Here is a 72,089-nt window from a genome sequence, read left to right on the forward strand (position 1 = left end):
TTTAGTCGTTTTTAAAAACAAAGATTTAATCGAACGATGTACCACCGAAACCAATACATATGCACTATAACCCCCCCCCAACCCCCAAAAAAATGTTTTCAGTGTAAATCTACTACAAAATAAGTGAAATTATCTGCTAGTGCTTCAAGTAAATTTTACTCCGTTTTGTTGAAATAAGAACAATTCCTTGCTGAAAATAAGCTTTAAAAACTTTTCAGAAATGTTCTTAATTCAAGAATAGATATTGTTCAAAACATTATTTGAAAGCATTTTTTTCTTGATTTAGGTGAAAAATGACCAACTTGTAGTTATATGGCCCTAATAAGAGCAAATACTGTAGTAATAGTAATATTTACTTAAAGTAAGTGTAAGAATCTGATGCATTAATCTGTTAACCAACCTTTAACACTTAGAACAACATGGAGAAAATTATTCGACTAGATTTAAGAAAAATTATCAGATTAAGACGTTATAAATCTGCAGTGTGGAAGTTAAATACATTTGTATTGATTTATTTTGCATTAATAATTTAGCCTATTAATTAATTTGGTTCACATTGGTGAGAAGTGTAGCCCTGACCCAATCTGCTTGGTCTTATCAATGTCTCGTCTCAAGCAAAAAGTGTAGATGGAGGTTATGCTGTCATATCGTCCCCACCAATATTGCGACCAAACCTAAGCCCTTGACTGACATTAATAAATGGACACATGCTTGCATGAAAAAAATAATTGTGGACCTTCAAGATTTGTATTTGATGACCCCTGTATTAGAGCGTATTTAATTGCTGTTATAATCTCAACCCACCTCCTTGAGCAAATGTGTGGTACATCTTTTCACGCTGTAGTCTACCTCTTCAGTTCTCATGTTCACCCCCTGATATGCTGCTACATGAGCTTTTTCAAACACGAGCACGCTGACACCGGTCTCAGTTTTCATGTATCACCGCCATTGAAACTTTCCCATTAGCAAGTGCAAGAGTGAAACGTCTTTAAGTACATAGCTAGTAGTTTAAGATGTTGGATATAAATTGGATTTGAGATTATTTACTGATGCTACACAGGTTCCCACACCCATTAAAACAACTCAAAAGTATGTAAGGGTATTTACTTTTCATGTGTGAATTAAAACTTGAGCACGAGTGTCTGAAATATATGAATGACATGAATTCATGACTTATCTAAACACTTCTTATTGCTCGGTAGACTGAACTAAACAAGGCTGTTCTGTGTTCATTGCTCACCTGAGCAAATGTCTGCAAGTAAACATATGGGATCACGTTAGTTTCATGTGGTTAGCCGCTTCCTTGGTTCAAGCAGGTCTGCTAAGGAGAAATAAGCCATTTCCTGTATGCTGAAGAAACCATATGCCTAACTGTAAGATATTGCAATGCCTTCCAGATGGTGGTGTACTTTCATCTTTGTCTTTATTTTAGAGATACTTTGACATTCATTGTGTTATATGATTTGATCAACTTTAATTGGTTGCATTCATCTTCAAGCATCTTACGTAGTCTGTATGGACCAGAGGTAGCACTATTTTATTTCCAACTTCATTTTTAAGATAGAAAGCAATCGTACATTGTTGAAATTGGCCTTGTAAACAATTTTATTTCATACCAATTGTTCAGAAATTTAAACAGGTAAGAGTATTTTAAAACTCCTTCAATTGTGTCTTTGTGTAAAAGATGCTGTTCATATCTGATATTTAAATATACATTTTTAATTGTCATTGATAATAAGATAATTAAAAACAATATTTCTTCATTATCTGAACATATTTTTATGACAAATGTAAATGTGTTTTTGTAACAAATTATATAGTGTTATTGTTATCATTTCCCGTGCAATTCTTGAATACAAGCTGTAGATATATATATATATATATAAAAAAAAAAGGAAACAGAAGAATAAATGTTGAATTAATTTGGAAGTTAGCAGACAATTCTTGTCTGATAACTTTTTTGGCAGACACAATATTCCCATGTGATACACTTAGTGAGTCCTTTTTTAAAATGTACTTTTTTTGTGTGTTACAGAGCCAATTTTGTGCCCACCTGTTTTAATATACCGGTAGTCAACCTCTCAGATGCAAATTAAAGATTTGACAGCTTCTGTTCCCCTTTGCATAACAGAGCTCATCCAAGGAAATCTCTAAATATTTAACATCTGTTTGGGCTTACTTCGTCATATCATTTGTTAAACGTTTAATGACTAGTCTGAATGAAATTACATTTTGTCAGCTGACAGCTCCTGATCTGAACCACCGTGTCACAACATAAATACTTGATCGTGCAAATAAATTTCATAAAGTACTAATTCATGAAATTTAAAAACATACGCACATTTTCACCACACCATGTAGTGTTTGATTAATTATAAAGTAATGATCAAATATTCACTAGATCTAAATACTAAAGTACTATAAACATTTAAAGTGAGTTTATAGCTCACAAATACATAATACAAAACTATTACAAAAGTAAATGTGTTTGTGCTTTAACAGCAATGTCCATGTAATGATAATATCAAGTACTCCACATTGGAAAGTTGGTCTATATGGTAGAGCCCTTTAATAAATTCCACCAAACATATTTCATCACGAGAAACATAATCAAAACCTCAAAATTAGGTGATTTTTGTTCATATTTATGGGGTTTAGAAAGAAACAGACTACCAAGAGGATACCCTCTGTAAGTTTTTCAACAACATCTTATTCTTAATCACCTTTGAAGAAATTGTGCTGCATTGTGCTATACTGTACATTTTTCAGACATCCAGCCCACCACTAATTACAGTTTTTTCTTTTGCCTCCCTTTCCCTACACCTGTACCCCATGTCGGTGCTTTGTGTCCTTATATTACAAAATGTTATTAGTCACCATTCAGTTGATTGTAAATGAACAGAAGCAATAGAGAATTGTTCTGTCTGTAATACCACAAGATTGCTGTCATACGTCAATTAGTATGCATTTAAATCATTTCCTATGTAATTATAGTCAAATGAAGTGACAGCTATCCAATTAATTTGCACTAATGGCTCAGTGGGAACTGTCACTCAGCTCTAATGTCGCTTTTTCCTCTCATCACTCTGCTTTCTTTCAATCTTTTGGGGTCATGTTTCATATTCATTGGCTTGACTTGCCAATTGTCAAATAACTATTCTTGTAATTCTTAGCCTTTTTTGCCTTCTTAGAGATGGAAGGACTCCACAATCATGTCAACATTTTTAGATTGACTAACTTGCAAGTCGTGACCTTATTAAAAGCAACAATACATCCACAATTGATTAACGTAATCAATCAACCATTAGACAAAAAAGTAGAAATGTGGCTCTCAGTCGTGATACGTATATAAGTCCCTAGAATACACCTACCAAATTTCATTGTGATCCATCCACGAATAATGAAGGAGTAGCAATTTTAATTCAGCAATTAATTAATGAGATAAGACAAAATAATAAAATATTTTGCTCCGAGGATCAAGGAATACATCTCTAGAATATACCAACCAAATTGATTCTTATCTGTCCACAAATAACAGAGGAGTGGCAAATTTAATTTTGCAATTAATTAATGTTATTAATCGGCCCTTAACATCCTAAACATCAGGCTTCGAGGATTGATGTGTTTATATCACTAGAATATACCTACCAAATTTCATTCCGATTCAATTCAATTCAATACACTTTATTAATCCCTTGGGAAGGTTCCCTCTGAGAAATTAGTTTCCCAGCACCCATAACACCACAGCAGCAAAGATAAAAAGTATCAAGTGCTAGACAGTAATAAAGTGCAAGAGTAAAAACGATTTAAAAAATAAATAAATAAAAATAAAAAAATGAAATAAAATTCAAAAATGGAATAAATACAATTCAATGCAATACACTATTACTTAAGAAAAATAATAAAACAATCATCCGTCTATGAATAACAAAAGTATGAATTTTTGGTAGTGTCCTAACCACATCCCAAAAAAGAACAAAAATAACAAGAAGAACAGAGTTAAGTGAGATTTTGACACCTCCCTCCAGGTTGTCCAAAAAAGCAATACCTCAATTTACAATAAGAGATGATATGGTGGTAAAACAATACAATTATATTTTTGGAATCTACCATTCATCCATTTTCTGTACTATTTTTCTTTCTTGATAAGTCTGTTTTTCCAAATTTTCAGATTGATTGTGGCCATAATAAAAAAAACAAATAAAAAAAAAAGAAGCTTAAGTGACTTTGACATGTATTTCTTTGCACTGACTTTAATCCTCCTATGACTTCACTAACAATAGTGTATCACTCTTGTATTGTACTGTTCCAGCAAGTAACAGCTCTGAAAATACATATTTAGTTTTTAAAAGACCACCTTCATGATCAATATTAACAGCGTAGGCATAAGTGTTCAGCAAAAGTGAGACAGGCGTCCAATCCATTTTTGACTTGGAGAAGCTGGTTTCCTTGTGACACAAGTTATGCTTTTTCCCCCCAATAAACCAAAAAATGCTGGCTCCAACAACAAATTCAAAATGCAAACTACGTATTTAATGGTCCCGAACACAGAGCAATTATCATACATGACACACATAATGATATTTGGGCATTCCCACTAAAACCACATGGTGGAGAGACAAAATTAGATGGACAGTGTTTTCCTGTGCCAAGAGTTGACAGGCTTGCCCTTCCTTCATTGGCCTGTCATGAGAACTTCTTTGTCCCATCTGGTAGTTGTTTTCTTATTTCCTCTACTTTTGTTTTCTTTCTTATCTTTCATCATCCTACTTTTTCGCAACCACGCTCCACAGTGGGACAACATGAACTCTTAGGATTTTTGTTGTATTGCCAGTGTTACTGTGAACGCCCTCATGAATTTATTGCTTGGGTTTCTTTGATGCAGTTTTAGGCTTTGCCGTCCAACACAGAGACACAAATGTCAAGGTTCTCTCTTTGCAGCCTTGCCATATGTAACCCATGTGTTTCTCAGTGTCAGCAACTCAGTCTTTAAACTTCTGCCACTGGTGTGTAGAACTAAACTATGTTTGAAGAGCTTGTGTAATAGCTTTGCCTCAAAGTTAGCATAATGAGGTCAAGCAACCCTTTCAGGCTATTGCTACACAGTTATAAAGCGAGACTCATCATTTCTAGCCATAAAAATTTCATATATCATATACTAAACTCTGCCATAAAATCCAACACACTACAAAATAGACAAAATAAGCCGAAGATGCTTGTGTAATTTGCATAACTGATGTTTTCTGGCATGATAAATAATGGAAATATACTCCGTAAAATGTGTTTCGAAGTGTATCATTAACCATTTTTATTTAGAGTGAAATGACCAGTAAGAATTGTTTAAGTTAGTTCATAAAAGGTTTCACTTTCCCTGCATGGTAGTTCACAACAATTACAGTTTACAATGTATGATGGGGACAGTTTGACACTTGGACTCTGATTTATCCATTGCTACAGAATGTTTTCAAGATCACTTATGCTTACCGGAGCCCATTGCTGCTCACTTTGGGTGAGAAGCGGGGTACACCCTGAACTGTATGCCAGTCATGCAGGTCACATGTACACAAAACAGCCATTCACATTCACATGATAGGCCTACGGACATTATACAGTAATCCGTTGACCAAAGAAATATGAGAGATGAAAAAGGTGCCAAGAAGTTGGGGCGGGGTGGACCTAAATGCAGGGGAAAATAGTGGGGCAGACAGGTAGCAATCGCGAAAATGTTTTAATTAAAGCAAAAAAATAAAAAATTTAAAAAAAACCAAGTACAAACAAACGACCAGCAATCAAAAGACAAAGTCCAAACAAAACTCAGGATTTCTAACAAAGATTGGGAACCAAAGCAATTTACTATGTAAAATGGGGCCAGGAACAGACATACAGTGAGATATACTGTATACATACAGAAGCTGACATACAGTGTATCACAAAAGTGAGTACACCCCTTGCATTTCTGCAGATATTTAAGTGTATATTTTCATGGGACAAAACTGACAAAATGACACTTTGACACAATGAAACGTAGTCTGTGTGCAGCTAATATATTGATTAATTTATTTTCCCCTCGAAATAACTCAAAATATAGCCATTAATATCTAAACCCCTGGCAACAAAAGTGAGTACACCCCTTAGAAAATACATACATCCCTAAATGTCCAAATTGAGTACTGCTTGTCATTTTCCCTCCAAAATGTCATGAGACTACTTAAAATTGAAATATTACACGAACCTGTCGTCGAAGCCATGTTTTGTTTTTGCAAAAACAGCACATGAAACAACAATGACAATAGCTCCTTTTGTCCCCGTAAGCAGTCCATTCTCTTTTGCCGTCTGTAACGGCGCAATTACGTGATCTGATGACGTCAGTGCAAAAGGTCAATTCAAGCTTCACACATAATGATTAGAGCCCGGATTTAAACAAAAAAACTGTGATTGACTTAATTTAGGTTATTTTAGATTTCTGCTAAATGTTCTAGAAAATGTGCTTGATTGCATACTAATAGCCTATTGTGCCTGTCAAGAACATACATTTGTTGTATGCTGCATGAACAATGTTGCTTTGGATCAGCTTCAATAAAGCACTTAAATTTGAGAATTGGAGATTTTTTAACATTCAACACTTTCTGTACACTCCAAAAGAACCTGCTGAAGCTGCTTTGTAATAATGTGTACTTGTATTTATTCAGACTATAAAGGGGTCATTGTGTAAAGGTAACCGTCAGTTGCAGTCGCAGAGGTCATATCGTCAAGACAGGACCATTGTTACTGTTCTATTGATGTTCAAAGTCAGTCAGTGTTTATACATGTTTCTAACTCTTGGTCTTTCTATTCCTGACTTGTTTCTCTTATCTGCACTCTCCTGTTATCTGTCTTCGCCCTTCTCCTTCTGATTACATGAATAATTTACAGCTTGCAAATCTTAAGCAGCCATTCAGGCTTTTGTGTTTTTTTCCCCATCTCAATTCACTCTGTACACTCAGGTGAGCCTGAGAGGATTTTTCTTAACCTTGTCACCTCAGCCTCCTTCACTGACATCTTCTTTTTGTGTTTCATGTGGTGTTATGGTGCTATCTCAACACGTGTGTTGTGTTTCTTTGTCCTAGCTGAATGGTATTTTTTTTCTTTTTGTGATAATGGGTATTAAGAAAAAAAAACATATTTAATGTAGCTTGATTTCTTCTTAGTAAAGTTAATCCAGGTTCAAACGGTCAAAATCAAGGCATTTCGGTTGCATTCACTGAGATCACTGATTGACCTGATAGACGACTGATTTTCCGTCACTCAGTGCTTCAAAAAGTTTAGGAAACTGCCCTTGTTTACACCCGAAGCATGCACACTTTTTTTTTTGTACATCTAAAGGTATTTTGGGTGAAAGGAGGGAAAAAGAGTGGTTCCAAATGGAAAATATTTCATGGGAAAGATAGAATGAAAAAAAACAAATAGCCAATTCGTTGTCATTTTTTGAGCTCAGTATTAGCACCTGGCATTAATCTCACTTCAAAATGTTTTCAGAAATGTTGATGGACTTTTTTTTCTTTTTTTTAAAAATTGTGATAAGCAATATGGTTTCATGTTTACAGATGCCTCTCTTGTTTGCACCAATAGAGCGCAAAATTATTGAGAAAGTCTTGCTTTTTATTGGAATTTAAAATGGGAATTGGTCACGTTTGAGAATTTTTTCACACAATGCACAACCAGTGCAATTGTTTTACAGAACTTTTTCGCATTCATTAATGGGAATGGAATTGTTGTTATTATTTAACTATAAACTATTAGTGACAAGAAGGGAACAAAAGTCGCTTGAATTGAGTTTGTTCTCCATAATCTCAACTCTGTGCAGTGTGCCTTTTACTATGTATGGGTTCTTGTGTTTATGTATGGCTTTTTTGGCTGGCACGGCTGTTTGAGCTCACTGCTGGTTTAACAGATGTACTGCTCTGTGTCCATTTCTCATTTTTTTGTCATTTATCTGCTCTTATTTTGCCTTTTTTGACCAGAATGCCTCTTTCTGCTTTAGGTACGGGAATATTACCAAGGTGTTTATCCCCAACGACAGGAAGTGGTTGTAAGTGACGTCTGTCTCCAGGCAAACACTGCCCGAGGGAGCGAAAGACAGGAAGGGGAAATAGAGGGAGGTGAAAATCTAGACGAAGATAGATGCCTACCTCATGTTTTTTGGTTTCTGTGTCACACACCAATACCTTAGCTTGCGTGAGAGAGTAGGGTCATTGGGTTCCTCCACTCCTCCAGGAGTGGAGGGACTCAGGCAGAAGAGCAGGGAGGGAGGAGACATGCAAGTTGTTGACAGGAATTTATGAGCTGATGGGTGTCAGACTGCAAGCACAACAACTTCTCCCTTTCTCTGCCTGTCTGTTCATACAGAGCCAGACAGATAGCCCGCTGAAAGAAAAAGAAGGGACTGCTGGTGGTAGTAGAGGCAGGCACTCTTGACACAGAATGAAGAAGCAAAATCAGTACAAATCCAAACGGCACTTTGTGGAGGCCAGAACATAGTTCTGTAACTATCAATCTTAATTATTGTACTTGACATTTTCATTACTATTGAATGTTAACAAAACAATGAAATAAGTGTAGCAGCAAACACATAGTGATTAAAACATCACCCTGAAGACAAAAGACAAGCTGAAGGGGACTTGGAGTAGGATCTCTGTCAAAAAGATGTACATATGGAAAGGCAGTTGTAGTTTTATTCTGCTGTCTATAGTTAATTCTGAGAAAAAAAATTTGAGTTAGCGTTAATTTTAGGGCTGTCAAAATTAACGTGTTAACGGGCGGTAATTATTTTTTTTAAATTAATCACGTTAAAATTAGGGCTGTCAAAATTATCGCGTTAACAAGCGGTAATTCATTTTTTAAATTAATCACGTTAAAATATTTGACGCAATTAACGCACATGCCCCGCTCAGACAGACTTAAATGACAGTACAGTGAAATGCCCACTTGTTAATGGTGTTTTATGGAGTTTTGCCGCCCTCTGCTGGCGCTTGGGTGCGACTGATTTTATAGGCTTCAGGACCCATGAGCATTGTGTAAGTAACTATTGACATCAACAATGGCGGGCTACTAGTTTATTTTTTGATTGAAAATTTTACAAATTTTATTAAAACGAAAACATTAAGAGGGGTTTTAATATAAACTTTCTATAACTTTTACTAACATTTATCTTTTAAGAACTTCAAGTCTTTCTATCCATGGATCACTTTAACAGAATGTTAATAATGTTAATGCCATCTTGTTGATTTATTGTTATAATAAACAAATACAGTCCTTATGTACCGTATGTTGAATGTATATATCCATCTTGTGTCTTATTTCACCATGTAATCACCATGTAATGTAGTCAGCGCAGAGAAGATATACCATTTACAGCAACCACTGTGACTCATGGTTGCTCAAATTCCCACCATGCATTTGGGCAGTTAAGAACATTTAAGTCGCTACAGTACCATTTAGTGTAAGCACAACAAAAATAATATTCCTATCTCTCAAAAATAAAATAATGTTGACAAAAAGAAGCGCTCAATGCAAAGAGATCTGGCATTCCCAATCAAAATAGCTATGCAAAATAATACTCTATTCAAGCATTAAATTTAGCTCAACAAATACACTAGATGGCAGTATTTAGTCACAATATGCAAACTATCAAAATTACTATAACTTGTACTCACATTTATCTTTTAAGAATTACAAGCCTTTCTATCCGTGGATCCCTTTCACAGAAAGAATGTTAATGTTAATGCCGTCTTGTGGATTTATTGTTATACTGTAATAAACAAATACAGTACTTATGCACAGTATGTTGAATGTATATATCCGTCTTATCTTTCCATTCCAACAATAATTTACAGAAAAATATGGCATATTTTAGAGATGGTTTGAATTGCGATTAATTGCGATTAATTAGGATTAATTAATTTTTAGGCTGTGATTAACTCGATTAAAAATTCTAATCGTTTGACAGCCCTAATTAGTTTTATGTGAGCAATTTGAACATGAGTACGCACCTAAATTGTTTGTGTTTGAATTGTATTAACATAATAATATAAAAGCTGAGGATGCAGTCTGAAGACTTTTTTTTTTTTTTTTAAACCTGTCCTGTTCAGCTGTTTGATACGGAGAATGGGAGTCTAAGTGTCCGATTGGTCTGAACAGTTTTAATGTTTCACATTGAGAGTATAACATACTCCCATTGTGATCATTCAACATTTATTATGACAAAGCAACTAACAGGAAGGGATTATGGGGGAACAGAAGAAAAGAAAAGAAACACAAGAAAAGAAAGAAAAGAAACACAACAAGAAATACATATATCTATATCTATAAATATGAATTTACAACAGTCTAGATTCTTGGTTAAAAGCAAAAAAATTAAAATTAAAAAAATGTACGTAAATATTTCAAGCCAAAGTTACACTAATTTTATCCATTGATTTTTTTTTAACAACGTTTCACAGTGCATGCATGGTGCTATTTAATATAATAATTACCTTGAATCCTCGACCAAATCAATGTTGAGACACTCCTGCCTGCTTGTATGCAGTAAAACCTTCGTCCTATTTCCATCTAAATCCAGCATTAGAACGCAGCGTGTGTTTGAGTTTATCAAATTGAACACCAACTCAAGGTTCTGCCTGGGTCGGCTTCCTACGGGAAGGCACGGCACAATGTCTGTGGGAGTTGTCTTGTCAGCTGATGGTGGAGTATATGGTTCATGACTATAAATCTGCAGTACTCTATAATTGCTTTATTGGACGCATGTCTCCAAAAATGGAGGGTGCATAGTCTTGTGAAAACAACTCTTAATTTCTATGAGTAAGATTTTTTTTCTTTGAGTATAAGGTAACACTTGTGAGATGATACCATGTGGGTCACTGGCGTGGTATGTATTGTACTCGAACCACAAGTATTGCATGTTTTTTATGCTTTATTAATCACATTCATGCATATCTGCATATAGTGGTTGTGGTGTTTATTGTAATTCAAATTTGTTACAAAAAACTCTGGCCTACTATGTTATTTCAATCCTCATTTGATTTTAATGGGAGTTAGGCAGTGGTGGAGTCGAACTTTATATTGAACATTTTCCGACCGAGTCAGTTGATTTCCTCCAGGCCACACCAGGGAGTATTGAAGAAGGCTGAGGTGACAGCTATCAGAAAACTATCAGAACATAAATGAATTTCTGTATACTAGGGGGGAAAATCTTTAAAGAATTTAAAACCATAGGCATATTAATTATTGTTATTTTTCATTTTGAATTTTGTTTGTGGGAAAAAAAAAAAAAATCCTAGACAGTAATACTTTAATACTTTTGTTTCCATTATGTTTTTCTTCAGAATGCCGGCAGTTAAGCCAACAGAGGAAATGTGCAATAAATGAGATCAGGCTCATAGAGAGGTAACACCTGAGTCCAAACACTGACACCAGAGCAATAACTGTTACTCACTGCACCTGACACTGAGGCATTAAAATCATTGCAACTGGGTCAGAAAACGAAAGAATCTATCAGAGAATCAAAATAGGAACACAGCGCATTTAGAAAGTGAAGATTAAAGACATGATAAAAACAGAAGGAATCCAAACCATCAGACTTATTCTGTGTGAAAATATGTTTTCGATACCTAAAATAGCATCTAAGTTGGGCCTAATTCAGTGTCTGTGCATGTGAATCTGTCAAAATCTCCTGCACACATTCACATCTCGCTGATGAAAGACAATAGTTGTTCACAAAAGCAGGTCTGACAGCGGCGAGTGCATGGGTGTGTTATGCGTATTTGAGTGTCTCAAAATAAACGCGGGCAAGTGAATTCAAAGATTGAAAAATAAAACCTCTTTCAAGTTTGTAAATATAGCCACAAGAAATATTGTATGTATATTGATGCAACATTTACAGGACCCAAAAATTGTTGACATGCAGTTTTACACAATCCCTATAGATTAGTGATTCCTTACGGTGGATCACTCTTGTACCAAAAGATATCAGCCTACCTTACTGCATATTGACCAAATATATTTCATTAGCTGAAAAACACATTGTCAAAGTTATTTTTGACATTTTTAGCAAACAAGAAATGCAGAAAGTAAGGAGACAGGAAGAGTGGTATCGCGCAGTGTATGGTTTACTACTCTCTTCTAAACACATTAAAAATTACACTAGGTGGATCAAAGACGTATGGGGGCTAGCTAAAGAAGGCAATGTCCAGTATGTGTAATGTAGTAATGGTGTCTTAACTATTTTTAAAGAGAGTTTGTCCTTGCTCTGATGCACCTGTAGCGCCTCCCTGAGGGCAACAGGTCAAAAAGGTCACAGTCAGGGTGTGTTGTCCTTGATAATGTTCTTTCCTCAGCTGAGACAGCAGGAGGTGTAAATGTTCATAAGGGCAGAGAGAGGTTAGCCTATAATCTTCTATGCTGCTTTTACTACCCCGTACCACTAGCCTCTTCCTATCCACCATGGTTCAACTGCCATAAAATACTGTTATACAGAAGGTCTTCAGACTCTCAAAGGACGAGTGGCAGAAGGTCAGCTGCTGGCTGAAGTCCAGGTTGTGCTTCCTGCAGATTATCAGGAAGTATAAACTCTGCTGAACCTTCTTGGTGATCGCATTGGTGATTTTCGTTCAGTGAATGTTGGCAAAGATCAGGATGTCAGGCAAATGGAAGGTGTAGGGCCTCCAGACACACTCCCTGATGATGTAAAAACTGAGCCTAGGGGGCCTCTTATCCACTCAACAACGATATCTTTGTCTTTTTGTTTTCATAGCCAGAATCTTCTTTGACGACAGGGCTACCAGTTTTAGGATCTCCTTTCTGTAGAGGGTATCGCAATCTACTGTTCACAGATGATTTTATGAACAAACATTCCGACTAGAGAATACCACCAGAAGATGCAAAACACTCATCAGCAAGAAGAATTTCTTTCTAAAATGAATACTAATGACATAGGTTAACATTTACAGTAAGTGATGAAAAAGGTCAAAGGTGGAGAAAGACATTATGTTGAGGAATCGAAGTTGCTTACCTGTGGCACCTCAAAATTGAACTCCCATGTTTGTAGACACATTTCACCATTGAAAAAAAATTAAAAAGATCCATCCAAGATCTTTCCTTTTGCAACATGACACTTGGCCCAACCAACTTTGCCCGGCTCTGCCAGACTATCTCCCTGTATTTTTCAAACACTGAGAGAAATAGTCTGGGAACCATCCCGTTAACGGCCTTTCGAGCAGGTACAAAATAGATCGACAAATCAGATTAGTTTATTTGCGTGACGTGTTCTTCACGAGCAACGTCACTCTTGCGCGTCGAAAGTCGTCTCTTCAACAACACATATGGTGAACGGGAGAGCCGAGAATATGTTCCAATCCACGGTAAAATCAGTTTTAAATTACCAAAAACACATCGACACGAGTCATTGACAACAGTCTGTCTCGCGCTAGCCATGTCGAATAAACTCCGCTCTCTTCGTATGTTTACTTCCGCGCGCAAGTCCCTCGTCCTGCCCTCGCCATTTTACTAATGTCACGTCTGCCCGTCGCTGATTGGTCCACTCCGCTGTCTGTTTGCTGTGGCTTACTCCACCCTGGAAATTGTATCCGCTTGAATGGTGGCCAGACTCAATAACTGGAACAGCGGTGAGTCTGGTGTACCAGGCAACAACCAACTGACAAAAATATACTCTTACTCTACACATTCTTGCCTTGTGCAGACTGGCCCTATTTTCTACTCCCTGCTGTTCTTATTTTTATCATCCTAACTTATCTAAAATGACTGGCGCGTGCGCGAAGGTCCAAATCCATAAGAAGTTGCCCCAAACCTCCACTATTTTCCCCCCAAATCATTGCTAAGAATAATATTTTCCAAGGTATTATGGTTAGACTTTTTATCTTGGCTTTTGAGATTATTTACTTATACTGTATGTTATGTGTAAATTTTTTTATTTTTTTTTTCCTGATTGGATTGAGTTTGAATAGGATCAGGTACTGAACCCAAAAGAATTTATCTCTAAATAAAATCGAGTTGAAATGCTTAGTCTGAGAAGGATTTAAACTAGGGATGTCCTTGATCCGATCATGTGATCGGAAATCCGGCGAAAACGATCGGGTTTTTAACTCATTCACACCCAGCCATTTTAAACGGTGCACCCCCTTTACTCTCTTTTACTGGATTTTGACTGATTTTGCAAGGCCCTCAGAAAATTCTTTTCTATTGCTATATAAATATGGAACCCACCAATAGAAAGATTATACTCTCTTCTTTCAGCAGAAAAAAAGTAAGTTCATATCTTTTTCCATTCTTTAGAAATCAGCATTAGAAAATAGCTTAGTTTGAGCAATTTTCCAATTTCTGATGAAAAAACGGAGAAAATGAAGTTTTTGTAAACGCATACATTTCAAACATAACTTTGACTTTAACACAGCTATTTTTTGCTTTAGTTACATCCCAAACATCTGAATAATGTTTTACCTTTTACAAAATATCATAAAAAACAAGATAAATAGAGCTTTTGATATCAAAGTAAATATTTATTTACACTTGACTAACTGAGAGATGACACTGTTGTCGCCGCGTCAGCCGGGTAAACGTTTCCCTCATCGTTGCCTGTGTCATAAAGATGGATTTTTTTTAGTCTCTGTAGGGTCTGCTCTGCGATCCCGCTGCACTGGTGGTCCCAGTCGTTCTGCTCGATCATCCAGCGCCTGGCATCCCAGGCATCCTCTCGGTTGTTCTGCTCAGTCGTCCGCCGCCTTGGCATCATTCCGCCAGCGCTGTGACCGTGCTGCCCGGCCGTTCGTTGCTGTTGAATCGGGTTGCGGATCTTCTCAAATACGCTACTGCCCTCCAGTGTCCAGTTTTATTGCTTTAAAATTGATTTTCAGCTTTATGCTTTGAAGCTCAGTTGAATAAGGACCCGGAGATGTCTTTTATTAAAAAACAACAACAACAACAAAAAAAACGTATTTATACGATTTTGGGAGCAAATGAGTTAATATAAAAAAAATTATAATAATAAATTTAAGGCAAAAAACAAACAACATAATCAAGAAATACAATGGTATTGCCAAAAGAAACAAAATTATATATGATTTATAGTCTGCAATACTCCTGGAAAAAGTGGAAGAGAAAGTGCTGATGTTTGGAACTTATGTTTAAAAAAATAAATACATAAAAAAATACTTCTTTTTCGTTATCTGATCAGGACTCGGTATTGGCAGATTCTCAAAATCAGGTTACTTGGACACGGGTGCAAAAATATGCGATTGGGAAACCCCTAATTTAAACTCCATTGCATTAAGTTCCTTTGACAAGCCTACACTCTTACAAAGAAACAAATGTCACATACAGGTTCCCAAAATGTCAAGTTTTTTTCTTTTTTAATTTAGTTATTCATTTTTAAATATACTTGTTACATTTTCCATTGCAGTTGCACTCTGTTGTTCATGTATAGTTGCAAAACATTTCCCAGGGCTTTTAGCAGACTGATGCAACTTCTTGATATTTGAGGCTGAATGTAGCACAATTAAACACTTCTGTCACACCACCTATGGTGCTGTGTTCAAGTGGAGAAAGGCGATGTATTTTTGACTACTGTACATGCTAGGGGTTGCGTATGTTTAGCCTTACTGATCTTTTAAAATTGAGGCTTCCTATGTTGTTCAGGCCGACAGTTTAGCCTGAAAGAAACATTTCATCACTACCTTTGTGCTGTTGCAGACGTCTATCTGGACAATTCCTGCCCTTTCAATGCCACACTGTTGGCACTGAAACTTTTTATGTGAATCACTCATGTGAGCGTTACAACAACAAAAAATCCTTGATTTCTGTCATTGCTGGGATTGTGTTATTTTCAGTATCAGTGCAGTTTCCATCCCAGGCTAATAATAGCATGACTGCATAAATTAATTGATAAAAGGACTTGTTTTTTTATTCATTAAAAAAAAAAAAAAAAAAATTGCTCCATCTTTTGTGTCCATCCTTTGTGCCTTGAGAGTGTTGACAGAACATAAGCAAATTCAACTATGCACTTCACATTTTGTTTCCATAAATGCACATTTCACAGGAGAAAAAAAAAACAACAACAACAAAAACAAAAAACAAAAAGACATTCTAATGTTTTCAGCTGTCAATAAAAGCATAATGTAGAGTTATACATGCATAATTTGCAAGTGAATTGCAGTTCTCCATATTGCCTCTGATGGTAATCAGAAAAGGACAGCACTATGAGAGAAGAAAGCAGCAGTCCAATATCATGTGTGATTGTCTCGAATGTTATCTGATAGAAATGGTGAAAATGGACACAATACTGTATGGAAACTGAATGCCACAGTGCGTGGCCATATGGGTAGCGGTAGGATGAAGACATATGAAACAGCAGGAACAAATTATTGTTAAATTATAGCCAAAGCACTGCTTGCATGTGTGAGTGTAAGCAAATAGGACAAGCATATGGTGTGGAATAAGTTAAGAGTGTGTGTCATGTAGTTAAATTGTTTATAAGGGAACACATGTGAATGTATCCATTGAATTGAATGTCACTGAATGTCATATACATTTTCTTCCTCTCAGTCTCATTGTCATCTCATGCCCCCCAAATCAACCCCTTCCCACTCCAATCAAGCCTACATTTCACATTTCATTTTCACATCTACAGTATGCTCAGCCAATATTATTTCAAACATCTGATTTCCTTTTACATCTAAATGATATGCCACTAATCATCATTTCATTTCTATTGAATATTTTTTACATGTTTTGTTTTAGTAAAACTATAGGTTCTCATAGAATAAAACAAACTGTTGTTAATTTAACATCTTGCATAATTGCTCATACTGATATCCCAGAAATAAAAACTGACAGTAGTGACTTTGAGACTAATGTGTTTCTGTAGTTACACTTCAAACAAAACAACAACAACAACAACAAAAAATAGCATGTGAGATTTGAGGAAAAATGTCAACAATTATTCAAAAGTGTACCAATGGTAATATTTTATTTTTCACAGCAAGTATTTTACATTTGACACAACAAGCAATCACAGGATTACAGGCTGGTTAATTCCTGAAATGATTAGCTGGCCTGTCACCCATTGCAACACCAGCTTTAACTAATGTAAACCCAGAAGTGGCTTCTATGGGTTTAATCTGTGGTATCAACGCTTCTACCTTTAAACCGATATCATCTATGTGACTGTTGTTTCGTCTTCAAATACTGTACACTGCTCATTAAACCTTTAATATGCAGGTCCTGCTGTCTTGGTGCGAAGTTGTCTGCAAAATTCAATAATGTGTGGTAAACTTTGTGGAGATCAAAATCCAGTTTCTCTTCAGTCCAAAGAGTAAACATAGATACAAAACTAAAAAGACTAGTTCATAACCATTGTTCTCAGACAACAACCTGGCCCAAAAACCAAAGAGGTTATCATTGACTTCAGGAGGAACAGAACCGATCTGCCGCCCCTGTACATCAACGACGAGTGTGTGGGGATGGTCCGCAACTTCAGATCCCTGGTAGTCCAGATCTCAGATGACCTCTCACGGCCAGCAAACATAAGTTATTATAAAGATGGCTCAGCAGCGTCTGCACTTCCTGCGACTTCTCAGGAAGAACAAGCTGGATAGGAAGCTGCTGCTGGCCTTCTACAACTCACCCACTGAGAGCCAGCTAACATACTGTATTTCCACATGGTATGGGAGCTGCACTGCCGCAGACAGGGAAAGTCTTTAGAGGACAGTCAATGCAGAGGATCACTGGCTGTCCTCTCTCCTCATTGATGGACATCTACTCCTCTCGGTGCCTCAGCAGAGCTCAAAACATGCTCAAGGACAGCTCACATCCGACTTTCCAGCTGTTTGAACTGCTCCCCTCTTGTAGGCGCTATCGGTGTTTAAAAGCAAGAACAAATAGACTCAGGAACAGTTTCTTTGCCAAAGTCATCTCCACCATGAACTGCCATATGTAACATCACATCACCCAATGTCCAATATTCATTTACATACAATATTCGATGTGCAATAATACTTACGTGCAATATCAACGTGCAATATTTAATGCCTTCACTGTCAAACTGCTGCTACTTCACTTCGATTATTTGCACTGCCTGATCATAGGACTATCTCATACACATTTTTTTATATTTATATATTTTTTTAGCTTTTATACCTTTATACTTGGATATCACTTTGAGAATTTAGCTTAATCCTACAATGTAAAGGGAGATCCTCCACAATTTCATTGAACAACTGTATAATGACAATAAAGGGCTATTCTATTCTATTCTATTCTATTCTATTCTATTCTATTCTATTTAGATGTATGCAGATTGTTTTCTAAATTTAGAACTAATCAAAATTCCTAATTACTGTAATACATTATTGTTGGCCTGTTTTCAGAACATTCGGCAACCAAATAATAGCCAGTCCTTGTGATCCTTTCAATGGGTTTGTTTTCTACTATAGATGGTATCTTACTTTATTTTCCACTACTTTTCAGCACTTAAACGTTGGTGCAACACAACTGATCTGAATCTTGTAAATGGGGCTTGTAGCTCAAGCTGTTGGTGAGAAACATAAATGCACACAAAGTTGTACTTTCATAGCCCAGGAGGGGAAAAAAAACTAAAAAAAAAACATTTCTGTTCCATTGTTAGAATTCTGTACGTATCTAACATGACTCTTGTACAGATTTTTGGCCATCTCATCTATTAGGATCATTATGTTGTGTTTTTTTCATCACGAATCTAGACAAACATTGAAATTGTGTATCAGTACCCACGGCACAGGAGGTTCTGGCTTTTGAAAAATGCTGAAAGTCTGTTCTTTAATCTAAACAATGAATCCAAAACTCATTGCAGTATATCTGTCTGGTTTTTAAGTTCTTGGCCTTTATGACCGTTTATAGTTGATGAAATAATAATAATAACATATCGCTAAAGGGACTAAAAAGATTAACTCTTGAAACAGCAGAGTGTAGCTGACACTGAAAGCACACATTAGAAAATATAGATATTACCTTAAAGTGTACATGACATGAAAAATGTAATAGGCAAATAGCATTATTTTGGAATTAAAATGATACATGAAGATGATCAGTTTAGCGCTTCCTGTCATCAAAGCGCTCTGAAGCCTCCATCTTGGTGATGATGTCACGACGAGACTTATTATGCATTAAGCACAATTGAGGATGAAGATTTTTCAGCGATTCTGGTTCAAGTGTGAATTTTTCGAAAGATAATGTAATCCAGAGGAAGTCTGTGACATACAGCCATATTGTTTTGAGTCGTATTTGGAGGAGGAGGAACATTCAGAATGAGAAATACAGTGGGGCAAATAAGTATTTAGTCAACCACTAATTGTGCAAGTTTCCCACTTAAAAATATTGGCGAGGCCTGTAATTCTCAACATGGGTAAACCTCAACCATGAGAGACAGAATGTGAAAAAAAAACCTAGAAAATCACATTGTTTGATTTTTTTTTTAAAGAATGTATTTCCAAATAATGGTGGAAAATAAGTATTTGGTCAATACCAAAAGGTCATCTCAATACTTTGTTATGTACCCTTTGTTGGCAATAACAGAGGCCAAACGTTTTCTGTAACTCTTCACAAGCTTTTTACACACTGTTGCTGGTATTTTGGCCCATTCCTCCATGCACAGCAGTGATTTTTTTGGGGCTGTCGTTGGGCAACACGGACTTTCAACTCCCTCCACAGATTTTCTATGGGGTTGAGATCTGGAGAATGGCTAGGACACTTCAGGACCTTGAAATGCTTCTTACGAAGCCACTCCTTTGTTGCCCTGGATGTGTGTTCGGAATTATTGTCATGCTGAAAGACCCAGCCACGTCTCATCTTCAATGCCCTTGCTGATGGAAGGAGATTTTCACTCAAAATCTCTCGATACATGGCCCCATTCATTCTTTCCTTTACACAGATCAGTTGTCCTGGTCCATTTGCAGAAAAGCAGCCCCAAAGCATGATGTTTCCACCCCCATGCTTCAAAGTGGGTATGGTGTCCTTCGGATGCAATTCAGTATTCTTTCTCCTCCAAACACGAGAACCTGTGTTTCTACCAAAAAGTTCTATTTTGGTTTCATCTGACCATAACACATTCTCCCAGTCCTCTTCTGGATCATCCAAATGCTCTTTGGCAAACCGCAGACGGGCCTGGACGTGTACTTTCTTCAGCAGGGGGACACGTCTGGCAGTGCAGGATTTGAGTCCCTGGCGGCACATTGTGTTACTGATAGTAGCCTTTGTTACTGTGGTCCCAGCTCTCTGTAAATCATTCACTAGGTCCCCCCCGTGTGGTTCTGGGATTTTTGCTCACCGTTCTTGTTATCATTTTGACGCCACGGGGTAAGATCTTGCATGGAGTCCCAGATCGAGGGAGATTATCAGTGGTCTTGTATGTCTTCCATTTTCTAATAATTGCTCCCACAGTTGATTTCTTTACATCAAGCGTTTTACCTATTGCAGATTCAGTCTTCCCAGCCTGGTGCAGGTCTACAATTTTGTCTCTGGTGTCCTTCGACAGCTCTTTGGTCTTGGCCATAGTGGAGTTTGGAGTGTGACTGACTGAGTTGTGGACAGGTGTCTTTTATACCGATAATGAGTTAAAACAGGTGCCATTAATACATGTAACGAATGGAGCCTCATTAGACCTGGTTAGAAGAAGTTAGACAGCCAGAAATCTTGCTTGTTTGTAGGTGACCAAATACTTGTTTCCCACACTGATTTGGAAATAAATTCCTTAAAAATCAAACGCGAAAATGTGATTTCCTGTTTTTTTTTCCACATTCTGCCTCTCATGGTCGAGGTTTACCCATGTTGACAATTACTGGCCTCTCTAATCTTTTCAAGTAGGAGAACCTGCGCAATCGGTGGTTGACTAAATACTTTTTTGCCCCACTGTAGGTGACATAGACAACAAACACGAGGCTGATCACCAGGGCAGACTGCATTGGCAACACACAATGTCATCACTGATTTTATTTCTCTACTCCAATATTATTAAAGGATAGTCATTGTATAACTATTGTTTCCCTGACTGCAATATAAATTGTATTTTCATGATAAATAACAGTCTTGTACTAAATAGAATATAAAATATTTAAAAGGCATTCATTCAGTATGACAGGGCTAAATTACTACAGATTGGTCAAAACTGTTGAGTTCTTGCACCTCCCGAACCGTTTTTTTTTTTTTTTTTAATGCCACGGAAGTTTCAGTGGACTGCGACGGCTCTTGTCATTCCCCTGCTGCAGCCTCGGCAAGAGGTCCCGTCGGACCAGGCCAGTGTCTGCGAGCATCCGGCAGAAGTTCTTGCCGAGACCGCAGCAGGGGAATGATAAGAGCCGTTGTAGTCCCTTGCTGTGGCCATGGCGAGCACTCTAGCGTCCAAGCCAAAAATGGTGAGAAGCAGTGGTGATGGCGGGGACAGGACAAGGCTGAAAACAGCGCACCCTAGGCGGACACTCGAGTACCGGTGGAGACACCGGCAGGAAGGTCTGAGCCAAAGCTGAAAGTAGCGCACTCGACGCGGATTCGCGAGAAGCAATGGTGACTGCAGGGAACGGCGCGAGCCCAAGCCGAAAACAGAGCACTCTCGGCAGAAATACCGGCCGGCGTCAAGCGAGCAACTGACTCGTTGTCACCCGCCATGGATGCCGGCGGTGAGCATGGTGACACACAAAATGCAAGCACCAAATTATTTAAATGTGTGACATGATCTCATTATTTGACATACTATAAAATACTTAGCTTACTCACACATCCACTGCCTGCCCTTCAGCGTCCAATTGTCCCTCGATTTTTGGATTTGTTTTATCCATTCTTCGCAGTGGACAGGATCATTTGGAAACCCAAAAAGGCTTTCACCACTCTCCCTCATGTAACCACAAAAGCCTGCAGCACATCGGGCTGGCATGACACAAAAATAAAAAGGTAAAACTCTGCAAAATCCATAAAACCTCAAGCTAAGTAATTCAGCTACACAGTGAAGCACTCGTCCACTGATGTGCCATCCGGCTTCTTCTTCAATCTGAGACTCTGGATGGAAGTCACTTATTTTCATGGATCGGGATTTAAAAGTTGAATGAACATATCGACCGCATCCGCACACAGCTAAGCGGTCTATTTTATTCAGGAGCATAAAATACTGTGTGTGAAGTGAAATAAACATGCTTTTTCATGTCATATACACTTTACCCCATTTCAACCCACTGGCCACAATAATGACTAAAAAAATATATATATATGCCTGGTTTTATTATTATTGAGAAGATTTGGGATAAAATAGAGTAAATATGTCTTATGACTGCATTTTCTGAAGGTGGCACGACCAGTAGACTACAAAAATCTACAGCTCATTCTGGGAATAACGTCATCTTCTGTTTGGAGATTTTTTTGGTAGATGGGGCAAAGGCAGCTGAGAAAAATAGGCAAATTAAAATTTTCTTTTATTATTAAGCCTTTTCAGTTAATTTTTTGATGAATCTGTGTCAAAAATATGGTCTGCTATCATTTTAAATTCACTTGGTGTGGTGTTTAATATCCTTTTAACTGTTACACACAGAGCAGTAAGAAATTAACTAAAACTAGATGGTCACTCTGAGAGAACTTTCCACCTAAGCAGCTAAATTCAAAGCTATGCTATATTTTAAATCTTATGCCGCCCAACTGTCATGTACGTTCATTGCCTCTTTTGACTTTGTTTTCATGCCCCAAAATGCCTTCACTCTTTCTCAACTCAAAATACCACGTACCCTGCAAATTTGAGTTAAATAGACTAATCCTTTATCAAGTTATCGCAAAATTCCTTTTGTGACATTTGACCGCAATAACCCAAAAACTAATCACATTTTCAATTTCATATTACAAAAAAACCCTGCAATTTTCATAACAATCCATTTATCCTTTGTTGAATTATCTTGAACATAAACATATAGAAAAACAGACAGACATACAGAACAGAATACATAACCTCTGCCTTCCATAAGTTTCACCTGTAGGCAGAGGTAACAATATGTCTACAATCCTCAACTGAAGCAAACCCTTTAAAATGTGCAATCAATGTTTGAAATTTAAAGATTAAGGGTTACTGTAACGCATAACGAGTAAAAAGAGGCCATACTGTATTTTCAGATTAGGAATTCAAATGCATGCAGAGGAGGAAGACATACTGTATTTTGATCGTGATGATGTAATTATAGATATGTAAAAGAAATTTCACAAAGATCTTAACAAATGAACATGTATCAGATTGGCATAAAATCTAAATATTACAATTTCTAACTCTACAAATACTCTAAATGTTTAATTTTGACAGTTTCAGTCATGCTTTTTTTGACCAACTCTAACTTATCAAAAAACATGAAATCAATAATAGTGATTAAGAAAAAAACTTTTATTCTCAATATTATTACAATAAATTGTATCTATGCCCTTGTATTATATTATATTATATTATATTATATTATATTATATTATATTATATTATATTATATTATATTATATTTGTTCTGTGATCCCTCTCCTACAGCTATGATAAAATATTTTGATTGCTCTCCCATTCATGCAAACAGCTTCCTCATCTCGCTTCGCCTGTCACTTTTGATGACATCACATTTCATAACCTTGCTGTCTTTTCTGTCACTTCTTTGTCGAAAACCTTTTGCTTTCACAATGAATAGTTCAGACGCATAACTCCATAGTGAAGGCCATGTTGACACACGCGCAATGCACACACGCACACTGCTGTGAGTTGCGGTTTGAGAAACTGTGGGGGGTTCTTGGGGCAAAAATAATGAGCTCATCAGTTCAACCTAAAGGTGGCGAAGGCAACACAAACATGCACACATACACATTTTTCTTCCACACAAAGGCAATCACTTCGATGGTTGTTTCTATATTCCATTTCTCTCAAGCAGAGAGTTACTTACAGTAAAGACTCTTTTTGCCTTTCCCCTTATGATACATGTTTCAAAAGAGGCAAAGCACCATGTTAGCATCAGCAGCGTGTGTGTGCGTGCCCGCACACGTCTGTGTGTTATGTTTATTTATACAAGTTATTTGTAGGCTAAAAACTGAACATTTGAATTACTAGTTACATTTTTTTTTGCTACCATTTAAATTTCAGTTGAGGATTTTCACTTCAAAGAATTTACTGAGCATCTTAAATAAAGCCAAGCCAATTAAATAGTTCATGAACTCATAGGCTGAATAATTAGCTTGATTTAATGGTATTTAGTTACAATTTGGCGGCACGGTGGCAAGGTGGTAAGCACGTTCGCCTCACAGTTCTGAGATCAAGGATTGAATCCCAGGCTCCAGCCGCCTGTGTGGAGTTTGCTTGTTCTCCCCATGCCTGTGTGGGTTTTCTCCGGGTACTCCTGTTTCCCCCCACATCCCAAAAACATGCATGGTAGGCTGATCGAACACTCAACTTGCCCCTTGATATGAGAGTGTGTGCACAAATGGTTGTTCGTGTCCTTGTTCTCTGCGAATGGCAGGCAACCGATTCAGGGTGTACTCCGCCTACTGCCCATAGTTAGCTGGGATTGGCTCCAGCACCCCCATGACCCTAGTGAGGAGAAGCGTCTTGGAAAATGAATGAATGAAATGAATAGTTACAAACGTGTAATAAAAATCATCTCATGCAACTGACGCTGACACATTTACAAATTATACATGATTATGTCAATAAACGTTTGCTATGGAATTACATTGTAGTTATAGATTAGCATAGTTTTCTGACCAAAAAGCACAATGGACTCCAAGCCGCGCCCACCACATTTTACAATAAACCTGTATTTGTTCACATATAAGCCACAGGTAAAAATATAGGCAAGGCAAATTTATTTGTATAGCACAATTCATCACAAGGTAATTCAAAGTGTTTTACATCACAAGAAGATCCACATGCAGAGATAAAATGATTAAATCAAAAGAAAGTTAAAGACAATTGAAACAGGAAATCAAATTATACATAAAATGAGAAAAAAGGAAATAGCTTGAAATTTGAAATATTTAGACAGTTATGGATATGCTGTGATAAACAAAAGTGTTTTTAGCCCTGATTTAAAGGAGATAAGAGTTTGAGCATACTTTAGATCTCAGGTAACTTGTTCCAGAGGTGAGGAGCATAATAATAACTAAATTCTGCCTTATCCTTCTTGGTTCTTGTTCTTGGAACATACAGGAGACTGGTTCCAGACGACCTTAGGGGTCTAGATGCTTCATAGGGATCCAACAAATCAAGCATGTATTTTGGTCCAAGGCCATTAAGTGTTTTGTTGCAGTATTATTTTATAATGTATGCTTTGACTCACTGGAAGCCAAAGTAACAATTTCAAAACCAGTGTAATGTAGTCCATATTCCTTGTATTTGTAAGGACTCTAGCAGCAGCATTCTGTACTAGCTGCAGCTATCTGACTGATTTTTTATCAAGACCTGCAAATATGCCCTTGCAATAGTCCAATCTACTGAAAATGATTGCATGCATACGTTTTTCCATGTCTTGTTTAGTCAAAAGCCCCTTATTTCTAGCAATATTTTTTTAGGTGGTCATAAGCAGATGTAGTGACGGACTTTAGATGGCTATCAAATTTTAGGTCTGAGTCAATAATTAAGCCAAGATTTCTCACTTGATTTGTAGCTGTGACAGTGTGCCAAAATATGTGCTTATCATTGACCTTTGCTTTTTTGGCACAAAAATGATCACTTCTGCCTACTCCACATTTAGCTGGAGAAAATTCTGGCACATCCATTCATTGATATGATGCATGCATTTACTCAGGGAGACTAAGGGACTATAATTGTGCGGGGACACAGAAATGTAGAGTTGTGTGTCATCTGTATAGGTGTGATAGGAGATGTCATACTGTTCCATGATCTGAGCTACACTGTAAAACCGAACAATACATCTTAATAAAAATAAATAAGTTAACATAACTTAAACTATGAAAAAAGTTGGAGTCACTCATTCCCATAAAAAAGTAGAACTCAAAAATGAATATTTGTTTCAATAACTCAGTTGCTTTGAGAGCATTAGAAGTTTTGGAGCATTTAAGTAGTGGTAATATCATTCATTCTTTTTTCATCTACTAATTTTCTTTAAGTTAATCTTCTATCAAAATAAAATTGTCTCATCAATTTTCAGCTTTTCCTGTTATTTTAGTTACCAAAACTGTATTAACAAATAAACTAAAGAATGCATCCAATAGCTCTTGATGAGCTCCCAAAGTGCAAAGATTTGATGTTAGCACAAAATCAATCAGCCAATATGTTTGACTAACAATGTAAATACATTTGCATGTACACACAAAAAAAACCCCATTGTGTTGTAACATTGTTTTTTCCCCAGAAAGTATTTCTTCTATTCAAACTGTGTTGTTTTTTTTTTATTATTTTTATTTTTTATTTTTTATTAGTAATACGTTTGCTTTCTTTTTGTGCGTTTGGATTTTGGTAGAACAAAAGGTTTTATATGCGAGAAAGGAGAAAGAATTTTTTGAGTTTCCCCACTCTGGAATAAATAAAGCTTCCACTCTTTATTAAACAGAAACAAGCCCAGAATTTTGGACTGTTTTGTACAATTAAATTGCAGACGTCACTGACGGCACACCAGCGACCTTCGTTTTTTCCTCTTTCCCCCCACACTTGTATTCCACTGAATCAATTTTTGTAAACATCACTCGTCAATCCTGGAAGGGCGGTAAATGCGCTGAGATTGGCAGCTGTCCGCCTACCAAATTAAAAGAAGAAGAAGAAGACTAGTCTACTCATCAAGGGGTAAACTGCCCGAAAAAAAGAAGAAGACTACACTAGCTTGTCAGAGATCTCACTGCTGCGAACGTGCGATGTGCCCAGTTGCACTCTCTTTCAGTTGGTGCGGAGTAACGGAGTTCGGCAGTCGTGACGTGAGCACACGCTTCGTTGCAAAGTTACTGGAAGGATTTGCTGCCATCGTCACACATACACGGTAATTTTTTTCAGTTATTTTTACTGTTTTGACAATGTTTTGCTTAGCGTAGCCAGGCTGTTCAAATTGGACGTGCGTAACGTGAACGCTGATATGTGGTGTTTGATTAGTTTGCACACTTCAGCGCTAGCCAGCACTAGCTAGGTTGCACGTACTCGTAGCATGTGAAATCCGATACTTTCCCGGGCAACAAATAAGCGCCTATCAGAATCCTGAGACGTTTCCCGGGCACCAAAACGACAGCCAATCAGAATCCTGAGAACTTTCTAGGTTTACCCAGAATGCAGATCTCCAACCCAGTCCTCAAGGCCCACCGTGGGTCCTGGTTTTTGTTCCAGCCAATCCAGCAGAGACAGTTGACCCAATGAGGCTTCTGCTAAAACAAGCCACACCTGACTGCAATCAACTGATTGCAATTGTAAAACACCAGATTGGGGAAGAAGTGTGGTCATTTTGTTTGGTAGGAATGAAATCCTGCACCCAAAGTGGGCCTTTGTGGAATAGGTTGGGGACCCCTGAGATAGACGACGAAGGACTGCAGTGCAGTACAGGAGAGAACAAAGGTAAAATAAATTCGTCTAGCTCCATATAAATGGTAACTTTGGTACTTTTGAAGAAGGTGGATGTTTTTTTTCTTCTACAACTTGTGGTTTTATTGTTTTACTTGGCTTTTATGTAAGCAATCAAATGCTACCTAATCCAGGACAAAAAAAAACGAGTTTGCGGCCTCCCCTTTCAAAAACCTTGGATGAAATTATGTGGAAATGTAAATTGTGTGGGTTTTCTACTACCATTAAAATTCAGTTATTGAGACATTACGGACTCTGTCATGGCCAGTATTCCAAATATTTCAAATATCGAAATAAATTCTCTTAGGTTAATGTAAGATTTAATCACAAAACACCACGAAACTGCATTAGTACGTTGAATTTCTTTTTTGATGTTCCTTCAGCCTTTTATTAAGCTTAATTACAACATTGTATTCTCTTTTCAGGATGATTTGGCAGCAGCCCAGGAGGGGGCAGTGGCTCTGGTGGCAGTGGTGAACGATGAGGAGGTGCCTGCAGGAGTTCCCTTTGAAACTCAGCATGTGATGATTGTTCTTGAGGATCAAGTTGTAATGTCTCACAGATCTTGGGCTGATTCAGTTGTAATTTTGTTTGGACTAGTTTATGCCCTCCATTTGAGTTACCCTGAGAAGCTAAATGGCTTCTTCGAATTCATCCAGGTTGTCCTCCTAGGTCTTGATGATGGGAGAAAGCAGCTCAAACCTAAGTTACAGGCGTTGAAAAATGAGCTGGAGTAAAGAGGTTAGGAGTTAATTGTTGAAGGTTACATTTCTAAAATAATAATTTGTGTTTGCATTGGTAATGTAAGATTGTTACACGTTTTACGTTTGTAATTTAGAGAAAATTACCTTGTGTTCCAATTTGAATGTTGAGCTTTCAACTGAATAAAGGGTTTAAGTTGTGTGGCATATCTAAAGTTTTTATTCTGTCAATTCAACTTAAATATTTTAACACAATCGGTTTCCTCAATTGAATTGAGTAGCTACATGTTCTCAGAACTAGGATATAATAATTTACTTTAGTGGAACAAAACTCAGTAGTGATAACTACATTTTTAACATTCAGGTAAAGAAATTCTGTTTAAGTCAGTGTTACTTAATTCAGATGAATTCAGTTAAAACAGTTTAAATAAATTAGTAGTAATTATTAATTTGAGTGACACACACTTATTATTTTTAAGTTTCATTAACTGAGTGGATTGATTCAAATAAACCTTATTTACTCAAGTTAATTTAACAACAAATATTTGAGTTACTTGAACTTAAACCAAAGAATTGAGTTTAGTTGATTTGTTTAAGTTAATAAACTTAAATCGTTTTTGGCAATCGGTTTCCACAAATGGTTTGACTTGTACTAACTTATCAGGTTTTACAGTGTAGGGGAAGCATATACCGTAATGGCCCGAATATAAGACGGTGTTTTTTGCATTGAAATAACACTGGAAAAGAGGGGGTCGTCTTATATTCGCGGTCTAGACTTTATACCCATTCACGACGCTAGATGGCGCCAGATATCATTGAAGCGATGGTCTGTCATGACAGATCTCAGATACTCTCCCCATTCACGACGCTAGATGGCGCCAGATATCATTGAAGCGATGTTCTGTCATGACAAATCTCAGCTACTCTTTTTAGTTTAATCAATTTGCATTATTTTATTGCAATGTTTTTCCTTATTCAGATTTGTTTCAAGACTACAGTTACAGTTAGACTTCACTTGGATGGTTAATGCAGTTATTGCAATTTTGTTGTTTTATCACATTAGTTTGGTTTATTTACATTTCAAAAACCAGAAGCCATTCATTTATGAATGTCCTTGCACTTTAGTTTACATATTTAAATGTTCAGATATTAAGATTTGAGTGAGGCAAAATAACATGCTTTTTCTCTCAAATATATTGTTATAATCATTTGTTTTGGATGTACTGTAATTATTTTCTGTATAAAAAAATAATTTGGTGTTCAAAAAGTCTTTTTTCAAACTTGAATCTATAAATAAATAAATAAATAAATTACCCGCACTGGACTATGAGGCATAGGGTTCAAATAAAGTAGCAGTTTATATTCGGAATATTACAGGTAATTTATCTCAGAAGGCAGCAAAATCATTTGCACAAAACTTGAATCACATTGCTTTTCTTAATGACTGGGCATTCCTTGTCTGTATTATCAATATGTATCTCATAAAATTTACACAACAGCTGAGGAAGAGGATATATTAAAAAGTCAATCACAGCATAAAAAATTCTTTTGATTGTGTGATAACGATTATGCCCATCTTTAAAAGTGGTGCTTAATGACCTACAAGGAAGTAGCATGTAAGCTTTTTCCGCAGGTTAGTCTAGCACTCTGCAATCATTCTGCTAACCAGTGTATGGAATGTGTCTTCTGTAGTAACTGTAACGCCAGTCCGGAATGAGTATTTCTCACATAAAGTCGCCATGTAGTAACAAATGCCTACACTCCATATTGCGTGAAATGTTACATGGCATTCTGTCATTGCGTCCTCGCAGCACGTGCACAATAAATGAGCTTGCCGATGGTGCACTGTGCATTACTCAGTGAAACTACACGCACGGCTTGTTCTTGTCAAACAGCACAAACAGATTTGTCAGTTAAATTCTAACACTAACAAAACCTATTTGCATATGTATACATTCTTTAATACATCAATCCAATCAACTCAAATTTAAAGAATTCTAAACAGAAAATAAAAAATAAAAAAAATATCCAAAATAAAAGCATTTACAACTCTATAAATAGAATCAGAACCCCTGCTTCACACCTCCACATGAACACAAGTAATCATCAACAACTACGATGACACTAAAATCTACAGTGCTGAACAAATTCACCTGGAATTCCCCCAAAAATATATTTTCTGATTAGAATGACAGTCCTCTTTCCTGTAATTTCTGCTTGGTGTCATTGTTTTAAAACCATTGTCCTTTTATTAAAAACATCCTCCGTCCTTTGTTATCGACTGAAACCCAGAACTTTAACTTGAAAAGTGTATTATGAATAACAATTATTCATTTTTGTATGAATGCTTTCTATAGTTTTCTTCAGCTTTAATCTAACCTTCAGTTGCTGTGTACTTTTATTATAATGATAGGCTGCCATATGTTCTAAGTGGCTCTGTCTGGCTTATTAGCTAGAATATTACTTCTGAAGTAATAAATGGAAGGGAGTGCTTGTGTTTACTTTATTCTTTGTCTTTATGTTCTTTTCTTCTTTTTTTCATTACACACAGGAAATATTAACACGCTTATTTATTTTTTTATCCTCAAAGGCCCAAGTTTAATTACATTTGGAGAAACATTACCATCAGCCATGGAGGAGAATATGTAATGAAGGATTTTTTGATTAAAACAAAAGTTTCTGTTTTGACACAAGAGGGTTTTTTGTATTAGTTAATATCTGGTTTCTGACTGGAGGATGCAATGCATTTTTCATTAACCTCATATTCATATAGAAGGTTAAGCTCTCCAAATCCAGGATGGTGAATATTTAGCAAGTTAAATGTCATCTAGGAATATGACATTACCCTTTTGATATTGAAGCAGTCATAATACAAGTTATGAACAGTAAATCATGTTTTAATATTGGAATCTTTGTATAAGTGAGCATGTGAATGCTGTGTTTTTTGGGGGGCGTGTCCACTGTACTTACTACTTATGGCAAGATGACACAAAGTAAAGTGTCTTTGAGAACTTTGGGGAAAGCACATTATAATTATATAGCGTAGTATGAAAATGTTTGGACACTCCTGGTGGTTGTACAACAATTTAAGGTAAATATTTTATAGCAATTTCTGTTCAATGTATAAAATCTGCCATGGTGTGACAAGCAGACATGCACATCTGTTTATTTAATCAAGCTAACATTATAGTAGAATCGCTGTACTGTTATTGTGGTTTGTAACAACTCAATCAGTATTTCTACTTAAATTAATTCAAGGTACCCAACACAACTCTTTTCTTTTTAATCTTGTATTACCGAAAATGTATTTATTCCCCAGTAAAATGTATCATTCAAAATGATGAATAAAAAGTGCGAAGACAAATTGAAAGTAATTTTCCCTGTATCTTTTAGCTGTAGTCAATTTGATTTCTTAACTCATTAATTAGTTGTTTTGTGGTTTGTATTGTTGCTCTATGGAACTGCTGCATAGCTGATACTCTGCAGACAATGACGGTGTGTTTTTGGAAATTCATCAAGTGTACAAAAACACTGGAAACATTTATATTCCTCTATTCTGTTAGAAACTGTATCATACAGTAAACAACGTAACAGTCTTCAACCTCACAGAAGAGTAAATAAATTGACACTTAATTTAAACGATAGTAACACAACATATACAAAACTGACTAACTTAGAGAAAAATTAATACTAGAGGTGGGAATCTTTAGGAACCTAATGATTCGATTCCGATTCAGAGGCTATGATTCGATTATAAATCGATTATTGATGACACCCCCCCCCCCCCCCCCAAGCTATTAGCTGCTTTTGGTGGAAAACACAGACAAGAATCAAAAAGCAGTTTCTGCTCTTTAATCCAAAAGAACTGTTGTGTTTGATAGAACAATATGTCTATGTGCAGCCATAGCAGATTCATGGCGCATTAGGTCCCAAAACTATTTTTAATTTGTCCGTTGTACCATACAAACTCCCGTTTACAGACGTCGCGCAACCACTTTTATTTCATCCCAGCCATAAAACGAATGTAATTAATTAAATTTATTATTCAAAATGTATTTTAGCTTTTTAATTTTAACTTAGAATCATTAATTGATGTCTAATATTTCCTTTAGAAAAAAAAAAACGACTTTAAAAAAATTATTCACTTGCATATTTTAAACTTTTAAATAAATTACATGATAATAAAAGAAATGGTGTCTGCAAAAAAGTCACAGATACCTACCTCATGACTATCGCCTAATTGTTTTTTTTTTTTTTTTTTTGTGCATTTTCTCAGATATGTTAGATGATAAATAATCGATCCAAACAAAGAAAAATGGTAAAAAAAAAAAAAAAAAAATTATAAGGGCAAGACAAAGAAAATCTCGGCCACTCCTTGATGTCTGCCATTTCTGCATCGTGACCCCTGTTATATTACCATGTGTCACCCATGAAATCCCCCAAAAATCCAGCTGTGGCCATTCACAGCTGTGTCTTGACACGTGATACATGCTACATGGAATTTCTGGATCGAAACAAGGTAAGTACGCGATAATATTTCGTTAAAGTCATGGCGTCTTTAATTCTGCTCTTTCATGCTCTCACCTCCAAATAGGGTTTCGCTGTTTAATTTATTATTATTATTATTACTATTTTTAAATGCCCTCCTGTTCAAAATTGTTAATCCCTCAGAAAATTTAGATTTTAAGCTTTCCAATGATGTATCACACATACATATCGGACAATTTTGAAAGTTGGCCAAATTGGGGGCCTCAGAGTGGAACTTCAAGTCACCTGAGTATTTTCCGCCTTTTAATATTTCGTACATTAGTTACAAAAATTGTACAAAAAGCGTCTCAGGCTTAAATAAACGAATATTTTAGTAGTTAAAATTATTATTACTATACTATTTTAAGTTAACAGTTCAAAACAGTAAATAAAATACTCAAGTCCCCATTCTCTATTAGCAGCTTTAAACCACATTCAATTAATTTAATGTTGTGAATCAACCGTTAAAGTTGTTAAAATTGCTCCTCTTATTCCATAATTTCCCTTCTGTCTACTTTCGACATATGAACGTTTTAAAACGGTTTTAAAGATAGGTTCAAGTCAAGATTTTGGCGATTTAGGAGTATTTTAGATAAAAAGTTAATTAGGTTCACTTGGAAGGTTCGCTACAAAAGCCTTTCAGAGAAATCTACTGATTTGAGATGGCGGCTGTTTACTAACGCCGGCAACTCTATCATTTCACATCTAGTTTTCTATACATGTGCTGCTAACACCGGAGAGTCTGTAATTTCGCATCTAATTCTTTATACAGTACATGTGATATCTACTATAGCATTATGCAGACGTAGTTTGTAGCGGCTGTCGGCAGCACTCGGGTATTATTGTTTTTTGTTATCTATCGGCATGAGTTGAGCCAGTGCCGTGAGTTCAGCATTGTCATTACCTGGGTAATGACAAGCACGATGTTTACTCTCAGTCCGTTCCTCATTGTGTCCCCAAGACCACACTGAGTGTGTTTTAGTTTCGCTTTACTTGACATATTTCAATAAAAAACAAACATCCTCAGAAGTGCAAGCTAATGTCTCCAAGATAATTTTTCTGTTTCATTCAAGTTATTATTTGATGTTCAATAAGATTCCTTTGACTTCCTTTTATTTATGAGACCAACGAATAAATCGAAGGGTCTGGTGTGTTCAGTGTTGCATAGCTGTTTAGAGATGATGAATATACTGTAAATGTAAATATACACATGTACTGTATTCGACACACTCGAGAAAAGAGCTTTGTTAACGCTTTCATTGCTAGCTGTTTTCAAAAAAGCCAAATTATTTATGTGGAACCTACTAATGGAAAGTTTAGATAATGTTCCTTTATCAGGAAGAAAATGTAGGTAAAACTCCTTTACATTCTAGAGTTTAGAGCCATAGATCATTGGTAAGTCATACAAAAATATAAAATCTCGGGGCACTCTTTAACTCTGTCTTGAGCAGTTGGTTGGCCAAATGGGATTGTTTGACTTTATTTTACTGTCTGGCCCAAATTGTGAACAAGATACTCACTGTATGTAAAATGCACCAATGGGCATTGTAACTGTCAGTGCTTTTGCTTTGGAGGGATCATTTTGGATTCTTAAGTGTTTTACAAAAAGCATTCATCCTAGTTTTATGGCTTTCATATCCCGACAGTGAACTACTAGCAGAAAGCACTGAATTGCAGACCCAAATGGATATTCATGCTGTCATATTGATCTCTCTCCAGCTTTTAGACACTATAAGAACTGTCGATTGCTTCATACCACACACTGGCCCACATGTCTTTTGGGCGTCCTTTCTGACTCATTGTGAGGAGCTAACTCGATGACCAAGTGCAAAGCAGTTCGATGGAGTCTGTTTCTGCTCATTGATCCTGTAAACTGTGTGTGTAAATGTGTGAGCTCGTGTGTGTGTGTGTTTGTTGTGAGTGTACAGGAGCATCAGTTTGTGGATGCTGGATATTGCCCCCATTTCTTTCTATCATTTGCATCAACAACACGGTCCTTATGCTCTTGTTGTTGTAAAATAGTGACATATTCGCCAATCTCAGTTGCTTAGTGGTCTCCCCTTGACTTGCCCTTGGAGGCTTCCATGGCATGCCATAGATTTTTCAGCACTCTTTATTGTAATGAATAATGCTGAGTCTAACTACCTAAAAGAGCAGAAGCAATATTATTTATACCTCAAATAGTATTTATAGTGTACTGTATATACTGTGTGTTTATATACGGTATACAGTATCTTTATGTAAGGTAGTCATCTTAAATATGCCACAAGGTGTCAAAGGCGAGTTTTATTAATTAAAGAACAAGCCAAAGAGTGTGTTTTGTCCCGAGGTTGACACCATAGTTTTCTTTAACCCTTGTGCAGTATATTTTTTTTATACCTCTCGCAGTATTGGGGATGAAGTCTGGCGCCCTCTTGAGGGTGTGATAACTAAGTCATTTCTGAATATTTTTTTACTTGCGACATCTCAAAATGTTCACTAGCATCAGACCTATCTATACGTATATAGTTTTTATTTATTTATTTATTTTGGATGCCCTCTATGGACAATAAAAGCAATAGTGTGCTATGAACAAAACTAACAATGTTGTATGTAATATATAAAAACAAATCCAAGTAGGAATATTTGATATCAGGTCATTAGAGGCTTGAATATGTTCATAAATTATAACATCAAATTTTTTGGGGAACTCAAAATTTTTTTACAATGGCAATTTCAAAATTTTTACCCCTCTCGCAGTATTGGGGATGAAGTCTGGCGCCCTCTTGAGGGTGTGATAACTAAGTCATTTCTAAATATTTTTTTACTTGCGACATCTCAAAATGTTCACTAGCATCAGACCTATCCATACGTATATAGTTTTTATTTATTTATTTATTTTGGATGCCCTCTATGGACAATAAAAGCAATAGTGTGCTATGAACAAAACTAACAATGTTGTATGTAATATATAAAAACACATCCAAGTAGGAATATTTGATATCAGATAATTAGAGGCTTGAATATGTTCATAAATTATAACATCAAATTTTTTTTGGAACTCAACATTTTTTTATAATGGCAATTTTATCATTTTTACCCCTCTCGCAGTATTGGGGATGAAGTCTGGCGCCCTCTTGAGGGTGTGATAACTAAGTCATTTCTGAATATTTTTTTACTTGCGACATCTCAAAATGTTCACTAGCATCAGACCTATCCATACGTATATAGTTTTTATTTATTTATTTATTTTGGATGCCCTCTATGGACAATAAAAGCAATAGTGTGCTATGAACAAAACTAACAATGTTGTATGTAATATATAAAAACAAATCCAAGTAGGAATATTTGATATCAGGTCATTAGAGGCTTGAATATGTTCATAAATTATAACATCAATTTTTTTGGGGAACTCAAAAATTTTTTACTATGGCAATTTCAAAATTTTTACCCCTCTCGCAGTATTGGGGATGAAGTCTGGCGCCCTCTTGAGGGTGTGATAACTAAGTCATTTCTAAATATTTTTTTACTTGCAACATCTCAAAATGTTCACTAGCATCAGACCTATCCATACGTGTATAGTTTTTATTTATTTATTTATTCTGAATGCCCTCTATGGACAATAAAAGCAATAGTGTGCTATGAACAAAACTAACAATGTTGTATGTAATATATAAAAACACATCCAAGTAGGAATATTTGATATCAGATAATTAGAGGCTTGAATATGTTCATAAGTTATAACATCAAATTTTTTTTGGAACTCAACATTTTTTTATAATGGCAATTTTAACATTTTTACCCCTCTCGCAGTATTGGGGATGAAGTCTGGCGCCCTCTTGAGGGTGTGATAACCAAGTCATTTCTAAATATTTTTTTACTTGCGACATCTCAAAATGTTCACTAGCATCAGACCTATCCATACATATATAGTTTTAATTTATTTATTTATTCTGAATGCCCTCTATGGACAATAAAAGCAATAGTGTGCTATGAACAAAACTAACAATGTTGTATGTAATATATAAAAACAAATCCAAGTAAGAATATTTGATATCAGGTCATTAGAGCTTTGAATATGTTAATAAATTATAACATCAAAATTTATTTGAGGAACTCAACATTTTTTGACAATGGCAATTTCAAAATTTTTACCCCTCTCGCAGTATTGGGGATGAAGCCTTGCGCCCTCTTGAGGGTGTGTAACTAAGTCATTTCTGAATATTTTTTTACTTGTGACATCTGAAAATGAAATGGAAAATTTTTACCCCTCTTGCAGTATTGGAGCCAAAAGTCACTCTTGGAAGTGTGACAACTAAGTCATTTCTGAATATTGTTTTTTTTTACCTTCAACCACTAAAAATATTCACTGGCATCAGAATAACAGTCAACAAGTCACAACAACTAGAAGAATTTTGAATTAACAGAATCTATATAACTCAAACGCACAACAACAAACTACTGAACTAGAACAACAAACAACTCAACTAGAACAACAAACAACCAGTGAGCTTTTTTAAAAAAAAAAAAAAAAAAACAATTTGCACACTTTTTGGCCATGTTTTTGGCTAAAGAAAATGCCACATTTGCAGCTAATGTTTGATGCCCGTAGTCGGTTAATGCAAAGGCCACATTGCCCACATTTCTGGCTTTGTGGCGTGGCCACCACTGCGGGGTCCACCTGAGTAAAGAGGGTGAATGCATTGAAGAGAGACAGATCCAGCATATGATATGATATGGACATTGGCCATCGTAATGTCCTCCAGCAGCAAGAATATGTGGCAGATGCCTGCAAATAACACACACACAAAAAAAACCACATCAGATGATGTCAGATGACCAGAGAGCTTTGATGCAAAGTTTTGAAAAAGACATAACATATGCTTACCTGGTCCAAGTGATCGACTGCCGCTTTACACAGATCGTAGTCCAAAATAATCTTGGGCTTTTATTTTTAGACAATCTGATGGATAATGTCGTCCGGGCAAAACAGATTGACAGTAGTCTCGGGGCTACTGATCCTGGCAATTGCAAAAAGCGTTGGGCCAGGCAATAGAATAGGGGGCAGGTTGAAGTGCCTCGAAACTTCATTTGTAGAGGACCACACAATTTCTTGGTTTTTGGCAAGCCATGGAGTGCTGACCTGATTCTGTTGTTGTTGCTCCTCTGCTGCTTCTGCTGTAACCTCCTCAAAATCCTAATCATCATCCTCTTCCTCCTCTCCTACAAGTGGCTCAAAATCTTCATCATAGTCTTGTGACACATCATCCTTTTCATCCATTGAGTATGTGGGACATTCCTCCTCCAACACCATTTTTCTTGCCTCCTCAAGAAAAAATATTCTCGCCATCTCTGCTCACCAGCAGTCACAGGGAGTAAAATGGCCTTTGAGCCGTTGGACCCCATATAAAGTTGTTTACAAACGTGACCATTCACTGAGCCAATGGGAGGAGGAAAAAGTAAAACATTCTACCAATAAGAGTTGAGATTCAATAAACAACTGCATTTTGAATTCTCAAAATGTGTCACATCAAACACCCTTTTGCGCCCTGCAGACAAGGTGCTTTGAAGTGCATTCAAAGCCGCCTTCTGCAGACCTCTGCACGCAAAAGTACAAGCACACACATACGCACACGCTCGGTGACGTGAGAGTGCGCGTGCATGTACAAACGCACACGATTTCTCCCACAGTCGCGTCATAAAGTCAAACGTCACAAAAGTCAACTCATACTGTCCCATTGAACAGGCAAAGTGCGCGCGCACACACACACACATACCCACATACGCGCGTGCACACCCCCACCCTCACACGCGCGTGCACACACCCACTCACACACAAGTGTTCGTGAGTCCACACACTGGCCCGTTCGATCAAAGCTCAACATGAAAACTTGTTTTTTTGGTAGTAAGTAAATGCGTTTGACAATGAGGGATCAATCAAGAAAAATGATAAATAATAGTCTAGTGTCCCCTGCTGGATTTTTTGTTTTTAAGATATTCATCCAGGATCCGTTACAATCTCGTGTCAGTTGACACCCCGCTGAAGCCATAAATTGTGTAATCGTGGGAAATGCACTTTCACACACCAGGTGGCAGTGCATCAAAAAACATGAGAAATTGGGATTTATAATGGGAGTCAATGGGGACGAAAGTTGGCGTAATACTCTCTGCGTCACAAAAAAGTAGGCCTCCCACATATAATAATGACAATACCAATTTTGAAATTGTGGATGGTGCCATTTTGAAGGTAAACATGTTTTGACATTTTTTGACAATTTTCAGCCCTCTAGCTTATTTTTTGATATGCTTTATATATGATTATATGATGAGTAACAAAGCAAAACGCCAGGATTTGGCGCAATACTGCACAAGGGTTAAATCATTAAATCATTTTCATTTTAAACAAAATTCCAAAAATGTGCCGGACAAAAGTATTGGCACCCTTTGAAAAATCATGTGATGCTTCTCTAATTTGTGTAATTAACAGCACTTGTTACTTACCTGTGGCACATAACAGGTGGTGGCAATAACAAAATCACACTTGCAGCCAGTTAAAATGGATTACATTTGACTCAACCTCTGTCCCGTGTCCTTGTGTGTACCACATTGAGCATGGAGAAAAGAAAGACGATCAAAGAACTGTCTGAGGACTTCAGAAGCAAAATTGTGACGAAGCATGGGAAATCTCAAAGCTATAAGTCCTTCCCCAAAAACCTGAATGTTCCTGTGTCTACTGTGCGCAGGGTCATCAATTAGTGTAAAGCCCATGGCACTGTGGCTAACCTCCCTGTGTACGGAAAAGATAAATTGACGAGCGATTTCAATGGAATATTGTGCGGATGGTGGATAAAAAAACCTCGACTAACATCCAAACAGGTTCGAGCTGTCCTGCAGTCCGAGGGTATAACAGTGTCAACCCCAACTATCCGTCGGCGTCTGAATGAAAAGGGGACTCTATGGTAGGAGACCCAGGAAGACCCCACTTCTGACCCAGACACATAAAAAAGAGCCAGGCTGGAGTTTGGCAAAACTTAACTGAGAAAGCCAAACACGTTTTGGAAGAATGTTCTCTGGTCAGATGAGACAAAAGTAGAGCTCTTTGGGAAAAGGCGTCAACATTGATCTTACAGGAAAAAAAACAAGGCCTTCAAAGAAAAGAACATGGCCCCACAGTCAAACATGGTGGAGGTTCCCTGATGTTTTGGTGTAGCTTTGCTACCTCTAACACTGGACTGCTTGACCGAGTGTATGTATGGCATTATGAAGTCTGAAGACTACCAACAAATTTTGCAGCATAATGTAGGGCTCAGTGTGAGAAAGCTGGGTCTCCCTCAGAGGTCATGGGTCTTCCAGCAAGACAATGACCCAAAACACACTTCAAAAAGCACTTGAAAATGGTGTGAGAGAAAGCACTGGAGACTTCTAAAGTGGCCAGCAATGAGTCCAGACCTGACTCCCATAGAACACCTGTGGAGAGATCTGAAAATGGCAGTTTGGAGAATGCACCCTTCAAATCTCAGACACCTTGAGCAGTTGGCCAAAGAAAAATGGTCTAAAATTCAAGCAGAGCATTGTAAGAAACTCTTCGATGGATACCAGAAGCGGTTGTTCACAGTTATTTTGTCTATAGGTTGTGCTACCAAGTATTAGTCTTAGGGTGCCAATACTTTTGTCCAGCCCATTTTTGGAGTTTTGTGCAAAATGAAAATGATTTAATTTTTCCTGTCATTCTCTTTTGTATCTTTTCATTGCAAGAAAAATAAATGAAGATATTAACACCAAAGCATTTGTAATTGCAATCATTTTCTGGGAGAAATTTAGCATTATCTGACAGAATTGCAGGGGTGCCAATACCTTTGGCCAGCACGGTAACCGATCAGTAAGTAAACACAATACCATGATGTGACCGTCTGTTTCGCCACTTGTGGGAAGAAGCTGTTGCCCAAATAACACAAAACAAATAACGCTTGAGGAAGCTTGTATTGTTCTGTTTTTGCTTGATGGCTAAGTGGACGTTACACGGGAAGAATTGGGACAGATTATTTATTTGTAAGGAAGTGGCAACTGCGCAAAATAGCATCTGATGGAATGATGGCGTTCAGTCCTTATTAAGTGGGGGAGGGACAGTCATGCACAGATAATAATAATAAATAATTGGTAATAAATGGTCCTCAGTCAGGAAAAGGTGGAATGCCCTCCTGCCCTGTCAGAGATGAGGTCATTCCCCAAGTGGAGGAGTTCAACTATCTCAGGGTCTTGTTCACAAGTGACGGGAAAATGGAATGGGAGATCAATAGGCGGATCTGTGCCGCGTCTGCAGTGATGCGGACTCTGGATCGGTCCGTCATGGTGAAGAGAGCTGAGCCGAAAAGCGAAGCCCTCTATTTACCGGTCGATCTATGTTCCTACCTCACCCACAGCTCGTGACCGTAAGAAGATCCTGGATAAAAGCGGCCAAAATTTGTTTCCTCCGTAGGGTGTCCGGCTTTACCTTACAGATAGGATGAGAAGCTCAGTTTCCGGCAGGAGCAAGATGAGGTGGCTCGGGCATCTGTTAGGATGTCTCCATGGTGCCTCCCTGGTGAGGTGTTCCGGGCACATCCCACTAAGAGGAGGCCGCGGGGCCGACCCAGGACACGCTGGGGATGTTTCCCGGCTAGCCTGGGAATGCCTTAGGATCCCCCAAGACAAGCTGGATGAAGTGGCTAGGGAGAAGGAAGTCTGGGCTTCACTGCTGAAGCTGCTGCCCCGCGACCCGAACTCAGATAAGATGGAGAAAGTTGATGGATGGATGGATGGATGGATGGAAATAATTTATTGGGCGGCGCAGTGGATTGAATTTTTAGCACGTCCATCTCACAGTTCTGAGATCAAGGGTTCAATCCCGGTTTCCTGCCTTCCTGTGTGGAGTTTGCATGTTCTCCCTGTGCCTACATGTTTATTTCTCCTGGTACTCCGGTTTCCTCCCACATCTCAAAAACATGCGTGGTAGGGTTATTGAACACTCTAAATTCCCTATAGGTGTGGTTGTGAGTGTGAATGGTTGCTTGTCTATGTATGACCTGTAATGGCTAGAAACTAGTTCAGGGTCTACCCTGCCATCTGATCATACTTAGCTGGGATAGTCTCCAGCACCCCCACGACTCTTGTGAGGATAAGTGGTACATAAGATAAATGGAAAAAAAAAAAAAAGGTATTTATCTCCAATTTAGTTCCAAATAGTTCTGTCTTTGCACATGGTGTCACTTAGTGTCTTCAACAAACATAAAAAAGACTTTGTAGGATCTTAACTATGAATCCAAAACTCCTTTGTAGTTTGGTTAGACTGTTTGCACTGTAGATGGCACTTTATGATTTAAGGACATACCAATACCACAAACACACTGACCTTTTAGATTTATTTTTTTGAATAATGTTATGGCCCTATTCAATGGAAAAATGAGACACAAAACGTGTTACATTAATGTGCAATAACCCCGAAAACACTGCAACGTCTTTTTCTTTCGATTTGAACTACAATCCATTTGCAGAGGCACGTTCTCTCTGTCTGCAATTTATGATTCAAGCCGTAACTACCTCATTTTATCCCATCCTTGTTATGCTAATTTCCTTCCACAATAGAAAATCAGGTTGATTTAACTTTTCAAACCTTGCTGGTAAAGCACTGTTCGTGTACTGATAGTGTATGATGGAATATGTGGATGGCTCAGCATATGTGAATAAACATCTGAATGACTGTCATTTTACATACGTCTGTTGCCATACAGTTGTCAAAGAACACAGTTGCTGAGTCTTTTGTTCTCCTTTTAACACAACGATACTTTCAAATGTAGCTGGTTGATTTTGCAATTAAAGGAGCCTTGCTATTAAATCACACATTTTATGAATCCATTGGTTGTGGTAATGGCAAGTGGGTGTTGTTTCTGAAGCTTAGTTTTTCTTCTATTTTTTTCCCCTCCCAAAAACGCATGACCACACAAATCCGGTTTTCTTTGTGTATACCTGTATACTGTACAGCACTTTGACGCTGGGCATTCTGCCAAATTGACAAATTTAATTTAATTTGATGCAAATTCGAAAGATTTTTGGGGGAAACTTTCCCCCCTTTTCTGGTTGAAATTAGTGTTTTTATCTCTTGTCTTGATGGACCAATAACAAGTGTCCTACAAAATGTTATAAAATCTGGTCACTTTCAGAATTCTTTCATCCATGCATTTTTGTGACTTCAATAATTTCCTAAAGTGCATCCCAAACCATTATTAGTAACACATTGGTAGTTTCAGCCTTGTGACAATTTCCTAAAGATATTTGTGCAATGTTAATGGTCATAACTGCTGCAGTATAAACATTACCACTGCTTACTAAACACCATAACCAATACTTTTCTTACTACCAATAGGTGATTGCTCTCAAAAATGACACGACTGTATGGTCTGGCACTTTTACCTGAAGCAACTCTCCTTGGCATTTTTAGTCAAATTATAAAATTATGTTGGTCGGGGGGGTGAGGGGTGGGTTGTATAGTTTAGAACGGGGGTTGGCAACCCGTGTTTTGAGAGCTGCATGCGGCTCTTTAGTGCTGTCCTAGTGGTTCCCTGGAGCATTTTCAAAAATGATTGATAATGGAAAAAGATGGTTGAGGGAAATATATTTTTGTTCTGATGTGGTTTCAGTAGGAGGACAAAAAATGACACATACATACTTAACGTTTTCCAATGCTGTAAAAATGTGTCGAATAAATATTAAATTTCAACATTTCTGTGGCTATTGTAAACAAGTATCCACTCGCCCTCACTATCTCCTCGGGGGCCTGCACTTGACAGTGACGTTCGTTATTCTCGCTATATGATTGGCCGAAGAGTCGAAATGCTCTTCCATAAAATGCCTGTTTAAAAATGAAACGTCGGTCATAACAACGCTTGCATGAACTCTTGGGTTCTTTATTTCTGTAACCATGGATGATTTATCAGAAGACATTTTCTACTACTTAAAAACAGAAGAATACAGCATCAGGACTCTCTCCGCAAAATGTCCCAAGGGCCAAAAGGCACACATTCGAGAGAGACAGATTTGTGCGCACATGTTTGGTCTTTTATATAACTTTAAAATTTGTTCATAATTCTCTCTGTGTGTAATATCATCAATCGCTTTACATACGCAGTTTTAAATAGGCACTTTTAAGCGAACGCATTCAAGAACAACCAGAACATGATGACAATTACAGGCCTCTCTAATCTTTTCAAGTAGGAGAACTTGCACTATTGGTGGTTGACTAACGTTAAAATATTTGACTCAATTAACGCAGATGCCCCGCACAGACACGTTTAAATGATGGTACAGTGAAACGCTCACTTGTTAATTGTGTTTTATGGAGTTTTGCCGCCCTCTGCTGGCGCTTGGGTGCGACTGATTTTATAGGCTTCAGCACCCATGAGCATTGTGTAAGTAATTATTTACATCAACAATGGCGAGCTACTATTTTATTTTTTGATTGAAAATTTTACAAATTTTATTAAAACGAAAACATTAAGAGGGTTTTAATATAAAATTTCTATAACTTGTAATAACATTTTTCTTTTAAGAACTACAAGTCTTTCTATCCATGGATCGCTTTAACAGAATGTTAATAATGTTAATGCCATCTTGTTGATTTATTGTTATAATAAACAAATACAGTCCTTATGTACCGTATGTTGAATGTATATATCCATCTTGTGTCTTAACTTTTCATTCCAACAATAATTGACAGAAAAATATGGCATATTTTGTAGATGGTTTGAATTGCGATTAATTGCGATTAATTACGATTAATTAATTTTTAAGCTGTAATTAACTCGATTAAAAATTTTAATCATTTGACAGCCCTAATATATATATATTAGGGCTGTCAAACGATTAAAATTTTAAGCTGTAATTAACTCGATCAAAACTCCGAAAAACACAAGTACAGCTTTCACTGTGCTGTCATTTTAATCTGAGCAGGGCAATTGTACGTTAATTGCGTCAAATATTTTAACGGGATTCATTAAAAAAATTAATTACCGCTCGTTAACGCGATAATTTTGACAGCCCGATATATATATATATATATATATATATGTATATATAGATTTTTTGGGGTTTTTTTTTTGTCTTGTGAAGTATTGACAAGCCAAATTTTCTTGTTCCATTTTCAGATAATTTAGCTATTTTCAAGCATAAATACATCAAATTTTCTTTTTTTTGTTTTTGAAAGCTGACTTTTTGCTTTCTATAGAAAGTAAAAAGAAAAGACTACACACTAAAGGCTGAAGGCCTTGATGCGTATCTCCTCTATTGGCTAACTCGGAACCTGCAGGCACAATATGTCTGCGATTCATTAATCACCTCTGCTACAAAAATTCAAACGTTGGGCTCTGAGGATCGATACTGGCCCATACATAGCTACCAGGTTTCATGACAATTGGTTCAAGAATGACGGAGGAGTAGGATTTTAAAGTTAGTGTCCACAGGAAGAACCTGAATGGCTACTTGACAGCCCTTCTGCATGTAAAAAATGTCACAGCAGATTAACTTTAGGAATACATTTTGTCTTATTTTAATGTACTGTAGGCTAGGTTTTATATGCCTAGTTAAAAAAACGTATGTCTTCCCTTATGAAATGAGCATAACTTCTCACCAACAAGAGTAGTCCTACACCCCTTTTGTATGATTTTGGAGGACTGCAAATGCACCATTGAATCTGAAGGCCACTTTAAACTGTGTCTAAATATATTTTCATTAATAAGAAAGCTTAGAACACGGCACATCAGATAACCCTGTCCTGTTAAATGATAAATTTAACAAACTACTCTCAGACATCACTAATGCACGTGCTCTGTTGCCCATCTGATGTTTGTCTTGTGTGATATAGCGCCACCTGTTGGCTGAGTGATAATTGAGTCAATGTTTGCTCTTGATCTTCAGCCACAGCCTTCATGTATGAAATGTCTATAACAGGACATGTTTTTAGCTAGTTTTAGTGTTTTAATTATTATGATTATGATTATGATTTATACAGGGTCCAATCCATGAACCGTTATAAACTAATGTGGCAACATAAAAATTGGGGCTTTTCTTACATTTGCATCATCCGAATTAATTCAAACCTTTTCAAATTCAGTTAGATTTCTGTAGACACCTTTCCATTAACACATGAGATACAGATACAAACCATTTGCAGAACACACCTCCCACGTGCAGTATAGGTAGACATGATAAAATAAAACAATTGTGATTCGCTATTCTTTTTATATTAGGTTTGTGAATAATGCCACTGTGTGCTTTCAAGTGACACAGCTTTTTAATTTTCAGGGGGTTTAAATGTGTGTTTTTACAGAAAAATGGATGAAGATTCCATGACACTTAAAAGAAACTTAGACAGCTCATAAATCATCTCATTATCCACTTCTAGTTGGGTTCCAAAATATTTTGCTTCTTCTGTTACATTATGGTGCAGTAAATATTGCCCATGTGGCAGTGTAACTTCTGTATAATAGCACGCATGCATACACCTTTGTCATTCTAATTCTAAAGTTTAATGTGCACAGACAATTGCACCCATGTCCTCGTAACCACCGAGGGGATTAAACCCCAAACAAACTTCTGTGTTGTCAACTAGTCTTCTATCCCTAATATACATGAAACCCTATTTTTCTTCATCTCTGACATTATAGTTTTATCACTAGTTCTTAGGCACAAAATCCAAACCTCATCTCAGTTTTTCTCCATCATTTTAACTAATATGCCTTTGTTTTCTTAAAAATGAGTGGGTAAAAATGCCTTACAAATCTTGTATAAACAGGCATGACAACAAAGTTAGTTTTAATACTGTTTTTTTTTTTTTAATTTTATTTTATTTTTGCAAGATATATAGCTACTGGGGCAGCATGGTGGCAAAACATGCATTGTAGGCTGACTGAACCCTCATTATTGTCATTAGGTGTGAGTGGGTGCGTGAACCGTTGTCTCGTGTACCCTATGTGCCCTGCGACTGGCTGGCAATCAGTTGAGGGTGTACCCTGCCTAATGCCCATTGTTAGCTGGGGTAGGCTCCAGCAACCCCGTGACCCTCAAGAGGATAAGAGGTTCAGAATATGAATGAATGAATGAATGAATGAATGAATGAATGAATGAATGAATGAATGAATGAATGAATGAAGCTACTGTTTTATAACTGTGTGCAAGTGGTAACAGCATAGTAATTAGGTAAACTGTGGAGGGAAAAAAAGCAAAGAAATACAGTATTGCAATTTTGGAATGAGTATGGCAAATCTCAAATTGTTCCCTTGTGTAAATGTCACATGAGAACATTGGAATGCCTTCAACGAAAGAGTCTCAGTATGGTACTGGAACAAAGGCTAATATTAGGTGCGTGTGTGTGTTTGTGTGTTTAAGGCATATTCAAATTTTGTCTGTATATTATTATTATTATTATTATTATTATGTAGATTATATTATATGATGTGGTATGATTGTATTACTGTATATATAATCCTGGATTACAGACATGCATTTACTGTTCCACACGTGACCACGATGCCACCTACAGGTGCATTTGCAGATATTGTGAATGAAATGCATGCATCCTCAGACCAATTTTTGTGTCATAATGTAACACACAGAAGCACATGCACACACACTCCTTATTCAATGTCTCTCCATGCTCCAGAGATAGGATGACCCTCTTGGTGAGCAACTTTGTGTGTTAGTACTAACAGCGCCTCTGGGGTAGTAAGTAGAGAGGTTGTTGTTGTGTATGTGTTTGAGTGTTGTGCGTGTGTGTGTGTGTGTGTGATATATGAGGGAATACATTTGTGTCTTTGTCAGTGTGTGTGCTTTTGCACATGTGTTTTCATGCATCTCTTGGGGTACCACAGCTGAAACCAGCTGTATATCACAGCTGTATCCCATGTGTAACTTCAAAGTGGCAACATGCATGGTTCAGGCTATTTATGACATAGGAACAGGAAGGACATGTGTGTTTACACTGGCCTTTATATCACATGGACATGTACTGAGATACTGCTCACCTCCCTTTACTGTTTTCCCGCTCTTCTTCCAGTATACCATATGAAAAGGTTTTGGGCAAAAAGTCATCTAGTGAAACCCTTTTGTCCCAGGAGTGTAGGCACAAACTTAAATGTACATTTCACCACCAAATTCAAGTATACCAATACTTGTAAAAGGTGTTCTTGAGTCCTCGTAGTTTTAGTATCTTTTATCATCATCACTCAGGAAATGATTGAAAAAGCAAGCACAGATTAAAAATAAAATAAAATACACACACACACACACGTACACAGTGGGGCAAGTAAGTATTTAGTCAACCACTAATTGTGCAAGTTCTCCCACTTGAAAATATTAGAGAAGCCTGTAATTGTCAAGATGGGCAAACCTCAACCATGAGAGACAGAATGTGGAGAACCCCCCCCCCCCCAGAAAATCAAATTGTTTGATTTTTAATTTATTTGCAAATCATGGTGGAAAATAAGTATTTGGTCAATACCAAAAGTTCATCTTAATGCTTTGTTATGTATCCTTTGTTGGCAATAACGGAGGCCAAACATTTTCTGTAACTCTTCACAAGCTTTCACACACTGTTGCTGGTATTTTGGCCCATTCCTCCATGCAGATCTCCTCTAGAGCAGTGATGTTTTGGGGCTGTCGTTGGGCAACACGGACTTTCAACTCCCTCCACAGATTTTCTATGGGGTTAAGATCTGGAAACTGGCTAGGCCACTCCAGGACCTTGAAATGCTTCTTACGAAGCCACTCCTTTGTTGCCCTGGCTGTGTGTTTGGGATCATTGTCATGCTGAAAGACCCAGCCACGTCTCATATTTAATGCCCTTGCTGATGGAAGGATATTTTCACTCAAAATCTTTCAATACATGGCCCCATTCATTCTTTCCTTTACACAGATTAGACGTCCTGGTCCCTTTGCAGAAAAACAGCCCCAAAGCATGATGTTTCCACCCCCATTCTTCACAGTGGGTATGGTGTTCATCAGATGCAATTCAGTATTCTTTCTCTTCCAAACACTAAAACCTGTGTTTCTACCAAAAAGTTCTATTTTGGTTTCATATGACCATAACACATTCTCCCAGTCCTCTTCTGGATCATCCAAATTCTCTCTAGCGAACCACAGACGGGCCTGGGCGTGTAGTTTCTTTCAGAGGGACACATTTGGCAGTGCAGGATTTGAGTCCCTGGCGGCGCATTGTGTTACTCATAGTAGCCTTTGTTACTGTGGTCCCAGCTCTCTGTAGGTCATTCACTAGGTCCCCCGTGTGGTTCTGAGATTTTTGCTCACCGTTCTTGTTATCATTTTGACGCCACGGGGTGAGATCTTGCATGGAGCCCCAGATCGAGGGAGATTATCAGTGGTCTTGTATGTCTTCCATTTTCTAATAATTGCTCCCACAGTTGATTTCTTTACACCAAGCGTTTTACCTATTGCAGATTCAGTCTTCCCAGCCTGCTGCAGGTCTACAATTTGGTCTCTGGTGTCCTTCGACAGCTCTTTGGTCTTGGTCATAGTTGAGTTTGGAGTGGGACTGACTGAGAGTGTGGACAGGTGTCTTTTATACCTATAATGAGTTAAAATAGGTGCCATTAACAGGTAACGAGTGGAGCCTCGTTAGACCTCGTTAGAAGAAGTTAGACCTCTTTGACAGCCAGAAATCTTGCTTGTTTGTAGGTGACCCAATACTTATTTTCCACTTTAATTTGGAAATAAATTCTTTAAAAATCTGTCTTTTAAATTTTCTGTTTTTTCCCCACATTCTGTCTCTCATGGTTGAGGTTTACCCATGTTGACAATTACAGGCCTCTCTAATCTTTTCAAGTAGGAGAACTTGCAGAACATTAAATCTGTGGACCCCCAAAAAACCTCTTAACCTTTCGTGAAATATGTGAACATGTAAAGATAGACAAAAAGCTGCATATTTCCCCTTGTGGAAAAGAGCACTCCCTACAATACGTTTGACTCCACTTTTCCAAACCAGAACACATTTCTGACTACTTTTGAGTGTTTCCGTATGGCCTGATTCTTTCAGTAGACACAAAAGGAGCCAATGCTAAACTTGGATTTATGTTTGCATCAAGGCATTTTTGCGAAACATTTTCACAAAACGAAAGATGGGTGCAGTTATAAATTATTTTCTTTGTTTTCAGGTTTTGTGCGTTTCACACACTTCCATCAAGTGTTAAATTCTTCTTTCCCCTTCACGCAGGTGTCTCTCCAGTTTGACATTCAGTAGCACCACAGCAGGAAGTTAAATAGTGCTGGAGGCAGGTAGAGTGGCTGATGGAGGGAAGAGTGCAAAAGTGCAGCATAAAATTTCACAACACCAGGGATGTTACAGAGGTATGTGACACTGCAAAATGACACACAGCGACATGTGAGAGTCAAACTAGTCTTTTTGATGGTCTAAGACTAGATGTTGTTCTTAATGCATTTGTATGTGAAGTTCTGTGTCTCACAACAATTCTCGATAAGTGTCAAACCATGTTTGAGGAAGTCTGCCGGATATGAATGTTAGCCATGTGTGTTGTCCTCTGAGGTGATGGAAACACTGTGTTGTGTGTGTGTTGTTCTTTTGTACCGTGAGAGGTGCCAGGCAGTAGCAGCTGGAAAGGCCTCCCTCTCTTCTCCTGTCATCAATAAATGATCATAGACCATGAAGAGAGGGACTATCAGACACCAAGACCTGGCAACAGAACTGACGATACAAACAAAAAATAGCACATTCGTGGAGCAAAAATGTAGACATGGCTCAAAGGTTATTCCAACATAGGACAAATAAATTGATTGACAAAATGAAAATATGAGGGCACATAAAACATTTATGCTTTAACTGTACAGTTTGTTACAACTGTATTGGAAGTATATTGCTATTTTACAGGGTTCACAATTCAGAATAGTTCACAATTGTGTTGTGTATTTTTGTATCTTTTATTACTACACTAATCTGGAGGTTTATTTTTTTTTTAAGTTCTGAACTACATTGAGAAAATAAGTGAGAACAAAGAATCTACAGTATGTATTTTAGATGGATGGATGTTTTTTGTTTTGTTTTTTTGATTATATCATGTTTCAACAGATTTATGGAGACATACTGTATACTGTTTAGATCATTACAACAATTTACTTGTTAAATTTCATCTTGCCTTCATTTGTTTTAAGGTTACTGTATCATATTTGTGCTCTAATAAGTAATTTATACCTAAAGCCATATAACCCTGCCATCCACAGGTTTAGCAAAGATGTTAAAAGTCTTAAACTCTGGCAATATAAGCGGTGAGTAGCCATTTTATTTTGTTTTACGGGTGGTTTCTTCAATTGCTTCAAACACTCAGGAGAGACAAAACTTATTTTTGATAAGGTAATGAATCTAATAATATGTGATGTGAAAAAAAAAAAAATAATAATAAAGATATATATATATATATTTTCGCTGCTACTTCCAGTGGTATGTAAAAGAATTACTTAATCAACTGGTCAAACTGAGTATTTTTCAGCAGTTTAACCTTTTAATTTTTTTGTTTTAAATCAATTATATCGCTTAAGTAGTGTTTAATTGAATTTTACGTTTCAGTAAAACATGTGCTGTTGTTGTTGTTGTTTTTTTTTTTAAACTAAATTTGTTGGTGTGCGTGTGTGTATTTGCCACCTTTTATATGCTCTACATTTTAAACTGAAATGATCATACAAATTCTATTTAATTGTTTAGACTTGCATATGCACACATTACCTGCCCTGCTGACCAGTTCAGGGTGTACTCCAAAGTCCAGGAAAAGCTTAATGTACTGACAGAACATTAAAGCTTCAATAAGCCTCATTTCTTATATTTATATAACTATGTTAATATTTATGTATTATTAAAAATAGACACTGTTCCGGTTAAAGTCAAAGGCTTCTTCTTTATTTTTTTTCCTTGCGCACATGTATGAGAATGATGGTGAAGATTCACGTCTCTCCCTTCAGATTGGGCTATACAAAGACAGCCATCTATCTACTGGGCTAGTGCTGCATATAATTGAATCCTCTGTGGCTACTTAACCTGTCATTGCTGCTGTGCACCATGTGGGAGGCACAGTTGCACCTTGTATTCACATATGAGATCCCATCACAGAGAGTGTGGCTTGTAAAATGTCTGGTCCAATAGTTCACTCAGAGGAACATCATGGAATGAAGTCTTTGAATGGCTGTTCGGCACGTTTAAATTGTCTCAATGAAATTGGAAATCGATAAATAAATTAATAATAAAAATAATAACAATTCTACATATCATTAATCCCACGCAAGTTGGCTTGCGGGTTATATTTTCTGTCTAGTGCATTATTAGAGTGGTGCACTTTGTAAACCCACTATTTATGAACAATAAAAAATATATATAAAAATCATGTGGCACATTATGTTATCGTAGGCCTTCCAATTGTTGTATAATAAAATTGTATATCGTTAAAGCCGTGATTAAGTAAATTCATAATTACATCAATTTCTTATAGCATTCTCATCAAAATGAAGAATAATGTACTAAATAATTCTGTGATCTTGTGTATTTCTATCGACACTGTTTATAAGAGTTATATCTTTGTATCAATCAGAAACCATGGGTCTGAATGAACCAAATCACATGTGGGGTTACCCACTTTTATTTGACATCTATATGCTTCATCGAGCTCAGCATAAGTAACATTACAACATCTCCTATCACAGAATGCAGATGACATACAACCCTACATTTCAGTGTCCCCAGGTGACTATAGTCCCTTGGTCTCATTGAGTAAATGTGTTCATCATATCAATGGATATGCCAGCATTTTCCCCAGCTGAATGCAGGTAGAATACAGAGATGATCATTTTTGTGCCAAAAAGGAACAGGTCAAAGAATCAATTTGGCTCAATGTCACTGAAAGCAACAAATCAAGCGTAACTATTGACTCAGACCTGAACTTCGACAGCCATTTAAAGATCATCACAAAATCAGCAAACTACCACCTAAATAAACACAGACAGAATTAAAGGGCTTCTGCAAAAACAACACATTGAAACACTTATCCATTCATTCATTTTTAATAGAGTAGAGTATATTTGTGATAGTAAACTGGATTTGACCATTTTGTCCGGTGGGGCACTTTAAATCACAACAATAACAGAGTCAAAGTGCTTCATTGGGTTTGAAGAGTTTTGAATCTTCTTATTTTGCATGAATTACTATTACCATAATTTCCTGAATGTAATGCGCACTCGTGTATAACGCGCACCCCAACTTTACTTGTAAAACCTAGGGAAAATTGTTGTACCCGTGGATAAAGCGCACCCCAATTTTAGCACCAATAAATACAAGTCTGTGTCAAACTTTTATAAAGTACGCAATTGCAGCATTTTTAAATCCTTTTGTCAAATATTTAAAAAAAATAGAATATCCATTTTACCTGTATATGGTTAAATTGCTCACAGTATACGATAATATTTTTCACAAAGTAAGGAATTGTAGCGAGTAGCAACAGAATTTACCAGCCGAACTAATGTTGGCCAGTTGTGTAGTTCCCGGGGGGAAGAGTTTATTTAACCCCTTAATGCCTAAATTTTTTTCCAATAATAAAAAAAATAATTGGGGTGTGTTTTTACTTTCAAATAGATGCTAAATTAAATTGAAAGTGTTAATTTGAATATAGCCCATATAATAGTCATACATTTAGGTATGATGCCGATTAGCGACAACAGGCAATAAAGGAAAACAAATGGCAAAAAAGGCACATACCCATCTCAGGTCTGAACACACTTTTATCGCAACATCTTTTTTCACTGCTTGTGAAATTCTGAAAAACAATTATTGTTTTTGTTTAAACACAGATGTACATCACATTTTTAATCAGACTAGAAGACATATGATGTAGATAAATAAATAAAAGATGATTTTTATCATAACAGACAGGGCACTGGCAAATGTGCTGGCAACAATCACCCCTCTATTGTCAAACCATTTGACTGCTCTTATGCAGACATTGTCCACAAGAGCCTCTTGCTCTTCAAATGTCCCTCTTCGCTTCTTCTTCATCTATGAGTCTGCACTGAAACAGCACCCACGCAGGCGATTGTGCTGCACGGTCCCAAGTGCAGGTATGCCCTTTTTTGCAAGAGCAACAAACAGATCTACAGATGAGAACCAGTTATCAAAGAACAGCAGGATGAATGACTTGTGCAAGCTTGAGCACAATGTTACCACTGGCTCCTATGTCTGGTTGGCCTGGTACCGGATCTATTTTCCCTGTGAATATGTCAAATGAGTGCACCAGACCTCTTATGTCGCACAGTACAAAAATCTTGTATCCCAATTTGTATGGCTTTTTTTTGGATATATTGCTTTAGGCTCGATCTGCCCTTGATGTAGCTCTTGAAGGTCTTGCAGGTGCAGCACTGGTGGTTGGAGGTGGATGAGGCGGATCATCATCATCTTCCTCACTGCTGCTAATGTCCACTGTAGAGTCATTGCTGCTGCTTTCATCACCTGGTGCAGAAAATAATAAATCACTTTAGGAAACACCAAACATTTTTATCTTTTCAGTGTGTTCACGTAGTTACATCCATAGATGTCAAACAAGCTCAAACTTGACACAAAATCACCTTCACTTGCTTTATTAGGATTGTACTCCTCATCGCTGCCCTCACTCTCACTGAGAGCACTCTCAACAGGAGGTGGTTTGGCCCGGTGTGCTAGCTTTGCGTAAAAAGCTGCTGCATTCATTTGTATTTCTGCAGAAAAATAAGGTAAAGAAATTACTGTTATAATTTCAAAACAAAATGTGTTGAAAACCATCAACATACATACATTTGCTTCTGTTTGGTAGTTATCAGCTCATGCTGTGTTCATTTTTCATTATATAGAAATAAGAAAAATAAATCAATAGCAATGACATTGTTTATGCAACACGTTATGTTTATTATGTCTACAGATGACAAAAAGTGTGGCAATGTCTGAATAAAACGTGTCTAAAAGTGGAACGACATGGAGGCACCCGTGTGCACCGTTGCATATAAAGGATGCGTTCATTTATTTGTTCTACAGAAAAATAGTAACCACAAATGCCCTTTTTTATGCAACACATTACTTTTGTAATGTTTACAGATGATAACGAGAGTGATAGTTTATAGATAAAACGCGTGCAAGTGTTGCAAACCTTCGACAAACAACGCATTTACGTTTGCGGGGTGGCGGGGGAGGGGGGAGGTGCTTTTCCGATGATGCCGGCTGTAGCGATAGTGCTACAAACCAAAATCGTCATAGAGCTTCAAAAATACTCATCATAGAAACTCTATCTCATCGTGTTAGCAACACAAGTACACAATAAGACGGTACATATTTTTTTATTTTAGCTGACTTACCTTGAATTGAATGAATTAGTCAAGTTGGTGCGCAGGACTTCGACGTGGCTTTCATCTTGAATATCACGGTCCGGAAAAGGAAGCGGTGTTGTCTCTGGTCGGACACGACTGAAACTAATGCTTGAAAAAGGTTCCTAGGCATGTGTTTGACATTAATGTACCGGCAGTGAACAAAGGCAGACGATATTTTGGCCGCTTTCAAAGCGGGAACGGTATGATGCCGAATCGCGACATTCGGCGTTAAGGGGTTAAGGGAACAGCCGGAAGTAAACGAATGTCCTGCAATTTGCGTGCAAGACGTACATTGTTACTTTGTGAGTTTCAATGTAAATAAAACAACGCGGCTTGGCTCAGTGGTTCAACACTCTTCCTCAGACTCCTGTCCTAGCTCGCCACACGGTCAACATTTATACGAAGCGGATCGCCGTATACGTTCTCTTCAAGATCACATTGCCGTGTGCCGGCATGTTGCAACGCAAAGGTTAGAAAAATGTACCGGTAAATAATAAACGAATAGTACAAAAAAACATTTTAATTTTATTAGATGTGAAAAATATCATGAAAACAATTCTTTACCACATGAAACTTGATTATTATATCACTGTCTTTCAGATTAGGTAATATTGTGCTGGTCCATGCTACAATGGAACATGAATCATGATGATTTTTTTCTGTCTCCGTCCCCGCTCTCGCGAATAACGTGCACCCATGATTTTATGAGTAAATTTTGGGAAAAAAAGTGCGTGTTATATTCGGGAAATTACGGTAGCATCATAAAGTAAGAGTTGAAATGTACATTTGTTACAAGGTTCATTTTGTTGCTGACAAGGACAATAGAGATCTATTCTATTCTACTCTAGTATTGGCTTATTTAGGACTGAAACTTGAAAGTTTAGATGGAGACCTAATTTCAATCAATCAGTATAATCAAATTAATTCAGCAGATGAATATTAATAAAAAATTATGTTATCATAATTAGCTAAGAAAGGGTATGTGACAACAAATCAGCAGTGGTGGGAAGGTGGGAGGGAAACTCTTGTAAACCATGTTTTTTTTCCTGTTAAAAAATATGCAAAATTTTCTTGTTGCGATATTTTGGAAAATGTTAAACTTGTGAGTTTGAGTAATGTTTGGGGAATGTAATTTCTGTTAAAGGTCCTTAACTGGATGAATTTGCTGTGCTAAGCCTGACGTCTTTGTATGAAATAAGAAAAGACATTCTCTGAAATCCAACAAGTCATAAAATACCTATAAGTAACATCCCGTTGTCAAAACAAGTGGAAGCTGTAACATACCGGGAAAATCAATTATACTAAAATTAGGAACGAAACTAAATTTAATATTTCCACCCATTTCACACCTTGTGGATATAGTGTTCAAGGTTCACACAACACAACCCTATAGAGTAGAATTCATACATTTTAAAAGACACACAACCTTGATATAAATCACTGTGTTGTAAAAGCCATTGAACTAATTGGTCTCACATGAGTTAGAGTAACTCTAGAGTAACTTGAAGATGATAGTTATCTTTTTATAATATCACTTATGAGGACCAGAAATGTGTATATATTATGAATCTCTTCTGCAGGTCCCATTACATGGTGTAGATGTATGTAATGCCATGACTGGCTGAGTGGATAATGTGTATATGTATTTGCATAGCTAAGAGAATTGTGCTGTTATATCATCAAAGCCCAAACTGTCAGAGCACATACCTTGGTTATCTTGCAATATTTGCTTCTTTTGAACTTATTAGTGTGCAAAAGCATACAATAAATTGTAGGTTGAGCTGCACTGTGTAAAGGCAAACTTCTAACTTTAACCCTGCTGAATGATGAGCGACATATACAGTAGCTAGTGTGTGGGGAGGATGTGTGTATGCTTGTGTGTTTTCTGTTGCTTGCACACCGTTAGCAGAGAATGACCCTCTACAGGACCACTCCTCCATCTCTCTTCTCCAGAGAGTATGAGGTCTTGGCCCGGGAAAGATAATTGGGAGATGCAATGCTGACAGACACAAAATAAAAAACCATGGCGATCATTGCTCATCACTTCACAAGAAGGACAAATCACACTTACAAACCCATCACTAAACGAGGCTTGGCAGCTGATTGAAGAAAAAAATAGACACACACTGTTATGACCATGGATGCAAAAATTAGAATAAAGCGGGTAACAATTTCATTACTGAGACATTTGTCACATATTAAATGTGAGCACAAACAACTGCGGTGTAAAGCACAAAGTTTTACATCAAAAACATCAAGTATGTACAAAAAAAATGATGTGACGATGTCCTCATGTTGTAATTCTTACAGTACCTTTTTCAGATGAAGCAAAAACCAACCATCAACTATGGCAGTAGCAGAGGTGACCGCACCAAACTTAAGTGCCATAACAAGAGCACATATGGGATTTGGGCAACTGCCCTAGGAGAAGGGAAGGCAAAGGTCACTTGGCAGGTAAAATAATTGCTCCAGTGACAGACAGCAAAGCCACGCACCATGTATCTAGACAGGCAGACATAAACCAGCCAGTTAGTAAAGTCCAGAGAGGCCATAGCAGCACTGACCAGGCCAGATGGGACGCTGATAACGGATTGCTCACTAGTGGCTATAGTGTAAAAAAAAAAAAAGTGCTGTCTGGTGGACACAAAGTGAATATAAGTTATGGACAACAATTCAAAAAGACTTGCCCAATGACTATAAGTTTCTAATGAAACAAAACAAAGTACTTTTTTGTGTCTAATTATACCAAAGGTTTAGATAATGTTTATGTTTGATAAATACTTCCCTCAACTGATATCCTGCATCAGACTCAATTAAGTTAGCTTAAGTGGTTATTATTCAAGCTTTGCAAAATCGACCTGCCTTCATCATGATAAGCATTTAAAATACAAAATAATTAAAAAAAAATTTTTTTTTTAACACAACTCTTACTTTTTGTTTGAAATAAATGATAAGACTGAAAGATTTAAAGTACTCACTCCGTTTTGAAATTGTTCTCAACTAGGCATGTGCCGGTATGATATTCAGATGGTATGATAACCTTAAGCCAAAATTTCACAGTATCACGGTATTGCAATTACAGCACTAAAATGTATTACTTTGAGATATCTAGGCTTTTTTTCCAATAAACAGAATTGTTTTTTTCAAAACATATTTGCAAATTGGAACATAAGTATAATGTTAAGTTAAAATACATTTGACAAAAATAACAAAATATTCAAATAAAAATTAACATAAATGCTGTCCTTTAAGTGAGTCTAAACCAACAGCCACAGCTCAACATTATTACCATCAGAACAAAAATAATTGAATCATTTTCCATAAAAAGCACGTGTGTATGACTCGTACCATGAAATTAAATGCGAAATCATATTGGAGGTATCGCCTCCTCGGCAGCCACCCTCCGCAAACATGTTTTACATTTCGGTTGGCCCTCCTCCTCTAAGCGGCAGCCGTCTGTAACTTTTCTGAAGTCAAAGTACTCCCATACCAGCGATTTTGTTTTCACTTTCTCTGGCCATCGTGTTGCACAGATGACTCACTGACACTGAGCAACAACCGATGGGGGAGGGTTGAACCTTACAGCGAGCGAAGGATTTCTCCCTGCATTTTTGGGACATAAAAAAATAGCTAATACCTTAGGGAAGGTATGACAGAAAATTCTTGCGGTTTTGAAACCTTGACGTTTACATACCACGGTATACCTTGAAACCAGGAATCGGCACGTCTCTAAATCTCGACTGCCTGAAAGGGCCTGTGCAGTCGTTATAATGATCTGTTTCTGAATACATGAAATATGTTTGAAGAAAAATGCAGAAAACGTGCAACAGTTGAGAACAAAGTAGTTTTGAGTTATAGCAAGAAACTCCTTTTCAGCTCTTTTGAAGGGAGGCTTTTTTTATGTGGACATGTGGTTCCTGGTGATGAACCCTGCCTTTATTTCTACCAATACATGAAGCTAAACGCTGCCAGTGGCTATGCGGTTCAATTTTAACTTTAACTTCATTTACTTCACCATCAAGCTATACACTTCAAACCCTCAAATACATGATCTCTTACATTTAAATGGTCTGTATTATTTGGACTTTTCATAAAAACGCAATGTTAAACTAACGGCCGAAAGCACGTGAGAACCCCCGTAGCCATGTGGTATTTTGTGCAGCTCAGATGCATTACGGTTGGCTACAGTTATACTAAGAGTGCACACAATTTCGATAAGTTCTGGGGGTTGCAGCGAATTTGCCACCAAATCACAAAAATACATCTTCCATCGGGTGTTGATGTGTTTTATATAATGTGGGTTTGGTGTAATAATGCAGAACACACAGCTGGCCAGTGCCAAGCTCTGACAGCAGTGCATAATGCAGCACTGGGCTGCAGGAGGTGTGTTCTGGTCAGCTACATTTCTGCCAAGGGCTCGCTTTCTTACATTACTTTTGGAGGTAGCCGTTCGATGTACATAAAATGCACTCAATTTACTTGTGGACACATACTTTGTTTAACTGACAGACATTTAGGCACTTGAGCAATGCATTGTTTGAGCATAATCAGTGGATACGTCTGAGACCTGAAAAGTCAACCATATTGTTTCCCCTATTTTTATGGTTTTTACATATATATTGTGTGCAATATTTACGCAGTCTAATCAGCAGTTGCACACCTCACACCTATGAGGTGGGATGGATTATCTTAACAAAGGAGAAGTGCTCACTATCACAGATTTAGACATATTTGTGAACAACATTTAAGAGAAAGGGTTATTTTGTGTATGTGCAAAATGCTTTAGATCTTTGAGGTTACGGCATGAAAAATGGGGGGCAAAAACAAAGTGTTATGTTTATATTTTGTGATATTTATATTGCAAGACAATCACTTATATAATATTACGTGCTATTATAACATTGTTTCCAAGACTAGCACGGTACTATTGCATTTGTTTTTATTCCACACATTATTGAAGTTATTTTGTGTTGACTTGTGCCATTAAGATTTCCTAACATGCTAGTCAAGATGGTGTCAGACCCTTGTTGGGTGGTACATCAGTATGGAAAATGTGAGCGTGTGTTAGAAAAGTGCTTGTGTGCTGCTAGACCCAGAGGACATGGCTGAGACCAAATTACCTGTCACTGGTTGACATCACCTACCCCAAAGCACCACACACACAGAGGACAAACAATCCCTGGGCTAAGGCTACAGTGAACTGTCTATACTATATTCAGCACAGTATTAAAAGAAAAGGTACTGCAATGTCTCCCTCTGGTGCTAGTTACTATGGATTCCTGCTCATACAAGCACACGCACAGTGATTTTATTCAGCAGAAGGTCTTAAGGCCTCTGGCTGTCTCCCATCATTGCCATTGTCACCAGTGGTGAATCCGTACACCTTGTAAATGACCCCCTAAAACAAGATCCCTTATCCCAGTCACTGACACATACATACACTCACTTTAGGTCACCCGCGTGCCACATATTCAGAGAATGATGCACTGTAACCAGAGTGAGTGAAGTAAGGTCTGGTTGGGCAGGACATGTCAAAACAACAATGGTTGTAATTGGATACTAGCAAGAATTTTCTTTCATGGTTCACGAGGTTATTACTCTCTAGAGTGAGGATCCAACTGATCGGTGACTGCAAGCACAACAGGCCATGTGTTTAATGCATTTTCTGCTTAGGGTGAGTCAGTCAAAATTGATGTTGCATGTCTGTCATCAGGGGCATAGCACCAATGTCTTGGCCCCCCATGCATAAGCCTCCTGAAGGGCTCACCACACTAGACCAGAAAATTGCCCCCAGATATCTGTTTACATTTTATGGTGGTCTTAAGGAGTCTACTGATTGAACCTATTTAAATAATTAATTATTATCACTCTAGAATACAAGTGAGAGTCGTAAAGTGCTAGCAAGTTAGATTCATTGGGACGATCCAATTAAACTTCAAAATGTTACTGTATACACCGTAGTTTAACCAGATTTTAGATGATTAATCAGTCCTGCATGTATATCGGTTGATTTAAAATAAAGTGAATTGTGTGTTGAATTGTTGTGAATTTATACCAAAAAAAAACCACATTCGTGCACACAAAACGCATTCTTGTGCACACATAACACGTACTTGTGCGCCTAAAACGCATTTTCGTGATTAGTATCCCATATTACATACATGATGTTTCCCGTTACGCACATGGATTTGCCACCATACTTGTGAGCGTTCCGTTTCAGCTGCGCGAGCCGAACGGCAGAGCCAAGCCTTTTGCGGGATTTCTATTTTTGCCAGATGTTGCAAGCAAAACGCATCAATTCTGTGCAGCACAAGCAGCAGCAGAAGTTTTATCTGGCCACGTAGTAAACTATCTGGATAATTTTCAAAATATAATGATATAATGTCAATTCGGACAACCTTTTCTTCATGTGATAATTGGGCCAGGGTTCAACTCAAGATTCCTGTGTATTGGTAAGCGATTAGGTTTCACTAATTCTCTGATAGGGAGGCATGAGAGTACATTAGGAATTTAACTTACATCTCATGCCAAAATGCCATAACAGTTATTGTTCTTAAGGAAACAAAACTCATTTTACATACACAGAGATATTGTTTTCTTGGCAGTATTTAGTCACTTGCTTTTTATTTGGGATGCTTGCTTACAGACACTCTCAACTGGCTCTCTATCTCACTGTAATTATGCTTATCCTCTTTTAGGATGAGCCCCCCCCAACACACACACACACAAAAAACACCATCCCTTCCGGCTCTATTTACCCCTTCTTTTCTAATCTTTATAGATGCCGAGCCAGTTGTCATGGAAACATGGCGTACACCAAGCACATGTCCCACCGTTTGAATAAAATTAATTCATGTCTCCTTCTGTGTGCGTCTGTGAGTATGTGTGTATGGGGGGGCAGTGGGTGCGGTGAGGGGTGGTTATTAAGAGGGGTGGCTGGTAACATGCTGAGGTGGATGATGTAAAACAAAAAATATCAATAAATTGAAATAGGTGTGAGTGCAAGTACAACCCCTAGCAAAAAGTATGGAATCACCAGTCTTGGACGAGCATTCACTAAGACATTTTATCATGTAGAGCGAACTCAGATAAAAAGCTTAAAAAAAAAAATGGATTAGTTCAAAAATGCAACTATTTAGCATTCAGAAACACTAAAAGAAATGAATAAAAAATATTTGACGCAATTAACGCACATGTCCCGCTCAGACAGTATTCTGCCTTTTGGTAAGTTTTACAGCAAGGTTTTTTGTGCTGTCTAACAGCGAACTCTTGTGGTCGCTTTGCGACATGTTTTATTGCTTTCTTGCCAGTTCAATATGGCTGCACGACGTCTCGGGCTGACGCCTACGTTGTAATGTTGTGCTTATATGATCCTTGGACAAGATTTGTCCGTAAGTATGGTTCTTGTAAAGAATGTACATATTATGTTAGTAAGCGAAATGTTATATTTTTTGTATGAGACGCTTTTTGTTTATGTTTAGTGAACCTGTATAGCGTGCTAAACTAACGTTGCTGCTAATGCAATGCTTGTGTACTTTTTTTTTTGTAGTTTCACTACGGTCTAAAGAGGACAGTGGTTTGAGGCCATTTTATTAATAAATCAGATGAAAAAGGAAGAAGTCTGATTATTAAGGCGTCGTTCACTAGCTGTCTAGCTTTGGAAAAAGTAGACGCTTCGGAGTGAGGACAGCATAGACAGATTTAAATGACAGTAGAGTGAAATGCCCACTACAGTCCTTATGTACCGTATGTTGAATGTATATATCCATCTTGTGTCTTATCTTTCCATTCCAATATTATTTTACAGAATATATATATAATTTACAGAAAAATATGGCATATTTCATAGATGGTTTGAATTGCGATTAATTGCGATTAATTACGATTAATTAATTTTTAAGCTGTAATTAACTCGATTAAAAAATTGTAATCATTTGACAGCCCTAATATATATATATATATATATATATATATATATATATACACGATTGTGTCCCAGTTGTTGTTGATTCTTGACAAAAAAATTAAATTTCATATCTTTATGTTTGAAGCCTGAAATGTGGCGAAAGGTTGCAAGATTCAAGGGGGCCGAATACTTTTGCAAGGCACTGTATATATATATATTAATCTGTATTTTATCAGGCAGTCTCATTGAGATTAATATCTCTTTTACAAGAGAGGCTTGAGCACAAAAACCATTCACAAATATCAAACAACACAAAATACACTAAGGGAAACAGTTACAATAATCAGTAAAAACATCAGACAAAAGAGATTTAAAATCACCAAGATGAATGATTGACTGAAATATATATGGAATCACTCCATTCTGAGGAAAAAATATGGAATCATGAGAAACACAAAGAAATAACAAAACACATCTCTAGCATTTAATAGCACCACCTCTGGCTTTTATGACAGCTTGCACTTGCTGAGGCATCGACTTGATGAGTATTCTTCATCAATTTGGTGCCAACTATCTTTGATTGCAGTTGCCAGATCTTCCTTGTAGGTCGGAGCCTTGCTGTGGACCATTTTTTTCGATATCCACCACAGGTCTTCAATAGGGTTGAGTTCTGGGCTGTTTGCAGGCCATTTCATTGACTGGATGAGTCTTTCTCCAAGGAATACTTTAATAGTTTTAGCTCTGTGGCATGATGCATTGTCATCTTGGAACATGACAAACGTATTTTTAATTGAAGGGATAAGAAAGCTGTCTAAAATTTTAATGTAAACTTGTAAATTTATTGAAGATTTAACCACAGCCATCTCCCCAGGGCCTTTGCCTGACATGCAGCCCCATATCATCAAGGACTGAGGGAATTTTGATGTTTTCATTGGGCAGTCATCATTGTAAATCTCACTGGAACAGCACCAAACAAAAGTTCCAGCATCATCACCTTGTCCAATGCAGATTCTTGACTCTTGACAAGGTGATGGCACCAAATTGATGAAGAATACTCATCAAGTCCATACCTCAGAGACTGCAAGCTGTCATAAAAGCCAGAGGTGGCGCTACTAAATACTAGAGATGTGTTTTTATTGCTATTTCTTTGTTTCTCATGATTCCATATTTTTTCCTCAGAATGGAGTGATTCCATACATATTTCCCTGTACTTGCTCTATAAAAAATAACATTTTACTAACCACCTCAATGTTTTTATTCATTTATTTTAGTGTTTCTAAATGCTAAAGAGTTGCACTTTTGAACTAATGCATTATTTTTTCAAGCTTTTTATCTGAGTTTATTCTACATGATAAGATGTCTGAGTGAGTGCTCGTCCGAGACTGGTGATTCCATACTTTTTGCTAGGGGTTGTATGAGCAACGGTTGGATGGTTTGAGGTGTAAGGAATACAAATAATAAGGTTATTTGAAAACAACTTTTCTGTGCAGTTTTTCTCTTTTCACATTTTTTCACCAAGGTACCCAAAATGTACTATTACTATCTAATACTATGAGCACTGCATTATCCTGATGAAAACACAAGTGAGCTGCGAAAGATGAAGACAGCTGAACGTGTCCTCTAGCGATGAACACTTATGTCAAACCTTACTGTGCATAAGGAGGCTTACAGAGAGCATCAAAAGGCCTATATTCTTATTTTCAATAATTACTATGTTATTTGAATATATATATATATTCTGCTCAATAATATCCCTAGAAATTCCAAGAAACATTTCTCGACCATAAGTCTTCTCAAACTGCAAACTCCCACCCACTCGGTTGAAACAGAGAAGTCTAAAAGCTTCATCACCTTTTTCAGAAGGTAAGTCGTTACCATCTGCTTTCTTCTCTCCAGCCGTACCGCTTCCTAACTCCTGAAACATAACCGAGGTCAGGTAAGCACACTGCTGCTTTGATGCAATTTCTCATCAGGAGTTTGAGGACATCTTCAGGAAAATCAAAGCGTCCACCTGTGCACTGGACGCTATCACCACAGATATGGCGAAGCCTAACATCGTCACTTTTAGTCCACCATCACCTCTATCATTAACCACTCTCTGCAGGCTGGCCATGTGCCTTGTAAACTGAAAACTGCTGTTATCTAAGCACTCCTGGAGGAAAAAAAACAGCCAAAATAAAAAAAACCATTGAACCCTGATACCTTCACAAACTACTGGCCAGTCACTAACTTCTCATTTTTATCCAAAGCTTTGGAAAAGGCGAGTTTCAACTCAAATTCATCAATTAATTAATCACAACTTGTATGAGATGTTTTAGTTTGGTTTTCGCTCTGGACACAGGACCTTATCCGCTTTGGTTCACATCACCATCAATCTCTATATGACAACAGACACCCGCTCCGCATTGCTCCCTTTGACACCGTGGACCACAACATCCTCCTCCACTGCCTTCACTCCACCATTGGCCTCACAAATAAAGCCGTTACCTGGTTCACATTGCAAAAACGTACCCACGCCTTCTGCAAAGTTAAACAAAACAAAAAAAAAAAGGGGGGGGGGGGGGGGTCCACTTTCTTCCATATGATGATGAGATGATGACGAGCTAAAAACGTGCTTTGGGAGACAAAAACATAATGAGATGGATGCCAGTTTTTGTTATTCTATGTGTAGTTAGCCTACTACTATCATAGTAGTGTCTGGTTGTGTCACTCGTGGCATGCCAGCACCACTCTACATCAAAGAACTGGAGACTCCGCAGACCTCCTTATGGTCCCTCCACTGTGTCCTACCTCCTAAAACCCCATAGGACCAGGGTCAGCACCATAGGTGATCGGGTCTTTTGTTCTGCTGCTTCCAATCTGTGGAATGCCCTCCCAGACTACCTGAGGGCTCTACAGACTGTGGATATTTTTTAACTGAGACCTCAAAACCTGCCTTTTCATCAAGGCTTTTACATGTTGAACTTTTTACATCATTTTACCCTTGTTGTTGTTTTTATGCCACACATTGAGACTTATTATATTGTAAAGTGCATTACAAATACAACGTATTATTATTATAAATATATAAAGCTTTGGTTGCTTTTAGTGAATATGATCCTCATATTTGTTTAATACGGCATTATTGTACTTTAAAATCTAGTCACGTCAACTGTTTTTAGTTCCCGCTTATCCAGCAGCTACAACAGCACAGCACACATTATCCTCTCTCATTAGACATAGGAGTAAGAGCTCTTTAGCTGCAAGAGAGGACCTGAACTTACAGAGGGCTGCCACAGTACAAAATGAGTATATGGGTGAAAAAAGGAAAGGCTGTGAAGAATAAGTAGGAATGAGAAGAAAAGTGAGAGAGCCAGGTGACAGCCATACAGAGGGAACTGGCTGAACAGCGGCAAATGCTTCAGCCAATTAATTCCTTCCACATGTTTTTAGACAAAGGCCGCTGTACTTGACCCCCTGTCGAACAGAAGGGAGCGTGATGGGTAAAAGTATCATGAGGGAAAGCAGGTGACAAATGAAAAGTAGTGCAGGGATTCGAAAGCTTTAAAAGACTGAAAAAAATAGACATGGGGTTGGGGAAAGGTTGCTACTTCTAGAAATACGTACTTTAGGTCAAATAAGGATAGGTTTGGGGCAGTAAAATTTTTGTTAAATGGAATAAAATGAAATGATAAAACAAGTCCATCAATCAGTCAATATATATTTAACAGTTCCATATTTTTATTTTGCCGTATACAGGGAGTTGTCTGGTTATGATGTCCTCGACCTACGGTGTTTCAAATTTACAACACCCCTCCCTGGTCTGCCATCTGGTTTTAAAAAGTACCATTAATTTTTGCATACCCAAACTTGAAAACTGGTCAATTTGACCTGAACAGAACAGTAAAGTTAGAAAGTAAAAATGTCACACTATCGTTTCAAAACCTTTTCTTCAGTATTGTATATACAGTAGTATTTAGTATGTAAATAGAATCCAGTTCTTTGGCATTTAAGGGAGGCAACATGTTTTGAAAGAACAGCAAACATACTTTGAATTGTCTGACAAGAATGATGAGCAGCAAAATAAACTGCAATACTTTTTTTTTTTTTTACTATCACTGGCTATTTCAAGAACAATATAAATCTTACTTTATGTTGTTGTTGGCTGTTGCAATTTTAGTTTGATACTTTATGTTTTGTTTTCTTTGTAAAATAGTATTTTTCTCATTTTTCATTTTTGGTAAGAAAGTCATTTTAATTTTCAGTGCCCTGCCTTCTGAGTTTGCTACCCCATCTATTAAACCTTGAAAGAATAAACTGTCAATAAAGACTATGTAAAAGTATTAAACCAATTTGTAAGTCGACGTAAGATTTTTTTTTTTTTTCCCACCAAAGTGTCAAGCACTCACCAAGGGGTAGCTGCTCATGCCCTGATACCGTCATCCAGTGGTGACTGGCCAATGGTCATTTCTCGTCAATGCTCCAGTGGCGCCCTGCCGGTCCAGTCAGGTGCGCCTAGCCAGCTGTGCCCAGACAGCGGTGCCTGGGCAGCGTCTGGACATTGACTAAGGGATAGCCAGGATGACAAGCACCCACAAACCAACCACATTCCATTCCGGCGATGCCCGACCTTGCCTTCTGACCACTTTGCAGCGGTGCCCTGTCTGCACTGTCTAGCCATCTTCATTTCACCGTCACTCAGCCCGTTGTTGCCATTCACCTTCGCTCCAGCGGTGCCTTGCCAGCAGACGCCATCCACCCCTGTTCCAGCAGTACTAATTCAGCTCTTGCCGACTGACCAGTTTTCAGCGGCGCTCGGCCAGCACTCGCCATTTGCCCTCACTCAGCAACACCAGGCACGAGGACATCTCCATCACTATAGCGGTCTGTGGCCAGCAGACGCTTTTCACCCAGTTTCCAGAGGGGCTCAGCCAGTGCTAGCTTTCCATCACTGGACACGCAGCAATGGGCGAGAGAACGCCATCTGTCCTGGTTCTGGCGACAGTTGGCTAGCGCTTGCTTTCCTTATATATATATATATACGTATATACATTAAAAAATGTATCATATATGTTCCAACGGAACACCGCTGGCAGACACCATCTGTCCTCGCTTCAATCGCACTTAGCCATTGGACACTGGCTGCCCTCGCTCCTCCAGAACCCGGCTAGCTGACCTCATCTTCCCTCACTCCAGCAGCCCTGGTCGGTCGATGCCATCCGCCCTACCTCTAGTTGCGCCTGACCAGGCTCGCCATTCGGGCACACAGCAGTGGTGCCCAGGCAGTGTTCGCCTTCTAACAACAATCTGCATATGGTTAGTGCTTCGTCAGTGCTCCACCATGACAGGTTGGGGGTGACTGCTAAAGCAGATACCAACTCCCATCACGGCTGGTCCACCAGGGTTTCTGATCAAGTCGTCTGCTGCACCAACTCCCACCATTGGGGGGCGCCAACCAGCACACCTGTCGATCACTTCACCAGCCCCTGCCTTGACTGGGCACCGACTACTGCCGTGCCACTCACCTTTTTCACAACTTTAGTTTTTACTGGGCAGTGAGGATAGATTTCCAGTCAGTTGTTCCAGTTGTTTTTGGGCAGAACAAAACCAACACTAGTTATTTGACCAGGATGTACTCTAAGAAAACAGCTCAATCATCCATTGTTTGAGAGAACATAGTATACAGTATATATTATGTGTCATCAATGTTCACCACCAGTTTTCAAGACACCTAAGATGTTCAGGTAGGTCTGTAAAGCAGATGTACTTTCTTTGAGTCAAGTAGGATGATAACAAAAGATTAAATTCACAGTGAAAGTCAAGCAATGGATCGTGATTAAAGTTAATTACAATGTTTCTTATATAAGGTATTAATGAAACAAATTGACAAGGATATATGACTAAAAATTAGTAATGTAATACTAATGTACTTGAAGTTTATAATATATCCATACATACTAGTTCATACTGTTATTTGTTGATCTATTTCTACAGGATGGCAATTTTAGCCATGGTGATCACACTGTTGGCTCTGACAGTGGAGATAAGCAGTTTGAAGGGTAAGTTTTCCAATGTACATTTTAGTGCACAACTTTCTTTCTTTTATACCCATACAGACATAAAGGTTGTGCAAGGTCTTCTTCAAGTGACTGGTTTTACATTTTAGCAAATTCAAGCGAAACACACTGACGCCAAAATTATGTGGGGTTTTATCAAATAGTTTTTGTCAACACTTATGTTGAATTTCATATTGTACCATTTCCGGCTCCAAGGTGTTCAAATAACATTTTCACCAAATTTATTTTAATTCTCTCCATGATTAAATATATTGTCTTTGTTCAGATAAGAGTAATATTGCCATGGGTGCAAAAGTTTGGCAATCCTCATGGTATGGGAATGCCGGACCCCAAAGGGCCATTGATGGAAATCGTGCTAGCAACTGGGCACAAAAATCCTGTGCCTGCACAAAGAAAGATATGAAACCATGGTGGAGACTGGACCTCCAAAAAACATACAAAATAAACACTGTCACTATTACAAACAGAAGAGATTGTTGTCCTAACAGGATTAATGGAGCTGAGCTCCGCATTGGAGACTCCCTTGATGACAATGGCAATGCTAATCCCAGGTAAGTGCACCACTGTTATACTGTAAAAGCAGAAGCTACTGATGACAATTTTCATTTTATTTATTTTTTTAGATGTACTGTGATCGTATCAATTCCAGCTGGCGCCACCAAAACATTTCAGTGTAATGGAATGGAAGGCCGCTATGTTAACATTGTGATTCCTGGAAGACGAGAATACCTAACATTGTGTGAAGTGGAAGTACATGGGGAAGAGACCAGTGTGGATACCAATGGTGATGCTTGCAATTGAGTCTGTAGTGTTCCACAAGTCCATTTTTTCTTCAGATTTAAATTTCAGATTATGATTGCATTAATTCTCTCTTTCTTGTCAAACTTTACTGTTATATCTAATATAATACTTATGAATATATCTACTTTAACACTACTCATGCAAAACAATATTGTACTTTAATTCTTAACCCTGAAACATGTTTTTGGTTGTATTACACCAATCAATAAAGCATTCTTTACAAAAGTGAAATGTAGACAGAAATTGAAATGTACATACACAATAAAACCATTGGAGAAACTCTCTAAACAGAGGTTGCCACAATACTTTTATACAAGTATTAAAAATGCAGTTGTTATCTGAACCACTATCCGCAATTATGGAACCATGCATTGGATTAGCACAATAAATAAATTTGTGGAAAGTTCTAGCGGACATCAACTAAAACTAGAGCACTAGAGTCACCGTGACCCCTGCAACATCCTATAATTTGAGAAGTTTCTCTTTTCATTTAACAATCAGGGAGAGAGAAGCAGCCCAGAATTATTTTTACTCTTCCTGAAATCCTGGGATAATGACAGACCACATTGCAAGATCTGTGTCTCTTTATTGGTGACCCTTTCAGAGAAATCAAACTTTCTAAAACTTTCCATCAACAATCCCCATTCTCTTAAGGGACAGTTGAGACCCTCGAGTCGAATCAATGTGCACATGCGCGCAGCAAACCACCCTGGACTCAGTTGGGTGACAGACTGACATGTGATCAGCATGGACAATTAGCTTTGATTGGTTCAAATGCAAATACGTATCTGAACAGCAAAAAAAGAAGTAGGCTTGTTGAATTGATGCGATAAAAAAGGCAATGCAACAGAAAATTGATCAGATCTTTAAGAGAAAGGAAAGAGTTGAAAAGGTTTATTGTATTTTTTTGTATTGTATTGTATTATTTTATTCATTCATTTATTTATTTATTTTGCTCTGACGGAGAGGTTCACAACATTTTTCATTTTAAATGTGCACTTTGGACATATTTTTGTCCATTTATGTTAGGCTTTCCTTATAATTTAAAAAGTCAATGTTTGTGTCTAAAATATATTACATTTCACTGTGCATAATGCAAGTCATTTGTACATTTTTTTGTTAATTGTTATATCTTTATTATTTTTAAAAAATAGTAAAGGTTTACATTATCTTCAATTGTAATGTACATTCTATGTTCTTAAGTAGTTAAAATTGACGTTTTGTATTTAGATGCGAGGAAATAAGGGAAAATAAAAATCCGGATATGGAGGTTTGGCGCAACTGATGTTTTTGTTAACTGTTATTTTGCAGATCATTGAAAAGACTACAATTTTGAATGAAAATCATATTCTTGTGACAGCATGTGTAATGCATGCAGTAGCCTAATGCACATGTAAAAACAGTTTTATGTGTGTTATACAGGGGTGAAAGTGACTAGAATTTCTTGCAGGAACTCCTCAACATGAAGGTCACCACGGAGCCAGAATTTTTCTTTTTCTTTTTTTTTTCTTTTTTTTTTTTTTTTTTTGGGTGTTGGGGGGTCAAACCTCTAAAACTACTGAAATGCAAAGAAAACTGTTTTAGCACAGTTATTTCTATAACACATACAAAAACTTTCATTCAAAATTGTATTTTTTCAATGATTTGCAAGACAAAAGTTAACAAAAACAGCAATAACCCCAACCTCCATCTCCTAATTTTTATTTTCCCTCATTTCCTCACATACTAATAAATGCCAACTCTCAATTTTAACTACTTAAAGATTAAGAATATAGGATGTATATTAAAATTTAAGTTAATGTAAACATTTACTTTTTTTTTTTTTTTTTAATAATTAAGATATAACTAACATACATTCAGAAGAATAAGTAGCCTAACATAAATGAACAAATATAAGTCCAAAGTGCACATTGACAGCTAAGATGTTCTGAACCTCCCCATCAGAGCAAATAAAAGTAAATATGATAAATAAGCCTCCTCAACTCTTTCCTTGCTTTTAAAGATTTGATCCATTTTATGTTTCATTGCCCTTTTTTGTCACATCAGTTCAACAGCCTGCACATTTGAATCAATCAGAGCTAACTATCTTTGCTGATCACTTGTCAGTATGTCAGCCAATTGAA

At 37.4% G+C, this 72,089-nt stretch overlaps 1 protein-coding gene and 2 long non-coding RNA genes across 3 annotated transcripts; 1 reads left to right on the forward strand and 2 right to left on the reverse strand.

Moving 5' to 3' along the window:
- Positions 1-37,108: 37,108 nt before the first annotated feature.
- Positions 37,109-39,091, reverse strand: LOC130914283 (uncharacterized). Its single transcript, XR_009062872.1, has 2 exons — positions 37,667-39,091; positions 37,109-37,567 (listed from the first exon to the last, which is right to left on the reverse strand). It is a non-coding gene; the product is annotated as an uncharacterized LOC130914283 (long non-coding RNA).
- A 14,483-nt stretch (positions 39,092-53,574) lies between these two features.
- LOC130914956 (uncharacterized) lies at positions 53,575-55,436 on the reverse strand. The gene is made up of 3 exons (XR_009063028.1): positions 55,192-55,436; positions 54,433-54,561; positions 53,575-54,316 (listed from the first exon to the last, which is right to left on the reverse strand). It is a non-coding gene; the product is annotated as an uncharacterized LOC130914956 (long non-coding RNA).
- A 13,383-nt stretch (positions 55,437-68,819) lies between these two features.
- LOC130915062 (fucolectin-like) lies at positions 68,820-70,254 on the forward strand. The gene is made up of 4 exons (XM_057834759.1): positions 68,820-68,832; positions 69,083-69,147; positions 69,431-69,716; positions 69,789-70,254. Exons 1-4 carry the CDS (start codon positions 68,825-68,827, stop codon positions 69,964-69,966), a joined length of 537 nt encoding a protein of 178 aa, XP_057690742.1. The 5' UTR covers positions 68,820-68,824; the 3' UTR covers positions 69,967-70,254.
- Positions 70,255-72,089: the final 1,835 nt, after the last annotated feature.

Source organism: Corythoichthys intestinalis, chromosome 4, assembly GCF_030265065.1.
Source record: "Corythoichthys intestinalis isolate RoL2023-P3 chromosome 4, ASM3026506v1, whole genome shotgun sequence".
Classification (NCBI taxonomy): Eukaryota; Metazoa; Chordata; class Actinopteri; order Syngnathiformes; family Syngnathidae; genus Corythoichthys; species Corythoichthys intestinalis.

Excerpts from the sequence above, each read along its gene's own strand:
- LOC130915062 (XM_057834759.1), top strand. Across the intron at positions 69,148-69,430 it reads GGAGATAAGCAGTTTGAAGG|ATAAGAGTAATATTGCCATG; the intron begins GTAAGTTTTCCA and ends GTCTTTGTTCAG. Across the intron at positions 69,717-69,788 it reads AATGGCAATGCTAATCCCAG|ATGTACTGTGATCGTATCAA; the intron begins GTAAGTGCACCA and ends TTATTTTTTTAG.